The sequence below is a fragment of the Chlamydotis macqueenii genome, chromosome 1 (genome assembly GCF_036417535.1).
Source record: "Chlamydotis macqueenii isolate bChlMac1 chromosome 1, bChlMac1.mat, whole genome shotgun sequence".
Classification (NCBI taxonomy): domain Eukaryota; kingdom Metazoa; phylum Chordata; class Aves; order Otidiformes; family Otididae; genus Chlamydotis; species Chlamydotis macqueenii.
Genome location: NC_141556.1, coordinates 97109780 through 97181868, shown reverse-complemented (window position 1 = coordinate 97181868; position 72089 = coordinate 97109780). Strand labels below are relative to the sequence as shown.

General features: G+C 39.5%; 1 protein-coding gene across 1 annotated transcript; it reads left to right on the top strand.

Annotated features, from left to right (window-relative positions):
- Window positions 1-20594: 20594 nt before the first annotated feature.
- On the top strand, window positions 20595-58109 carry GUCA1C (guanylate cyclase activator 1C). The gene is made up of 4 exons (XM_086771888.1): window positions 20595-20804; window positions 50022-50171; window positions 52977-53064; window positions 56169-58109. The coding sequence occupies exons 1-4, from the start codon at window positions 20601-20603 to the stop codon at window positions 56297-56299; spliced, it is 573 nt and encodes a 190-aa protein (XP_086628014.1). The 5' UTR covers window positions 20595-20600; the 3' UTR covers window positions 56300-58109.
- Window positions 58110-72089: the final 13980 nt, after the last annotated feature.

The window sequence follows — 72089 nt, the reverse complement described above, 5'->3', positions numbered from 1 at the left end:
GAAATATTGGTTTAACCTGATAAAATAATTCCTGGTCATATCTGCAGCAAGCAGTGGTGAAGAATTTTGTTGCCACATGTGAACTGTTTAGCATTTTATTTGTTTTCTGATTTCCTGAAAGAGAGGTGTGTCAGATCACAGTCTTCCAAAGATTAACCTGTCCTTAAGCTAAGTGCTATCGGCAAGATGAAGGATTGTCAGCCAATAAGCTGTTAATTGAAAAGCTGTTTTTTTCTATGACAGTCAATCAGAGAAAGGCAAGAGCATCCAGTTTTACCTACATTCTTCTACAAAAACTGCAAAAACTGCATTTCCACAAGAAAATGGTGTTTTAAAGACAGAGGCCACTTTCTTGAAAATTTGGCCCTAAAAGCAGAACTATGAACTGGGAGGTATGTTCCCCAGAAATGTGATTTAACAATGTATCTTAGGGTCTTGTAACTTATTCTATGATAGCAGTGATTTGTCAGGCAATTTAATGATACCTTTCCAGACAGATGAATCTTTGTGTGGCTAACCAGGCAGGAGGCAGCTCTCTGTCTCAGTGATCCCGCTCAGCTACAGGCAGTGGTGCAGCACACAGTCCAGAAAGGTCTGTGCAACATCTCTTCCATGCACCCCAGGCATAGAGGTGTAAGTCACATCTGGAACATCCCATAATAAACTCAAGACCTTTTAAAAAAAAAACAAACATATTCTGGAGCATGACACAGAAGGAGACGCCCGAGGGAATGATTTCAGACTGTGAAAGTGTTCAACATAACAGGTATTGTTAAGCTAAAAATATCTCCAGCCTAGATGTTTCCCATATAATTTTGCAGGTACTCCTTCCCAATCTAAAAGAAAACACTTGTTTTGTGAACCATGGATGTTGTTACAATTGATGTGAAAGACAGTGATCCAGGAAATACCTGTGTGAAGAATTTCTTTAAAGCACCAAAGTTGTTGTACGAGAACAAATCGTATCAAAATTGAACACAGGGGTGATCCTAAATCTCCTGCTGCTGAAAAAAAAAAAAAATTAAAACTGATGCCTTAGAATATTTTACTATAATTGAGTACTGAAAGCAGTTGTGTATAAATATGAATTTACCAAGTTTATTGTAAACCATGATAAAAGATCTTGCTGTGGCAGGAAAAGTAACACGGATGAGCTCTAGCACGGATGGGCTTTCAATGTCTTAAAGCCAGTAATGCTCTTAACATGGTGTCTGGGGACTCTGAATCTCTGGCTTGGGATATCAATTGCCTTAATTACTTGTGGATCATCTGTCTTAAAGTGCTGACTTGTTCTTGAAAATGTAATGTTGGTGATGCAGTGAAAGTCAACCCACAAACCTGCTGGATAAGTTCAATTAATACTTCCTTACAATGAGTTACACAAACAAAATCAACCTGGATTAATATCAAACTCTCTAAATAGTAGGTTTATTTTTCCCTCTCCCTATATGAAAGAAAAAAAAAAAAAAAAGAAAAGAAAGAAAACCCACTGACAGAGTATATAGGAGGGGAAGATATCTATTATGTATTAACTTTCAGAAATGGAAATTTGATAGCCAGAGGCTAATTTGCAAAATTATAAAGAAATACAGAAAAAGTAATTTCCTGGAAATACTGTGAAGTGAAAACCCCAGAATCAAACTGGTAAAGCATAAGCAGAAGATAAATCAGGCAAAGGTTAGAAAGTATTAGTAGGTTATTTTCATGAACTTGTTGGAACGCTTCACTGCAGCACAGAATGGGCCTTTTAGAGTACAAAAAAAAAAAGTATTAAAAAAAATCCTAATATCATTTTTTTTAATTGAAATCTGCACCAACTTATGATATCTTTGCTGGAGAAAGAAAGGGACTTTCAAATTAAGGAGCAGGTTCCATAATAGTGGTATAGATGGATAGCAGGCTTGCATTAGGAATTAGCAGTCAATTTAAGAGCAGAATATTCCAGAGCTGATTGAAAGCAAAATAATTTCCTTCCATTAAATGACATGTCAGTAAAGTTTTGAGTGCTTATAACGCACAACTATGTCTCATAAGGGATACAGAATCTGGCACTGAGCAAGGCACTAAAGGCGCGTGTCATTAATTATCAGACCTTGGAACACATCCATTTTGGGGTGATATTACAGAAAGCTGTTTAGCTTGTTATGGTCAAGACGAACCACAGTTGTGTTGCTTTCACTTACATTGTGTTCCATGTTTTTCCTGCAAATAAATATCTATCTATATGCAAATAATCTCATTTTTAAGAGTCAGCATGTGTGACAGGACTGGAATATAAGTTAGTATCATCCGGCCTGAGTTTACAGCTCTTACCAAGTCATGTTACAAACAAAATTGTCTCCTAACTGTTTCCCCCCTGTAATAGAGGGCCTGTGCTGCAAAAGTTGAGTCCATATACAGTACTTAATGCTACTAAGCCAATTACATCTTGTGAGGATGCTTTTTTTGTGTTACATTGAAAATTTTATTGACCAGAAATTCACCATGATGCAAGTTCTACCCACTCCATATCATTTGATCCTAATCTGTCTTTAATTACTGCTTAGATACTATTCTGGTTGTCCTGTAAATCATGAATAGCTATAAACTCCCTACTAATGTTTATGCTTGAAACACTAATTTTTAAAAACTATTGCATAATTCTCTCCAGGTATGCCACCCACTACAATGCTTATCTGTTCTGATTCTTTCCGAGTTTCTGTTAGTCTTTATGCCACTGTCTCAATTTGTTTAAAACATATATTTATATGTCCTATACTATGACTTGCCTAAGCCACAACTACGTGATCACAGTTGACAATCTAGTCTCAGATTGCTGGTGAACAATTAGGTCAGCTGATCACTACCTCATGTACCTTTAATTGCTTTTCGATTACCCTGTTCTGTGCTAGAAAATTAACAGCAGATTTAATTGCCTTGTGTTCCCTTAGCAGCTTCTGTTACCCTAACGCTGGCAGTTTTCAACCTTCTTTTGTTCATCTTAACCCCCAACTTTCTTTACTTAGCTATCTGCACACAGTCTTCTTCTCATTTTTATGTTTCAAGCCATGCAAACTCTGGCATTTCGGCAAAATAAAAGAAGGTAGTAATTTTCATTAGTACTACTCTCAGGTTCTTTGTGAAAACTAGCCTGGGTCTTCTTAAGTTGCTGGATATCTGGCAATTTCACACGCACTGAGGATCAGCCCTTTAATCTGTCAGATGGAATAATGTCAGATAGGTTTGACAGATAGTTTGCAGAACACATATTATCCGTTTCAGGGCTAGCTGAAATGTCTGATAATCACACATTATACCATGCTTTACATCATTTTTATGTGTTCAGATAGGTAGTTCATTATTTTTAACACTTCTCAACATGCCTGAATGGTGACAATAATAGCTCCAGTATTGCTTTCTATTTGTAGCAATGTGATAACTAAGAACTGGAGCAAGTTACATCTGTCTTGATCCTTCCTTTCTTTGCAAAGCATGACATGACTTCCTTTCCTCATCTCTTTAATTATCTGTTGGGTCTTGTTGTCATTAGCTATGTCAACACCAGTGCCCTTCAGGTAAATGGCATACTAAGGCTTGTCTAAACTGACTTGAGAACTTACTGTGGCCATAACAGGTGAACAACAGCACTTAACACTGCTCCTCCTGCTATCCCCTTCTGATCCATTAACAGCACCCTGCACTTCAGGAGCTCTTTGTCTTCTTTTCTTACATCTTCTTTAATACTGCGAGGTTTGGGGTGGGTTTTTTTTCCCCCTCTAGTCTAGAAGCTTCCCTGTCTCCTTTTGTGAACTAATAATTCTTGACTTTCCATTACTTCTATACTGGACATCTAGACTATGATTAACTTTTATGGCTCGTCTGATTTGACTGTAGGTGATAATCAACTTGCTTTTACCGCAAAGGAAGTTACAGTATTGTACAAGGACACTTCATAAAACTATCTTTCCAGGGCATCTCTACTAATAAGTGCACATGGATGGAAGATAAGCAATGCCAATTACTCTGTGAAAAAGCCTCTACTATTCTCAGACAAGTAACTCCTATCACCTCTGTAATAAAGGCCTGCTACAAGCTCTGTTACAAATCTCTGTTCTTCCAAAATTTATAACAGTTCTCAAAGTATACTCTAAGATAAAGCCTGGTATAATAAACTTAATATCCAAGAGCAAGTGTGAAATTACCCATTCACTTTTCAGTAGGCAATAAAACAGGACAGTTGAAGTAGTTATGTGCTATATAGAAATGATAGGAAATTGTAGGCTAGTACGAATCTATACCTCTGGTCAAACAGGGGATTCAGTTTCTATCTCTGATAGACAGCCTGCATCCAGCTGAGTGTTTTCCCTGCAAAACCAGTCTTTGCTGCTGCTTCTTCCTTTTGGACTTTGCATGTAGAAGGGCAGAAAGAGCAAAGAGGCTGACCTGACACTGCTTTGGGCTGTCAGGTGGGAAGTTTGAGCTCTTTCACTCAGCTTTTCACAGCAGCTGTTAACAGGGTTCTTCCACTAGCATCAGCTCGACTGCTTCTCTTAAAGGTCTGCATATCTGCTTGTGATGTTATTCAGTAACTGTTGGGATATAGACATATTTAAGACAATTAAGTCAATCAAAGATATTGCAAAAAGCTTAATCTTTTTTCATGAGCCCTAGTAAAATGCTTTGTGTGTGCACACATATTTCTTTGTTCTATATTTTGGCTGGCAACTGAGTACCCACCAGCCACTTCCCCACACCCCCACCCACCTCCATCCCCCAGGAGATAGATGAGAGAATGGGAAGAGCGAAAGTGAGAAAAATTTGTGGTTCAAGCTAAAGGCAGTTTTATAATCTGTTTCATAATAATGATGAGGAGATGTATTGCAAAATGTATTGGATTGAAAAGGGAAAGAACTAGCAAGGAAATATTTATAGACTAGCTCTGCCATTTCGAACTTATTAACATCAGTGGACTTATTTCTGATGAAAATAAAAGCAAAGGTAAAGCAGGATGCAATTGCACCTGATGAACCCATAGCATCTGACGAACCAATAGCATCTGACTCGTTAGCTATATCTGTGTTTTTATCAAAAGGTAGGTAGATTGACACATAGAAATCTTGACTTTATTTTAAGTGGCATTTTATAAACTTTGCTTCAATTGAGACTGAAGACTAACTTCAGCATGAGGAAAGTTGAGAATAGGCTCTATTTATGACAGGGAAAAAATTGGTACTCATGAGATTTTATTGCTTTTGAGTGCTTTTTAACAAAACTATTTATGTAACAGGACTAAAACCTGATTTTTCTTGCATGTCATATGGAACAGTAACTAACCAATCTGAATGCCATCTACCTGGTGTAGATTATTTACCTGAAAGAAAAATCACTCTGAAGAACCTTTTATTCCGCTTGCACTCAATACAGAGCGATATAACTCTTCTATGTAAGCTTTTTTTAAAGAAATGATTGCTAATATTTTTTAAATAATAAGCATGTACAAGTACCTCACTAAAGGTTTAAAAGTTCTTTGAAGATACCGTTTCCAAACAATTCAGCCAAAGTTTTTGGCCAAGTCTGTAGACTTATTTGAGAGCTGTGAAAATGTTATGATGTACAAACATTTGATGGGGAAGAAAAGAGAAGTAGCTTGCTTCTTCTAAACCAGACAGGTAGGAAGAGTAACTATACTCTTTGGAATAGCTGCAGCTAATGATACAAAACATAATGCAACACATAATGTAGACCATTCTATATAAAAGAGTGAGTTAGAAACTGGGGCTAATGATCCCCTCAGGCTTCAGTGATGAGATCTTCCCTGGAGAATTATGCCTGATGTCCCATATTTATACTTTAATTTCCGTGACTGCATAAGCATTGCATCTATTTCATTTTGTGACCTGATTGGTAAAAATCCTGATTTCCAAAACCATTTTAGACTGGAGGCTTTTTTCAGTCACCAGATACACTGGTAAGTTGGGACCACCTTCAACATTATCTGAGGGTTACATGACCAGAAATACGCCTCTCCTGAGGCATATTTCCCACCTCCTCATGCCAGAGTCAATTATGTCATAACTCTGTCCATAAACTGACTAAGATCTTAATTGAGTCTAATCTAAGAAATTTTGCCTTCCATACCCATTTAAATGATTCTTTTATTATATTAAAGGTTTAAATCATAATTCCATTTAGTTTTGAAAAACTGCTAATAATTTTACATGCAACATTTTTCTGTAAATAAATGCCACTTGATGTAAATGATATCTATAGAAGTCTTATTTATTCTTGTTCTTTATTCTTGTTCTCCTTAATTTCCTGGTATTTTAATTCACAAATATATATAAATAATATAAATAAATAAAATAATAATAATAATTATTATTATTATTATTATTAAATAAATATGCCATTCTTGATCAAAACGCAGCCTCCACAATTTTCAGAAATAAGATTTTCAAACCAGTGATTAAACACCTATTCCCTAAACTGTCAAAAACCACAAAGGATTCTTCTAAGGCCCTGCTGTTCATCCAGTATGTTAAAGGCAAGGTCTTGTCCAAGGTTTCAGATCCCTTAATCATGCTAGTTGAGCTTGAGTTGTACATTTTTAGCATGCAGTTAGACCAATATGATTACTACTTTATGCAGCTGCGAGAAAATTTATATACCACTGTAGCTGCTTTACTCCAGCGTGCCAAACACAACACGTCGTTTTGCAAGGCTTGGAGCAGCATTTGCTCTCATAAATTTGCTATAATAAGACTCCCTAGGCTGAGGCTGTTGGATGCCTGACCCTAGTCTTGTCAGAATGGTTAAAAGCAATGTAGCATTCAGCCAACTCTCTTGGCTTTGTTGGATGAATGAGTTTAAAGACACGGAGAGTGTTGCCACACGGAGGTAAGATAAAAGGAAAAGGCGCTTCGTAACACTAATGCAGGTATTAAAATAATGCTATATTAGAAGAAGGTAGTATCTGGACAAATACTTTTTCTGCAGTAAAATCATTATCTGTGTGTGGTATCTTGAACTGCTGCTGTATGCAGTATCAATTTCTGTACTTTACAGTATGTATCAAAACTGGGAATTGTTGCTTTGAATTTTCTCATGTGCTTCTCTTAAATGGCAATGAAAGGAAGCCCACTGAATAAAGCTCTATTTTTAGCAGATTTCTCAAAGTAATTTAATCTTTGCATAGACGGCAACAGTCAGAGTATTGGCTTGTCAGTACTACAATAGTAGGTATTTCAGTGTAAAATATCCAATGCTTTAAAAAAATCCAAAATATGTAACACTAGCTGTTTCTTGAAAATTTACTCTGTTTCCCATCTTCCTTATTTCTTTGTAAAAGTACCTATTCACTTGCTACTTGTTTGATTCTGCACGTTTAAGCTAATTAAGTTATAAGGTTTCACTTCACCAACCACCTCTTATTTGCTCTTTAGTAAAATTTACAACTCTAATTCACTTATCGTCCTAGTACAAAAGTACCTGTCTCCTGTTGGATGAAAGAAAAGGTTGAAGGATGCCTTCTGTTCATCTCTATCTGACATTATTGAACTCCAGCTGGCAAAACACTTGATTTAATAAATATTTTCCTGTCTTACACTGTGAGTATCGCACTCTACCTTACACAGCAAGGCTGTCAAGGAGATCATGCTTTTCCGAGCAACATACACTCTTGTTCCCAAAGTAAAAGCAGATGTTTAATACCTGAGCTGCTTTCACTCCATTTCCAAACTCTCCCAGCCCTTTCTCTTCCTGAGAGGCATTAGCACTGCCATAATCTCAAAGAAGTCAGGCCTACTTGACTTTATTTGCAAGCCTTTCTGTCAGCCCTTTGGCTTCACTTGGCTCTTAGAACTCTAAATGCACTTTTTCTGCTCCCTGACTGAAGAGGCTGGGCCAGCCGTCCCTTACTCCCTGCTTTCAGGACCAAGTGGACTTTAGGATTGTGCTGCATGGTCGGAGAAAACAGGAGCTCCCCAGTCCAGAGCCCTGGGGCCAGTGCCTGTGACCTGCTGGAGGTTTCACCTACTTCCACAATCTTGACTCAAGAATAAGGATAGTGTGGTCTCCCTGACTTCAAGTTTTAGTTTGGCACTTTCTGTTGCAGCTTTTACATGTTAAGTGTTAAGAAGGTGATAGGAAGGGTACCTCTGACTTTCCTTAAGTTTATTCTGTTCTCTGCTTATTTGGTGTACTGAAGATGTCTGCACCATCAGACAGGAAGCTGATGTGGTGACAGTATTCATGGGATCTTCTCATGTAAGGCAATCTTTTCTATGGCGAATACCTGAGTAATCCCACTGTGCTCATCTGGCGCGCAGGCAGCATATAATCCACTTTCAGTCTGTGCTTCAGAGCCTTATGCAGAAGTATAAACAATGTTTAAGCACTGTACAAAATATCCAGAATATCATAAACATCTGATCAAGTTTTCACCAGTCTAGGACACGTGCCCTGCAGTTTTACGCTGAGTGGAAATTCTCAGGTGCACATAGATCACCTCAAGCGTGTTCTTGTCAGACTATGCTTGGGTGAGAGTTACAGTTTTGCTTGACGTTGCATGTTCACGTTGGACAATGCTATTCCCCTGCACGAGCTGTGACTTTAATAAGGGAGCCAAAAGATTTCTCCCTTTGCGAGCTGAATTCCCATTTTACAGTGTTAGGTAACTGTAATCCTGGTTTCAGCACTTCGTCAGGATGAAAGTGGCAGGTATTTGGCTCTTTTCCTGTCACATCACCATAGTGCAATGGTGGATTTAGCAGGGTGAAATGAGGATTTTCATCTCTCACTACCTCTTGTGTCTCTCTCTGAAGCCACTAATAGCCGGGCTCCCGGTGGGTGTTCAGGACTGTTTTTCAAGAAGTAAAAGACTGTTCCTTCTTCTGGACAGTGAATGGAATTAAGGGTGAAGCTGCGAGTAGTCTGTCCTTGGATGACAGAGGAAATCTTGGGTTTAGTGCTGAAGTCAGTGGTCAGGAAATTGCACAAACTGAATACGAAAGTCTTTGGCAGATGCTGTGTTTCTACCAGATTTGGAGGAGGAATGGGGGTTTGAGAAACTTCGAAACATCATGCTTAGAATTTAAACTAGATGCATTGTGGCAGCAGTGCTAGCCAAACTCTCTTTTACTTTTTAATGCATTTTTAATTTGGCTCGTCATGCACTATGTGTTTCATGTAGGGAGTAAAATACAAAACTGATTCACTTGCAGATTTGGCTTCTGAGGCTGTCTGCTCCGTAGTAAAAAATAAAGCATTATGTCAGGTTCTGAAGACAGAAGCAAAAAGACTTTTAGATATTTTCAGACCATTTATCTCCTGAAACAAAAAGGGATGATGTACTAAGCAAATTACAGAATTAGGGACATATTCCATACTCCTGTTATATAGATCATTAAAACTATGAAGCTCTAGGTCAGGTATAAAGAGCACCTGGTCCCATAGGAGGCTTCTGCTCTCCAGGAGTCTTTTACATGGAACAACCACTAGATGAAGCATAGCTTAGTAGATTATTCTTAAACTAAAGTAAAAAATACAGGCAGGAACTATGATTAAAGAAACAAAACTTAACTAGGTTTCTTATTTAAGGATTATCAACTTATCAATTTAAGGATCAACAACTTAAGAAGTAGAGCGATGAAGAAGATTTAAAGATATTTAAAGATAAGAAGATTTTAAAGAAGATTTAAAGATATTTCATAGAATCACAGAATGGTTTGGGTTGGAAGGGACCTTCAAAGGTCAGCTAGTCCAACCCCCCTGCAAGGAGCAGGGACATCTCCAACCACATCAGGTTGTTTAGAGCCCCCTCCAACCTGGTCTTGAATGTTTCCAGGGATGGGGCACTGTCCTGGTTCTGGCTAGGATAGAGTTAATATTCACCTGAGCTGGGCTGAGAACTGGAGCTGGTAGCCCCTATGGCTGGGGCACCCAGCTGGGATAATTAACTAATTAGCTAACAGCTGGGGTTAATTTATCCAAATTAGCCAAAGGGCTATTCCATCCCGTGTGACATCATGCTCAGTATATAAGTGAGGAGGGTCCTGAGGAGAGTCTCCTGCTACGTGGAAGAAAGTGGGTGTGGAGATTTGTTGTAAGCCATTGTACTGTATTTGTTTTCCATCACTGTTTTGTTTTCTTCTGTTATTGATGTTAAAGTTACTTTTTATTCAATCTCAACCCACGTGTTTTTGCTGGATTTTTTTTGTTTACCAATTCTCCCTTCTGTCCCACTGGAGGGTGGGGGAAGTGAGAGAGAGACTGCGTAGTCTGGTCCCAGTCGGGGCTGAACTATGACAGGTGCCTACCACCTCTCTGGGCAACCTGTTCCAGTGTTCTACCACCCTCATTGTAAAACACTTTTTTCCTAATAGCTAATTTAAATCTACCTCCCTCTATTTTGAAATCATTACCCCTAGTCCTGTCACAACAGGCCCTACTGAAGAGTTTCTCCCCATCTTTCCTGTAGGCCCCCTTGAGGTACTGGAAGGCTGCTATCAGGTCTCCCCAGAGCCTCCTCTTCTCCAGGCTGAACAGCCCCAACTCGTTCAGCTTGTCCTCATAGGAAAGGTGCTCCAGCCCTCTTATCATCTTTGTTGCCTTCCTCTGGACTGCCTCCAATAAGTCCATGTCCTTCTTATGTTGGGGGCTCCAGAGCTGGTTGCAGTACTCCAGGTGGGGTCTCACCAGAGCAGAGTAGAGGGGCAGAATCACCTCCTTTGACCTGCTGGCCATGCTCCTGTTGATGCAGCCCAAGATGAGGTTGGCCTTCTGGGCTGCAAATACAGATTACTGGCTCATGTTGAGCTTCTCATCCACCATCATTTCCAAGCCCTTCTCCTCAGGGCTGTAAATTTTGTTAGCAAAATGATGATGTTTCTGTTTCAGCGACTATAGTTGCTTGTCCGTGATCTGGCTAGGATAGAGTTAACACTCACCTGAGCTGGGAGGGAAACTGGAGCTGGTGGCCCCTATGGCTGGGGGACACAGCTAGGATAATTTACTAATTAGCCAACAGCTGGGGTAAGTTTACCCAAATTAGCCCAAGGGCCATTCCATCCCATGACATCATGCTCAGTATATCCCTGAGGAGAGTGCTAAGGGAAGCCTCCTGTTACTTGGGAGGAAACTGGGCACCAGGTTTTGTTGTGAGCTATTGTACTATATTTGTTTTCCATCTCTATTTTGTTTTCTTCTGTTATTTCTCTTAAATTTATCTTTTGTTCCATCTCAACCCACGAGTTTTGCTGTCTTTTTTTTTACGAATTCTCCTCTCTGTCCCGCTGGAGGGTGGGGCGGAGTGAGTGAGAGACTGCGTAGCTTGGTCCTGAGCAGGGCTAAACTATGACATCACTGTGCCCAGCTACATCACTAAGACTGCTAATGTAATTGCTCCAAGTCATTTTCTGAGAGGAGAAAAACAATTCCCAAATTAGGAGGAATGTTTTTCTGCTACTTAAAAGTGTACTAAATTGGAAACTGCCCACTAAATAAACTTCTTGCTAGCTTTTCTAATGGGATGGTGTGCACTGAAGTCTTGTAAGTGCTCTTTGCCTGTATGAGGCATTTTCCTGATGTTTCCTTACTCTAAACAGGGGGAATATCCTGCTATCTTAAGTACTTCTGACACATAGATGCAGGCAGAGTTCCTATTTCACTGGAAACTGCAATGACACTGACTGACACATAGACATGTGACGACATTTCAGGATTAGTATCAAGACATGCATTGATATGATTTTTCCAATGAGTTTTTTAAGGGAAGTGATTGCCCTCTCCTGTTTTTCAGTGCAGGCAGTGTCTGCTTTTGTCCCCATCCTTAGATGCACTGAAATTTGAGTTGAAGCAATGAACAGGGTGCAGGTGTTGAGGTGATGGCACCCGGGGGCTGTGAGGCAGCTGCTGTGGGGAGCAGCCAGGGCTACCCCATGCTGGACATAGCTGGTTCCAGTCGGCCCCAACCAACCCACCGCAGGGCAGGGCTGGGCCCTGCAGCCATGGTGGTGGCACCTCGGGGAAAGCCTGTGTCAGAAAGGGCAAAACACTTCACAGTCGGCAAGGAGCAAGGGGAAGAGTGTGCAAAACAGACCTGCAGACCCCAAAATCAGAGAAGGAGGAGGAATCTCCAGAGATGCCCCCAGAGCAGACCACACTGCAGCCTTTGGAGGGGACCATGCTGGAGGAGCTGGAGGTGCCCTGAAGGAGCTGTGGCCCATGGAGAGTCCATGCTCGAGCAGGTTTATCCTGAAGGTCTGCAGCCCATGAGAAGGGGAAAAGAGTGTGGAGGAAGGAGAGGCAGAGAGGAGCTGTTATGGACTGACCACAGCCCCCCATCCCCTGTGTTGCTCAGCTGGAGGAGATAGAGGAGTGGGGAATGAGAGAGTGAAGTTAAACATGGAAAAAAGGGGGGATGTGGGGAAGATGTTGTTTTTATTTGTCTTTCTTTCTCAGCATGGGAATTGGGAATAAATTAAATTTACTTTCTCCAAGTCAAGTCTGTTTTGCTCATGATAGTAACTAGTAAGCGATCTCCCTGTCTTTATCTCAACCTGTGAGCTTTTTTTATCTTATTTTTTCCCATCCTGCTGAGGAGCAGGAATGAGAGAGCAGCTGGGTGGGCAACTAGCCATGGTCAACCCACCACAAGCATTCACAACAGAATCTGGTACACTTTAGGAGTTATCCTTGTAAGTATAGCTACTCAGCTGGATTATTTTTCCCAATCCACTTCACACATGCTTAGTTGCTATGTTGTGTCTCTCTGGACAAATTGTTAACCACTTGTTTCTAAAACTCCGCAGATGCATGATGAACTCAGAAGACAGGACTACAGTACCATCCAGAGAAGCTGCAGCTTGCTCTGTCCCTGTTAATAAGCTGCTTTCCTCCGGTTTCTGCATATTGGTAGTTCAATTTAGAAAGGGAACAGCTTCCAGACGCCCTTAAGGTGAAAGGCAAAGATCAGATATTTTCATGTGAAGTTTGAATTGTTTCCCCATCAAGGACCAGAGAAACATATAGATTTATTTTCAGGGATCTTTTTATATTTTGTCCTATGCTGTTTTGCAACATCAGGGAAGTTTACTACCTATGTATCTTTACTGGGGGCTTGTGTTACTGGAAGATGCTGGCAGTTGAGTGTCCAAAGTGCAGGGTCACATTCTCTGAGGTTTGTCACAGCAACAAACTTGAGTTTTTCAAGCTTGCATCTGCTATGGAAAATAATTTGTTAAAATGTTCATGCTCGTTGTTGCATGCTGGACATGTGATTTTTTTAAGGAACGAGAATTTTCTCCTGTCAGTTCATATCTTCCTGGGACTTTCTATCAGTTCAGTGCATATTGCTGGTCTCTAAGAAAATGGATGCTTGGAGCAGATTAGGGACCTTCTTAAAATTCCACCTCATAAAATTGGAAGATCAGCTGAGGTCTCTATTTCCACCTAAGTATAATGGATGAGAGGAACCTATTTGGTTTCATAAATGGAATATGTAATCTTCACTACTTAAGCTAGACAACAGTTTTGTTTTCATGAAATTAAACCTTCAAACAGCTTTGGAACCCAAATAACTTTTTCCCCCTTTGTTTCTTTTCAAATTTTGATTGCAAGTCTGAATTCAATTATTCAGAGATTAGAGTTCAAGTGGTTTACTCTTAACAGTGAATGCTAATGTGCTCACCTGTTACATGATGATGAAAATACTTTAAAAATAAAAAAAAAAAAAGAAATCTAATACATCAGCAAAATTGCCTGGAAACAGATCTTTACTTTCTAAACTCTACCAGATTTCCTGGGCCTTTATTTTAATTGCATGTGCTGATTAAGCATGTACATTTCTCTTCTAAAACATTGAAGTTGTCCTTTCCTATTCAGAGTGCAACTTCTTAGTGAAGATTAAATTCTCTAACATCAATTTTCATGTTTTTCAGTCTGAAACACAGAGGAGTACTCTTTGTCAATACTCAGTGAATACTCGAATAAATGCTGTGCCTACTGATATTTTTTCATATCTTAAAATTTTTCAAGAATTACAACAGTCAGGAACTATCTTTAAGATTGCTGTGCAGTGTGAGACAGTTTTGCAGCACAGTCAGTGCTGCATAGCACAATGGTGATGAAATTCCTCTTGAGCAATATAAAGTATAAAATATTGGAAGATTTTCCTACATCTTTCTTTTAAATTAAATTCCATGCTGGTTTTATTTTCGTGTATTGCCTCTCAAGATGTAATACCAAATGCTGATAGGAAGAGGAAAAGATACCAGTTTCCTTTTTGTTTTCTTTGTCCTATCCTATTAACAGATCTTGCTCTCAACTATTTGGCGTTCTTCTGACAGAAAAACAGGAGGGAGAAAAAACTTAAATTTTTTTTCAGCCTGACCTCAATAATGTAAAAAACCTGTCATTGTGGCTGTCAGCAGGATGGCAAAGGTTCAGATAAAACTTTTTTGATATCCTATAAAGTTACTGTAATCACCTGAGTCCATTCTGCATTGGTTGCTGTTGACCAGGCATGAACCATGGGTGTACCTTACAGGCCATTGTTTGCATGTTATGGGTTATTTAACCACGATGGCCTATTGCCTAGAAATTTTCTAAATGCAGATGAGTATTTATAGCAATTCTCAGTAGAAATATTTTTAAAGGGAGTGCAGAATTGCCTTTATCCAGGATATCAAACGAAACAATGTCTTTAGATTTGAAAGACGATTTAATTCCATTTTAAAATAAAAAAAAAAAAAGAGATCAATTCTGTCCTTCACTTGCCGCATCTACAAAGCAGAGTGTGCTAGCAAACTGCAGCAAAGCTATGAGTTGCAAACACAGCTGTTCAAGGAAAACTTAGTAGCCTGAGGGGAAAGATGGCAGAATTACTGAAGTGCCATCACAGGGTAAATTACATATAATTTCAAGTATTTCTGTTATTGAACAAAAGAAGAAAAATGTGGCTTGTCCTGGGCTTCCAGAGTTAGTTGCATGTCCATCTATAAGCAGAGAAGCATACAGATAGCATATATGTCCATCTATGGATTATCTGTAGCCTGGGAGACATACCCTGGTGCACTGGAGCTGAATCAGCTCCCATTTCCCACCGAGACACTCTATGCCCAGGTGTTCCGAGGGAACGCGATGCTTTGTGTGCTGTGAATTCCTGTGCCCTTTCACATAACACTAATCTTGCCACTTAGATAACCCCAGACTCTACCCCAGCAAGGATGAGAGATTAGATGCACTTTTTGATCCACAAACAGAAAGACAATGATGTCACCTTAATGCTTTATAAAGGGCTTTAGTAGCATTAGCATATTACTTAACTAACCTTACCAGCAATTTTGAAACAACTTATGAAACTAATTTTAAGAGGCATCTAATAAAGTTTATGAGAATCACTGCAAATTAATAATAAGAATAATAAACAATAGAAGAGGAAGAATTACAGGTTAATTGCTATCCAGTCATCTCTTCAGTGTAGGCTGTCATGACTCTTTCTGATTTTTGTTCTCTTATTAGCTGATATCAGTAGAACCTTGTTTTGTCCCTGTATGCATTAGGACTTTGGTAGCAGACAGATTTATGCATATGTAATGTTCTGTCACTTAAGAAAACAGATATAGGACATAACACAATAATAAACCACTAATTTACAGATTTATTACTGTATATTTGGAGTTGCATATTTTCACATACAAGGACACTGAGAAACTCACAGGCAAATTAAAACAGAAAGGGTCGCGATAAGGAAGCAGTAAGCCTGTGTGAAAACAATGACAGGAAGATGCAAACAGAAACTGTACGGAAAATATCATTTACATCAATGTTTTTATGATAAATGTGCAAATTACAAATAAACTGGGGTTGCCTGCATTGTACCCAGACATTCATCTAAGACAGGACCTTCAACATAGCATCATTTTTTTCCATAATGATTGCTTTTCATTCATTCAGTCTGATCACCAGATGGATAAAGACAAGCTAATTAATCACTCTTTGGATCATGCCTAGTATATAAAAATAGCCATAATTCACTAGTCAAGTCAAAAGTACTTCTGGTCCTCTCTCCTGTTTCTGGCAATAGCCAGGAGCATGTGCCTAGAGAACAGGTACCCCTCAGTCACCATTTCTGCTTCCAGCAGCTTGTAGCCACTCAAATCAAATAACAAGTTCAGTAAATTGGTTTAATGGTCTTTTCCTCCATGAAATTGTCTAATTGCTTTTTGAACTCATATTTACCTCTAGCCTCCATACCACCTTGTGGCAATCAGTTCCACAGTATAATTACACAAACGTTCCTTTTATTTTTTAAAGATATCTGAGTGATCCTTTGTCAAAATTTTTTGCAGGAACATTTCAAAGAATTCCAGAAAGGCTGTCTTAAGGTTAAAGGAAAATAAGACTTTTCAGTTTGGTGACCTGGGATTTTTATGGACACAGTTAAGGTCATTGCCTGTCACCATAGCAAAGGGATCAGATAAAAATTCTAAAATGTCAGTGTCTTCCTACATCCTTAAAGTCCAAGTATCTTATTTGTCCGGATTGCAGAGACTGATGGTGCTAATATACAACACTGAGAGAGACCTAGTGAGAATTTTTCTATGGGGAAAAAGCTGGGGTCAGAGAGAAGTCCCTTGAATCTTCTCCATCAGACAGCTGTTGGTTTAATTTCTCTGTCCTGATATTGCCCTCATTGTCTACAGTTTTTATGTTTCAACGCTTCACTGCATTTTCGCCTACATTTCATAGCATCGTGCATACAAAACATGCAGGTTACAAGAGCCTCAAGGTCCTTTATTTCATAACCTGTGTTAGTAACCTTGAGTCACTTCTATTACGTATGAAGATCTAAGTGCAGATGCCATCTGGTACAGTGCTGAGAGGCTCCAGGTGACCGGGCTTTTTTTTTTTCCAATCATGTTCAGAGGAAGCTAAGCACATGGTATATATTTGATACAGACACTACTTGGGCAATAGGTTTCTGTGTATGACTGTTGATGCTGGATTTAAGTCTTTGGAATTAAATTCTGGTTTTCACTCTGATGTTTAAGTTCAGCTTCTTCTTTCCAGGCGTCAGACTACTTTTATGGCAGAGTTTTATAATTTTTTTTTTTCATCCTTTCTTGAAGTGCCTTACATTCTCAAAGTCCTGTCAATCTCTCTGCTATGTGTTTCTTTTCCTCTTCTAGCTGCTTTCTCTCCCCTTTATATTACATCACCTGCAGACCTACAAAGCAAGTTCTTCACTACTTCTGCATTCTCCCTCATTCTACTTGTGGACCTTGCTTGTAGGGTCATACACGTGAAGAAATATAATCCCCAACTAACCTGGATGTGCAGATAAGTCTAAGAAAATGTTGCTTTAACTAGAGAAGTGTCTTTTCCTCAGAGTGAAAGTGAGGATAGTATTAAATTGCTAAAGAGAACAGTGTTGCCACCATCATCCTTCTAATCTGTGTGTACTTCATCACTATACCCTCTCAGTAAAGCTGTCCTAACAGGAACATGGCCTACAAGAAGTCCTTTAAAAGTACTTTCTTTTCCTGCTTGCACTTAATTCTAGCTTCCATGTTTCCATTTTTTTTTTCTGGGCTATTTCACTGCTTCTTCAAGTCTTCCGGGTGTTCTCTCTTATTTCTTTTTAAATTATGACCTTTGCTGATAAGCATGTCATGCTTGTTCATATGCTTATTTTGTCAAATGCTGCAGTGTAAAATTTAAGTTTTTTTCAGATTCCTCAAATAGATAATTTAGAACAGCTTGCTGATTATCTTGAAGAGTTACTTAAATAAAACATGGATTTCTTCGGTGTTTTAACCTTGTCTTCTGTAAGGACAAACACAACAGAGTTTGGAGATTGTTCCATGTCATATGAAAGAAATGTGCATATTTTCAAGAACTGAGATGGTTTAGTCTTTGAAATTCACATTTATGCTTTCACATTTTTCCAGAAGCACATTTGAAAATGAACATATACAAAAAATGATTCTAGACTCCCATGCAAAAAAAAAAAAAAAATCGGTTTTGGCTTCTGAAATCTATGGTTGAAACCTTTGACTTTTTTTCTTTGAATACTACTGTTATTTCTGAGAAAAATGGAAGTATGAGAAACATGTGAGTTTTAACACTTCCTCTTTTTGTTGAACAAGAGATTTGGTAGGTATACACTTGGAAAATTCTATGTTGGCATTTCTAAACAGTAGCTATTGAAAATTTAGATTTTATGAACAAAGATAAAAGACTGAAGATGGCTACTTCAAGCTACCTTTCTTTTGCTTGCTGTTCTTGGTTATTATAAATACCGCATTCTTGCCTGCTAGTGATATTCTGGAGTCTTTCCAAATACCACTTCACATGTTTCAGATTTATTCTGGTTTTATTCAGTATTTTACACAGGTAATCCCTGCTGCTTCTCAGTATTGAAGGCCTTGATCCTATAACTGACAGGATGTTAGCAGACAGCTATTGTTGCTCTGGGGAGACTGTTGAAAGCAGTGAAAGGAAAGACTAGAGATTAGAAAAATCACCTTTTAATGATAGCTAGAGTATTGTTGCTGTTAAAGTCCTCCAGGCATCCAGGTGCACTTTTTTCCCTTTCTCTCCCTTCTCAGCAGCATTGCCCTGACTGGCTGCAGCCTTAAGTTTATGCGATGTAGTTTTAAATACGTGCTGAAAGCCTGTTCCAGTTACAGCCCAGCTTGTTCCAGTCCTGTCAAAGTGAAGGCTTGTACCTATTTCTGAGAAATATTTTGCAATTCTGATCTTACATGATTAGTGTGTCCCAGCTCTTTATTTGCCTAAAGAATCAAACAGAGTTCAAAATACTGGATGACTACGTAAACCTGTGTGCTGTGACACAGAGGCTGCCCTAAACCTTCTGTTGCAGGGCCAGTTTGCCTGGGTTCGGTTACGCCACTGTCACTGTACACACCCAACGGATGCACCACCGCTCATCCCTTGTGTCACCTGAAAACCAGATTTTGTGATGTGTCCAACAATAGCATTTAGTTTCCTTGCAGTTTTGAGACCAAATTTGTCTCTTGTGGCTCTTGATACCGCTTTTGCAACTGAACCAGCCAGAACCTCCACCCAGAGGAAAATTCAGCTCATGCAGCCGTACAGTGCACCAGGGGCAGCCGGACTGCACTCTGCTCTGTGGAGTGAAGGAGAAATGCTGCTCAGGTAGAGCTCACCTTTCCTCTTGTGAGAAACCACCAGAGTGCCACTGGTGAGACAACACCTTCACAGTAGGCCTAAGTGTAACAATTGTATTTTTACATTCTACCAGTTTAGTCTTTAACTATCATGTGCCATAGAATATGCTCTAAGGCTTAAATACTATAAAACTGCAAACTGCTATGTACCACTATACACCACAGACATTATGACATTCCTCTAGAAGTTTCCACAAACAATTTGAGTCAGTAGAAGAAGCAGTCCTGCACCTCCTCTACTGCTGGCCACCTTCTTCCATCCTCACTTATTCTGTTCCCTTGCACAAGTCAATGCTTTGTGAGACCAGGCAATGATACAAAATTTAAATAATGTTGTCTAAAGCTAACTATATTTAGAATCATATAATCATTGAATAGTTTGGGTTGGAATGGACCTTTAAAGGTCATCTAGTCCAGCTCCCCTGCAAGGAGCAGGGACATCTCCAACCAGATCAGGTTGCTCAGAGCCCACTCCAACCTGGTCTGAATGTTTCCAGGGATGGGGCTTCCACCACCTCTCTGGGCAATCTGTTCCAGTGTTCCACCACCCTCATTGTGAAAATTCTTTTTCTTATGTCCAGTCTGAATCTACCTCCCTTTATTTTAAAACAATTACCCATTTGTTAGTACTCAATTTTGCTGCAAGCTTTTGCCTGGATCTGTTTTTACAGTTGTTCTCAAGTGCAACCACAAATATTCATGCTGGCCTAAGGGAAAGAAAAACATGAGATTGAACAAGCAGCGGCAGTGGCAGAGCAGTTTTTAGGACAACATTTGCTTATGCAAGACTCAGATGCTTGTAGAACTGCTGTCTAAAGACAATGGCAATTTTTTTGTGCTTAGTGTACAGCTGCTTTCAGTTTTTTTCAAGTTATCCAAGTCAAATCATGCTGCAGTTTTGGCCTGTAAGGTAAGATTTGAACCACGATATATACAGAAGTAATAAAAATGAAAAGTCTCTTGCTATAAAGCAGCTGTACAAAAGACATCCAAATATTAAAATGAGGTTGAGGGTTTAGTTAAAGCCTTGTGAATTATTAAAATAAAGGTTTAAAAGCTACTCCTAAAGCCCCTGTGTGTTACTTATGCAATATTCATCCAGTTTACATAGCTTTAGCATCACAGATGCCAGCACAAGATGAGAATGAGCATAATCAATCCTCATGCCCTGCTGAGGCTCTGCAAAGTGACAGTGCACAAAGACTGTAATCAGCTGATAAAACCGTGGTGCACTAAAACTGGGCGCCAGTAATCTTGCTAGGGTGCTATATTTACTTAGTCTATATTGGTAGTGATCTGTAAGAGGTTTAAAGTAGCTCTCAAAGGCAGAGTTGCTGTTTGAACAATCATTGTTGGGAAGCAAGAAGGAACACTTAGATGAATAAATACTGAAAAAGGTTACCTGGTATGTTTGATGCTATGGGGGCTGCTGGATCAGCAGATGACACCAACGCTATGGAAATTCACCAGTGGTACACAAAATTTATGAAGGAGTGCCCATCTGGACAACTTTGTCTGCATGAATTTAAACATGTCCTGGATCTACACGGACTTACTCCAGAAGCTAACAGCTATGTTGAACAAGTATTTCACACATTTGACATGAATAAGGTAAGAATTCATTCTTAACTTGCTGGCTTTCTTATGACTGTATCATTCGATGCATTTAGCGACACATCTCAGAGTGCTGGCAATGCTGACTATTCAGATGTAATGGAAGTGATTCAGAGGTGATTCAATAGAAAACTATAGGCAAATAGACACGAATGGCAGACAAACAATTTTTAATGCTCTTTTCCCAGTATATTTTGCCATTTTGAAAATTACATACAGTCATTCTAATACATATTGAATAGCTTGTCATCCTTGAAACCAGGATCTTTATTATTGTTTTCAGAGTGTGTTAATAGTTGGAAGTTTTATTTATATAACTCCGCTTAAAAAATCTTTTTTTTTTTAAAGCAGTGTTTGGCTGGATCCATAGGTATTAAAACTCTAAGAATATACAACACAGACATAATATGATTCCTTCCGTCACCAATGCTGGATTCATTCCGAGCACCTTCTACGGCTTAATCTGGTATCAGTCAATCCACCTTTTCCAAAGACAGATCTGTCTGCTTTTTATCCATTGTCATCCCAAAGGCATCCAGCGGCTGTTAGTTGCATTGTCGTCTTATGCTCTTCCGACTTGGTGTTCTTACAGGTTCCTTCTAGTCATGAGACTCATCCAGAAGACTATGCCTTGTTATTCTCCTCTTACAACACTTTCTATCAAATGCTACAAAAGAAGTGAAGAGTCATCCGTAATTCCAACAAAAGTGTTTGTCCTTGACTGAAATAAGGTTTAGGCTGAATTGTCAATACTACAAAATCAAAGTCTGCTTCCAGCTAATAGAACAGATGGGCTAATCATGGTATTAAAAACTTATTAAAAAAAAATGTTTGCGGTCTCTACGTACACCATTGATCTCAATTAATTCAGAGATGTAATGAAAAATGTGTTCTTACATTATATGAATGACTTGAATTGCAGGTTAAAACTGGTCCAAATTGTAGTCAGAAGTACTCCAGACAGTTTCAATTTCTAGAAATGGCCTTTCAGTTCTTTATTATGAAATGAATTATATTTGTTTCAGAAAATTCTGAGAGTATGAGGTACCTTGCATGTTCTTACATCCAACCTCTAGACTAAAAATTCCCAGAGTCAGTATCGAATCATAGAATGGTTTGGGTTAGAAGGGACCTTTAAAGGTCATCTAGTCCAAGCCCCCTGCAAGGACCAGGGACATCCTCAACTAGATCGGGATGCTCAAGGCCTCCAACCTGACCTTGAATGTTTCCAGGCATGGGGCATCTACCACCTCTCTGGGCAACCTGTTCCAGTGTTCCACCACCCTCGTTGTAAAAAAATTATTCTTTATGTCTAGTCTGAATCTACCTCCTTCTATTTTAAAACCACTACCCCTCATCCTGTCACTACACATCCTTGTCAAAAGTCTCTCTCCAGCTTTCCTGTAGGCCCCCTTTAGGTATTGCAAGGCCTAAGGTCTCCCAGGAACCTTCTGTTCTCCAGGCTGAACAGCCCCAGCTGTTAGCTTTTCTTCATAGGAGAGGTGCTCCAGCCCTCTGATCATCTTCTTACACCAAGTTTTCTTGTTATGTTTATTTCCACACATACCCCCAGCCCCAATTTGTTTTGCTTTTTTGGTATTATATAATTCTTTCTTACATAATTTTCAAGTACTGTTGCTATAAGATCAGGCTCATCACATGCTCTTTTCTTCTCCCCTGCCAATTACCAGATGGCAGATATAATGGAATTTGATTAAGCAGAATCACCTAACTCAATAAATGTGCTAATTACAGCTGGTGAGCAAACTTCAAGTCTATAAATATGAAATCTGACTGGCAGAAATTGTCAGCTTACTGTGTTCTTTTCAATTAATAAATCAATGCATTATGTTCCCCAGTAAAGTTTTATCAATGCTAACTTTCTTGGGTAATGCACATGGACAACGTTTCAGCTCAGCTAAGAGCTTTTTCAGTTTAGCTTTACTGTGTACAGCAAAAGCCCTTGACATCTCAGTGCTATTGAGAAATACCTGGAAAAAAAAAATCCAAAATTTATTTTAGACAAATACTTTTAAAGCAACTAGTGACTTGAGGATGTTTCAGAAAACTGACCCTGCAGCTTCTTATATGTACTTCTCAGAAAACAGGAACATGAAAGGAACACTTCTTGAAAAATTAGTCTTCTGTCAAGATGATAGCCTACCAGTGCAGGACCAACCACATAGGGAAACTGAGTATTTGCCATGGGATAACTGAGGGTGTGGAGAGGGAAGAAGAAAGGACCCTTCAAATAGTTTTGTGCCAACAGAAATGCCTAGGACGACTTGCCACTACCCTTGGTATTGATCTGTATATCTGGGAATATCTATTGTTCCAGCAAACAGTGCATCCAGTACAGGCAGAGAGAGCAGCATAAATTAGATACAGACCTTCAGAGTATGGTTGCTCTTTACCACCTTACTCTATTCAGCTGTTTCTACTATTTGTAGTCCTTGTAATACTGAGTGTAATTAAAAATAATAGTTTTCTTCACTTGTTAGTATTACTTGCAGTCTTGAGAATGTGCATATAGATGCTGGTGTTTGCTTTTTATATACTCGTGAAGAATCCTTCTCCATATCTTGTTTATTCAGAGTACCTTTCTGTAAGGAAAAAGTATTTCGGAAAAGTAGCTAGTCATTCTATATTAAGGCAAGCCTTATGTGAACCTGAGATCTGTCTAAATAGGGAAAGAGTTCCAAACCAAAAAGGTTGAGAGCTTTTTAGGGTTGGGCTTTTTTTTTTTTGTGGGGGAGAGGTGGGTGGTATTGTCTTTTGGATGGTTGGTTTTTTTCCAGGTTACTTATCACAGGTCCTCCCTCCCAGTACAAATAGCTTAGCAACTAGGGAGCAGCTTGCTCAAGTTATCTGATGAATATTAAGACATATGCCTTAAACTTGTCAGGTTATACACACATGAGAGTTTCAGTATTATACAGTCCTACCCATCAATCCCTGATCTCCTTCTCCTGTTTCCCCATAACTTTTTAATCAATTGGCATATTTCAATGAAATTCCAAAAGGCATTTCAGCTAATTTGTTTCTAAAGATTTCATAAAAATTGGTAGCTGGGTAGCAGGGACACATCCAGAATGAATGTTCCACTCATGCAGAATTCAGCTTTTATTCATTGTTTAAAGCAACAGCTGGCTGGCAAAATAATGAGGCACTTGTTTCCTTTCGCCTAGAGAGGATACAGAGTAGATCTAGGGTACCAGGGTGCAGAGATTTAGGGAACAAAAGCGAGAGTCTGTACAAATTTAAGCTTTTGTTTTGCTGTTCCCAGAAGAGCTTGTTTAATTAATGCTCCATGTTAGACAGAAAAAAGATGTTCCAATGTTTTATCCATTTGGAAGTCTTCCCCCCATTTTAATGAAATTAAACAACAACTTGGCCTTTAGGGCTTCATAAAATCCACTATAAAAACTGCTTATGCTAGGCTTATAACTTCATTATTTAATAATGAGCTCCTGCTAAAGATCTGATATTCACTTCCAGTTCTGCAAGATGTTGTAACAATCCTCCACTAGCTACTGTAATCCGAGGTATAGATCTTATTGTATATTTTCTTAATTGAGCTGCTGCAGCAACAGGCCCAGGAAAACTTATTTAGAAAGCAGGATTGGAATGGCACATTTAGCATAGTCATATACCTCGGATTGTATACTCTGCATCCTTTTGCAGCTGGAAATAATATGAAGAATGTGGCATCTATGCTGAGATAAAAGGCCGGCAAGCTTTTCTCCTTTTCCAATCTATTTGTATAAGCTGGAAAAGCTTAAACACTTAGAAAAATGAATCAAATGAAACAGAATGTTTTCCTTTTTCCTTTTTAATAATAGAAAAAAAAAAGTTGTTTTGATGAAATAGCAACAGTATAATTTTTAATAAAATGTCAACATTACAACTACAAGACTCAGATACAACACACAGCACCTAGATAAGCTGTAGCTCAGTTCTATTTTTCCCTTGCCTTGAATAAAGTTTTGTGAAAGCCTCACTGAAAAGTCTGTGGCAAACAAGGACCAGGACCTCTCAAGCCACATGCCAGGATTTCATAAGCTTTCCCTCTGGGATTCACATCACATCTGTTTAGTTTGATATGATGTGTATATTTAATCTGGTGTAATGCATGTTTCCTGTGAAGTCATTCTATGGAGCTTCAGGCTGGCTTAGGGAACCAATTTATGGAAGAAGAAGAATGAGCTGCTGGCATACCAGCTTGCCAAGAGTGACGCATATGGGATTTTTATGGCTTGGCACCGGCTTTCTCAGTAACAGCATCCTCATACTGTTCTTGATCATTCTGACTATATTGACACTTCTCTAACAAGAGTGTGACTTATGTGTAGTGCAATCAAAATGCATTGGTCTTCTGGTTTCTGGTCTTAATACAGAAATCCAGTTCAAGACTCCTTTCCAAGCTTAGCAGAGCTGAAGGGTCTTATTCCAAGATGACTCAGCTCTTTGTAGGTTAGATGAACCAAGACTCTCCAACCTCCCCTATACTTCAGTGGAATAACAATCTACTTGATTTGGTCAGCGGAAACTATTTAACTCTTCCTTAACAGAATAAGCAGTATTTTTTTTTTTTTTTTGCAAAATGAACTAAACATAGATCAAGGTTCTGAAGTGTCATAATATCTTCCCCACCGCAATGCAATTATATTTTGAAGTTCAAAATTGCAGAATTAGGGGTGGTTTTTTTGTTTGGTTTTTGGTTTTTTTTTCTGGAAGCTTACATGTTATTTTTCTTCTGTTAGAGGATCAGGGTTTGTCTACTGCAGTGATGGTAAAAATCACTGACAGATCTTTAACATTACCGGATCAGGAAAAGAATTTGGGATCTAATCTCTTGTAGCGTGTACTTGGCATTTAGGAAGTGAGACTTCAAGCACAGAGCAGACTTTGGTGTGCTACAAGCTTTTCCCTGAACCTGAAATTCCTGAAGGTGCTTCTATCAGCTTCCACTTTCTACGACAGTGAAAGTGCCATGCTTTAAATATTCAAATTTCTATCACTGTATTATCTGAAAACCCATCACTGAGACTGTGTGAACAGAACGTGTGTGTTTGTTGTTTACCAGAACATGAGAGAGAGACTGCGTAGGCTGGTCCTGATCGGGGCTGAACTACAACAGTTTTAAGTGGATTATGCAAATGAAGCAATATGATTACTTTTTAGTTCCTTCCCCCGCTTTTACTGTTTCAGAATTACATAAATAAGGACATGTTCCTGGTTCTTTTTACCTTAAGATGGTACAAAAAGTATTTATTATATGCTTGGTTAAGATGGAATGTTAAGTCAAATTCAAAGTATGTACTTTTAATTGTAGAGTCATGAAGAGTCTGCCTTCAGCTAAAAAGTCCCTTCCTGAATTTCACTAGCTCTGATTTATATCCTTTCCTCAAGCTCTGCTGTGTGAATTTCACCAGTTTTTGTATTTAAATAACCTGATGTTACCTGTGAGAGATTATCAGAACATTTGTTTTCAATGCTAATGTTACGATACTGTATGGTCTGTTTATACATCATCTTCCTTCAGCTGGATGAACACTTACTGGCACACACCAGTGTCACCATACACATCATTAGTATTTTGCAGGATTTATGATTTTCCCTGTTTTCCAAGGGGCTGAATGCAAAGTCCTCCAAACAAAGCAAAACACCACCATCATTTCACAGTTTGGGAAGCATTCAAAGTTATCTTAGCCCGAGCACTTCTAGTGCAAAGCATTGTAAGTTTAGTAAGTGCACCAAAGCTGCAAACCTGACAGAGGATCTTGCACAATACGGGCACAAATTTTACGTTTTGTCTTCAGCAGAGCCCCTGCAGAAGCAGCTTGAGCCCTGGGAACACATTGAGGTGTTGAGGTAGCTCTGGGCAGAGAGAAGCACCTGCCTACTGACAGCTTTGCTTGTGTTCAAACAGATCACAGAGGATGATCCGCTGGAGTTTCTATTTTTGCCTAATTCAGATCTGCAGGGATCTTGAAGGGGTTTATGGTAGTTTTACAGCACTTGGTTTGTCGGTGAGTTCTAGCTGGTAGTGAGCCAGGGAATACAGGAGCACTGCGCAAAGGCAAACAGTGCGGGGTGGATGGAAAGGGAGGGTGGAGAGTGCTATGGGTGCCGGGGAATCAGCTGATGATTTTGCTGCAACAGAAAACAGTAAATGGTACCAGAAATTTATGAATCATTGCCCCTCTGGACAACTTACTCTTCATGAGTTTAAGATAATACTGGGTTTACACGATATGAACCCTCAGGCAAACAAGTATGTTGAGCAGGTGTTTCACATCGTTGACAAGAATCAGGTAAGAAATTTTCTTGGACTATTTTTGTCATGAAATGTATGTGCTAGTATCAACAGTAGAGCACCTTGGCATAGTGATATCAAATAAGAAGCGTTACATAAACAGGAATTGGGGTTTTTCTCATTAATTTCCAGCAGCTGTGCAGCATTACTTAAACCAAGAAAACTGGATTTATTGGACTCTTTCCAGTGTCATTTAAGTTGTTTAGTAGATTCAAAAAAATCTACTAAAGGAGATTGATACCTTTTAAGTAGGACTGGGCAAGAATCCTAAAGCCCTCATGTTCCACTTTTTCACTACTGGATGACTATGTGGCTATTTCTGTCTTCACTGACAATTCACTGTGTCTTCACAATTTTAAAAATTATTTTCCCCATCATTTCCAAAGCAAAGTCTCTTCAGACCTATTGAGCTACATTTTTTGACAGTTACAACGAATCTATGTTTTAGTTTTTATTTATCACCATTTATATTCTTATGTGGAAAGTTTGTGAATGAGTAATACAGCTGGTTTACTTCCCTACCCACCCCTTGAAAAAAGCAACTTTTAAAGCTGAGCAGTGGAAGAAAGGTAGACTTGAACTATTGCAGTTGTATATACATGAACATATATATACATATATATATACACATTGCAAATCAGAAAACCATGTTACTTCTAAAAGATAAATGGAAAGAATCAAGAAATGCAGTGGGAAAAGTATAGTCAAACCCAGGAATACGCAGAAATAAGATAAGTAGATACCAGCCTTCCAGGAGAGTGAAGAAATAAGTGAAATGTAAAAAAAAAAAAAAAAAGGCAAAAAAATCAAATTAACAAAATTAAGGCACAAGTATAAAGAGTTGGAAATAGATCTTCAAAGAGAAGAAGGAGGAAGTAGTGTCTTATATCTTCTTTGTTTGTTAATTGAAACCTTTGAGAAATGGAAATGCAAGCTGCAGATAAAAAGTGTTGAAAAGATAGTTAACATCTTAGCAAGAGATTCATTTTCCATCAGAAGCAGAGCTGACACTTGGACAAAAACAGCACACTGGAAGAAATGCGGTGGCTTGCCCAGTTTGTAGTGGTGGGAGGGAGCAGAAGGGGCTGGGGTCCCCAGCCCCTCAGGGTGCCTCCCCGCAGGGTCTGCCACCTCGTCAGCCCAGGAAAGCGCTTGAGCAGGAACCACCAGCCCCATCCAAACCTCGCCTTGCAAACCAAAGCCACCAGGAGATGCCAGCTGCTCAGGGAAAGCAGTTCAGCCTGGGAAAGACTTCAGACACCGAGAAAGAGAACATCTTAAATCAAAACCATGGTACTGAATTAGGAAAGAGAGCCTCTCCTTTAAATTAAATGTTTACTGATGTCTCTCTCTCTCGGCTCGGTTTTCCCTCTTCCAAAATGCTTAACTCAGCAGATTTTTATTGCTAGTGGGGAAAAACAGAAAAAACAAAAAATCACCAAGAAAAAAAAAGCAAAACGGAAAAAGGATTCTTTAATATCCAAAGTTCTTCCAAACAGCTGCACTGCGTAGGTAGATAAAAACAGGAAGCTAGGATTTAGGGTTGTTTAAGGATCTATATGTAACATTATTAACTGGAAAAATCCAATTTGTCTAAGCTGAAATCCTTCATGAAAACAGCCTGCGGCATCAAAAAGTCATCAAGGTGCTGGTTAATTCAGAGATAGCACAGATAGCACCCTTCACAGATAGCACCCTTAACACAAAAATTCTGGGGACTTTTGAAACAAGAATTTATTAATTTAATAAATTATAAATATAAATATTATAAATATTATAAATATAAATATAATTTTTTAATAAATCTAAACTAATGGTAACTACAGATAGTTGAAAACTAAGTATTTTAAAAATTCTCAAAATTAAGTATTTTTCTTTTTTCCCTCCCTCCCTCCCGAGATTATCATCATACAAGAGTTTAGGGGTTTCTTTTCTTTTTATTTCTCCCAGATTGAGTCAGGACATTTCATTGGCCTCTCAGATCTTCCCTGGATAAGAGGACTCTTTCCCTTCATTACTAATAAAATCACGTAAAAGCAACAGTTTAACAGTCATTACATCGCCCCTCTGTCCTTAATCAGAGGTTGTTGGTCCCTCTTGCAGTTCCCTGATGCCCATGAATCAAGGCACATCCCAAGCTCTTGCCAGTCCTGAGTTCAGGAAAATCAGTGAGTTTGAAATAGCTGCAAGAAGAAAGTATTTCTAACTCATTCTCCCAGCAAAGGAGGATGCATCTCTTTGGCAACTAGAAACCTTGATGAAAATAACAGCTTCAGGAGCAGGCGCCCATTGCGTTAAGTCTTTAACTCCAAATGGAAAACATAAAGTTGGTATCTCGGAGCACTTCCCATAATCCTTAAAATGAAAACAACTTCACTACAAATGGTTCTGTGGGAAGTATAAGACTTATTTTATTATGCACAGTCAGCTGGTTATTTATAGATACCGGTGCACTGTAGTGTGTGGCTAACAACATCCACAAGATCACATCTGTAAGTAGTTAGTTTAACGGCAAAAAAAAAAAATCTAGGCTAGACTCTGCACAACTGAGATAAGCACAATTGCTTATCTCATCACCAGGGCATGTATCATTGTGCTACACTCATAATGTCCACATCAGGAATAATGAAGCAGTAGTATAAAAAGGTATCAGGCATAATAGGCTTCTATAGATGTATTTTTTTAAATTGTCACTGCCTTCTGTTTCTGCTTTAAATCCACACACAGGAGTTAATTGCTTGTAGAAACACAATAGCAGACATACAAGGAATGTGATTCTGAACCAACAAAGTTGTGCCAGTGCTTGATCGGTGTTTTCAATGAGAGAATAATTAAGCCCTCATACATGTATTCCCACGCACTTTGCTGTGTATGCCATGGTTAAAATGCCATAGAAAGCAGCGATGAGGTTTCTTTTTCCTCATCCTCATGTTCAGTTAGCAGGAGTTTGGTGAGTCCTCTCCTCTCAGGCAGAGAGATTGGAGGTTGTGTCCTACTAGAAACTTGCCTCATCGAGGCAAAAGCTTTCCAGTTTATGAAGGAGAGGAAAAGAATCCTTAAAAGTAAGCTACCATTCTGATGAAGATACAGGAGTAGGAAAGCAGTATTTAGAAGTTAAACACTCATTCAAATACTTAGAAAATTGTAGGATGAGCTACAGGGAGAAGATGGGACTTTCAAACCTCCATGGGGTAAATTTTCTGACCAGGATAGGCCATTCCAGCTCTTCCTGGAGGATAACCTCCTTTTTCTACAACTTTGTATTTTGTGCAGATGACTCTCTTTCATTTGGGCAGCCTAGGTGGTCCCTCTGAAAACACCTTACCCAGGTCTGCTTGAGCTGGAAGGTAGGTTACGTTTGCCTTAAGAGGCATAAATGGACTCTGAAGCTGACTGGAGATGAGAAGTAGCCATGTGCATGTGGGGAGCTGGCAGTCATGTTAATAGATGGAGACGGTAGGACAACAGGAGATACACTTCAAATAGGTAGCATTCAAGTGAATCTATCAGAGTGGAAAGATGTGTGACCTCCTTGTTTCACAAGACAAGGATTTAGTATCTGCTGCCTACAGCCAAGTTACCAATGCCTTCATAAATACCCAAGAGAAAGAGAATGTCATAGAATCATAGAACAGTTTAGGTTTCAAGAGACCTTTAAAGGTCATCTAGTCCATTCCCCCACGCAAGGACAGGGGCATCTTCAACCAGATCAGGTTGCTCAGAGCCTCATCCAACTTGGCCTTGAATGTTTCCAGGGATGGGGCATCTACCACCTCTCTGGAAAGCCTGTTCCACTACCCTCATCATAAAAAATTTTCTTCCTTATATCTAGTCTAAATCTATATCCCTTTATCTTGAAACCATTACCCCCTTGTCCTATTGTCACAGGCCCTGCTAAAGAGTTTCTCTCCATCTTTCCTGTAAGCCCCCTTGAGGTACTGGAAGGCTGCTGTAAGGTCTCCCTGGAGCCTTCTCTTCTCCAGGCTGAACAGCCACAGCTCTCTCAGCCTGTCCTCATAGGAGAGGTGCTCCAACCCTCTTATCATCTTTGTTGCCCTCCTCTGGACTTGTTCCAACAGGACCATGTCCTTCTTATGTTGGGGGCTCCAGAGCTGGATGCAGGTGGGGTCTCACCAGGGCAGAGTAGAGGGGGAGAATCACTTTCCTCGACCTGCTGGCCACGCTCCTCTTGATGCAGCCCAGGATGCAGTTGGCTTTCTGGGCTGCAAGCACGCATTGCCGGCTTTTTGCTGTCATATTTATTATTTTACTTCTCTGACATTTTTATATCAAGGTAGTTCCTGATCATCCTGCTGTGAAATGTAGGTTGTTTGGTTGTTGGTTTTTTGGTTGGGTTTTTTTTTTAAAAAAAAAAAGCAACTGCTATTTTCAAACTCTGTCAAAGACTAGCTCTTTTTCACCTTTAAAGAACGTAATTCCTTCCAAAACTGGTGAGATTTTATACCATTTTCAGAACAGGATTAATGAATCTAATTTTTTTCTGCCTACAGAGACAGTTTTGCTTTACCTGCAGTGTGCATTTTCTGTGTGCCCCACGTTCCTGCAGTTTAGCAACCATCTGTTCTTGAACCAGCAATCTTCTTTATTACAGGACTAACATTTTCAGTGCAAGTACACAGTCCCACTGTTGCCTGTTTGTATCTTTTTCCTAATTCCCAGAATATTGTACAGACTCCAGAAAACTTCTTGGCATCTCTAATGTAGATCTCAATAGATACTGTAATTTTATTGTCATCTTTTAGCATCAGTTCAGTTTGCAACAGAAAGCTCATTTGGAATTGCTTCACTGGACTTCCTATATACAAACTAGTCTCTATACCCCTTGTTTCAGAGTTCGTCAAAACGGCTTTACTGTATTAATTTCATCAGTCCAGCTTCACACTGTTATGAATTTTTCTATTTTTATTTATAAAAGTAGAAATGTTCTGTTGCCATTGGCTTCAGGAACAGGTGACTTCTGTAGAATTTCTACTATCTCAGCACATGCTTTGTCTGTGAGTTTATTAAGTGCTGTCAAACTACGGAACGGGTTATAAATTTTAGCCTTTTGTGCTCCATAAAACTTGCCTTCCTTTTTTTTGTCAGGTGTAATACCAGCTATTATATACTATTCCATTCCTCCACTAGGAGTGAGGGATGCTGTGAGACTGAAGTATAAATCAAATCACTTTTTCCCCTGGCATTTTTGCTGTCTTTTACAGGTATTTTAGTTATTGTTATTAAACTAAAGGGATCCTGAAAACACATATTAAATTAAAGTTGAAAGGATTTTAAAGTAACATTCTCTTTTAAGTTTTTTACCAGAATGTACAAAATCTGACAAAAATCTGACTTCTAAGGCCCCATCTTTAAGTCAGTGCTGCAGTCTCTCTCATGTGCCTCAGTCACCACGGGTACATTCCCCCAAGACTTGCTATTTGGAACCAAATGGCCATAGTGTGTTTTTCAGGGGCATAGAATAGGAGGGAGAGGAGAGGGATCGGTAGGTGAGCAACTCCCAAGTTCCCTATACTTAAGTAGGATCCTATGAACAGTATTTGTACAAGGTTGTGTGGAGATGCGAGAGAGCTGTCATTTTACAACTGGAAGAGATAAAAGAGGAAGAACGACTAGCACTGAGTGAGCTACCAATGGACAGTTCTTACCTGGTTATATCATGTAGAGTTTGCAGCCTGCCTAAGTCATGTTCCTGGTGCCCTGTCTTTCTCTGGTGTTCGACATCATGACTGGTCATTGCTTTAAGAGCAGGGCATGATGGCTGAAGAAGAAAATTCAGGATTTTTGTCAGACTGTGCATACCTAAGAGGTTTATCTGCTTATTTGCTTTCACCTCCCTTGTCCTTGCTTTATTTTTCACTCACCCTCACTGCTCCAGTCAGCACTCGCCTGCAGACGAGATGCCCACACGAGATGTGTCCCAACTCTCCCTCAGTCACTGGGATCACACAGCAGCTCTAGGGCTCAGAGATGGTTCCTGGGGGAAAGGCAACACACTAGCCACCCAGATTGCTGTCTGTGCTTTGCCTAGTGAACCAGTTTTGGCTAAACTGATGGCAATGTCTGTATCGTCCTGTTTCATTTTCAAAAATTCATGGGCACTTGAGGAATGTTCACACCTTCTTACTTGTATGCTACATTTGGAAGTATATGATACTAAATTTAATTATGTCCTCGTGGAGAGAACTGTGGTATAACCTGTTAAGAGTACAGGAGTCTTTCTCAAAAATTGATCTGATCCTATAAGATATTGATTGCTCTCTGCTTTAAGTTGGGCTGGAGAGAGGTTGCCGTTTTTCTGCACCTCACAAGACTGTGCTCTTTAACTCCACCATGTGATTATAAACGAAAAGGATAAGTGAGTGGGAGTGTCTTCTTCCTGCGCCTCTAACATCCTACAGTTTTACACTGGTATTTATAGCTCCAAACTTGTCCGTGCCATAGTAATGCTCCTGAGCCACTCATCTCTTTGTATAGAAGCTAATCAGTAAAGAAGTATTATTGATACCTAACCCCTTCCCTGACCTTAAGAGGAGGAAAGCATTCAGCTCCTGAAAGCTGTGAAATAAAAAGCAGGACTACAGCACTGACCAGCAGCAAGGAATCTTAGGTTTGATTCACTGATCAGACCAAGTCGATTCTTGTTAAAGGAGTTACTGTAAAAGATCCCTCTTCTGCTCAGGTTCTATCACGAGGCTTGTGACCAAAACTGCATGTTCTCTCTGGGGACCTGTGCTGAGAGGGGGGAAAATAGGGTGCAAGTGCAGACAAATACAAGATACCACATAGCATATTCATGATAAGAAGTGCCTGAAGCAGGAGTTCTAAAGGCTCTGTCTTTAGAAAGGCTTAATCCACTTAACGGAGGGAATGTAATAATGGGCATGTCTGTTTGTACTCCTAACCTTTTCCATCCTTATTCACAGTATAAATTGTAGCTATTCCTTACAGTCAATCCAGGATTAGATTTTTACATGTTTATAATGGTTTGCATATAATTCAAAGTAACCACTTTGGGGATGTCCTCATTTTTCTTTTTCTAATATGCATGTTTGTAGTCAGTGGGAGAGTCTGGATTTTCATGAACTATAATTTGAGTGTGGCTCTCTTTACGGAGAGCCACATTCTGAAATCCCATCTGGTTTAGAACTGGGAATTAAAGGTAATCTCACATGAGTACAGATAGTCACTAAATAAAAATAGAAACTTATGCTGTAAGAGGTTTACCATGGCCATTTAAATGCAGTATTTGTCTGAGTTCCGGTCATGAGCAAGGCTCTGAGCCTAGGAGACATAAATGTGAAGAGAAAAAAAGGGACACTTTCTGGGTAAGAACATGGGCGCCAAAGAATCATTACCAGGTGATGACCCTCCCCCAGAGATGCACCATTATTACAGCAAATTTATGAGAGAATGCCCATCTGGGCAACTTAGTCTGCACGAATTCAAGAAACTCCTGGGTCTGCAAGGGCTGGATCCACAGGGAGATATATACATTAAACGAGTGTTTGACATCTTTGATCTGAACCAGGTAAACCTTCTTTTTATTTCTTTAATCTCATAATGTTGTTTTGTTTGTGAGTTTTAGCCTGCAGGCTCCTCTTTGTGCTCTGCTCACAAAGCTGCTGTTGTGGACAGGGTTGACATTATGGTGCACTAGCGGTGAGGGAGCAGGACTGTGCTTTGAGGGCTTTGAGTAGGACTCTTGTTAGTGCTTTCCAGGGGAACTTAAAAAATGTCAAGAAACAATTCTGAAAATGAGATGTAATTTGCAGCTCACTGGTTATTCTTCTATCCTTTGCTTGTCCTCCGCTTGTATGTAAGCATATGAAAATATTGGTATGCTCAAAATCAAAGTTAATAAGTTTCTACAGCAATGTTAGACAGAGAGGAAAATATGGCCTGCACTTAACTGGTGATGAAGTGCAATGTAGATTAACAGATTTGTCCAAAGTACTGCATTGAACCTGTAACAGAGGAAAATAACTTAGATGAGGAGATTGCAGACAGTGTCCAAATTGTAAGACCAAACAGACTACCGAATGAAGAGGTGAAGCAGCTCCTCCTGGCTAATTTACACTTTGTGCTTATGCAATAACTGCTTGTGACTGCAATCATCTCTCCATAACATACCTGCCTCCCAGACAGACAATATGTATTTTCCTTAGGTGTACAGACAAGGCCAAAGCCATGTTCATCTGGTACTTGTGTGCAGCACCTTTCACTAGGTGTAGAAGACCTTAGACCATGTGGTTGTGGAGGGAGAGGGCAAAAGACATCAGAGAATCTAACAACTTACAGATGGCAGACAAGTGTGGGTTGTTTGCAAGGTCTGTCTTGGGTGCTGCCTCATGCTCATAAGGTCCTGGAGCTGGCCACCTTGAGCCCTCCACTCACTGCAATGCTGGAGTGTCCCAGGGCACTGCCTGTCACCACATGCTCTGCAGATTTGTGAAACCTTCAGATTTGTGAGACTTTCAGATTTGTGAGACTTTCAGATTTGTGAGACCTTCAGTTTCTGGATTAATGTACAAGTGAGGAGGGTGAAATAAAAGCAGGTTTCAGAAAGAGTATCTGATCACCTTTGGTTGCTGTGGCAGTGGCCAAACACACTTAAAACAAAATGGGAACCCTCTGCAAATTGTTGCTTCTCTATCTGGTGTTTCAGGGTTGTGTCACCCCACTCTGCAGGCTGTCATCACTCTCATATATGAAGTGGTCAAGTTGCCAGATAGCAAAGCAACTTCTCCCGTAAAAAGCAGAGGGCAGATGCACGGGGGGACTTAACAGATGTGTTTTGAACACAGAGGGACAATATGTATAGTCTGGAGGACAGAGAGGCAGGAGGAGCTGCACCAGCATTGTCAGCTGGAGAACATGCTGTCTTTTCAGTATGGCTTTCAGGATCACCATCCTGAAAGATCTCAGCTGCTTCATCTGTTTGACTGCAATTCCTCTTTTACCAGGAACTTTCTTGCTCCATCTTTCTGAACTTCACCTTACTATTGTCTTCATCCTCATCTTCCTCAGATGAACCAAGACCAATCAAGGCTAAAGGATGTAAAAATAGGGTAATGGCCAGGAATTCAGTCCCACAGAAAAATTGCTTCATCACCCCTCATATTCCTAATGACCACACCTTTCAGGAACACATCTTTGGGGGACAGCAGGGTATGGCTGTATAGTCAATACAAGATTCCCTACTGTCTTCTCCCATGTCTCTATTTTGTAAACGCTTAGGATCACAGATACCAGACCAACAAGGGGTGGCCTGCTTGATTACAGCAAACTGGGTGGGTTGGAACAGCAGTCCCTCCACCAGAGAAGGCCATCTGCATCCAGGGACTGGGGCATTCAAGTATAGCAAATCTACACATTTGCCAGCCTTCACAGCTAAGGTCTTTTCCAAACTACCATATGCATGGCCGTTGACAGAAAGTGTGATCCTTGAACACCTCTCGGAGGGTTTTAGCACAGCACCTCTTCCAGTCCCTATAAATAGCCTTTTTTTTTTTTTCTTATTTCCTCAGGTCTTTCATACCTAGGTTTGCTGAAAATGTCAGCTTTCTGTGTATGTGGAGTTGAGCTGTGGTTACAGCAAGGAGATACCAACCTGTAGACTAGCTTCCACACTAAAAGAAAAATGAGGGGAAAAAAAAAAAAACAGAAAAACAAAGTAGAGGAATGGGTATTAAACAATACAGCAGCTGGGAATCAAGCTAGAGTGTACCAAAGCTCAGAAATCACCAGTGTGTGAGCATTTGTAAAGGTATGTTAAGTACTGGGATGATCAGTCTTGCTAGGGAAGGATGTCAGGCAAATAAAATTAAATCTGGCATATTTGAGATCAGCAGAGATATTTATTCAGAACAAAAATGGGAAGGAACAATTTAAGATGTAAGATATACTGAGCCCACAACAACTTTTTGCAGAGCTTTACAGATCTGTTGTATTTTAATCTCTATTCAGTGTAATTATTGCATTTCTGTTACCATACAGCCTTTGTTTCTTTTTTTCTAACATTGTTAACAGCACTCTGTTTTCCTAAGTTTAGTTATATTTTTTTCCTTTACTACCAAGACTAATGACCACTATTTTTAAGGTATACTTTTAGAAACAACAAGCATCGATCAAACACTTTTTAAGTACATGGCTATGATGTTTTTTATGTGATTAAGCTGGGAATCAAGTGGCAATAGATCAACTTCTCAGGGCAGGAGAAAGGAACGTTGTGTGTTATTGATGAGGTAAAGTACGAGGATTTCCTCATTCCATACGCTCACTTTTTGTCCTATATCCTTTCTACAGCTTTTTCTCCTCCCTGGAGTTTTTGGCAGAAATGTAGGCTTAAATCCTGAAAAGTGCTTTTAGTTAAGTACAGATGTGTGAAGAGTGGTCAATGGATGGCTGACTGGGAGTATCACACTGTGGGGTCTGAAATGGCAGCTATGATTGTACAAATAAGGGGTCATTATCCTTCCATGACATTATGTGGAACATTTAGGCACTGTGTAATATTAAACAGATTATAATCTTTCATCTCCAAGCCACAGAACTTAATGGATGTAAGTGGTTGCATGCATAATGCACAAATTCAGAAATAATTTAGTCATTTGAGTTTTTCTTACATGCAGTTTCCTTCAATACTATAGCAACTTCTCAAGTTTGTAGATCAAAATTTTTTTTCCTTTGCTATTGTATTCTTGTCTGGTTGTTGCTTTCTAATAAGGGAGCCATTATCCCAGTGCATGGTGAATTATACAAAATTTCTTGATAGAAATTACTTCCTTTCTCTTAATAGTACTCTTTATATAAAAGTGCTGTTTAGCTAGACAGCTAGCAAACTTGAACCTTCTCCCATACTTCTCCTAGCTGACTTTTATAGATATATGAACTGATTTTTTCCTTATCTAACTTTTTGTGGCCAGAAAATACCATGGTTTAATAGTGGGGCTTTTATAGTTTAAAATTGTTATGACTTATTGCTGAAGCGTATATACAAAAGCATATAGTTTAGGGACTAGTTTACAGTTGATCTAAATCTAAATAAACTCATTCTGGAAAAGTTAAGTCATTTACTAAGGTCTTCTAGTCTCAGCATAAAATATATTTTTCTCATGTAGGCTTCTGTTTCCTCAGAAATAGAAATATGCCCAGAAAGCCATGCTAAAGTTAGGCCTGAGATTAATCCACAATTCCAATTATAGCAGCCTAATTCTTCTTAAGTTGGGGTCATCCATGCTTGGAGGTATTATAGCATAGAGTAAGATGATAAAACACTCTTAACTTAAAAGCTGCATGGACTTTCTCCTCTGTGTTTCATGTACACCCAGTTTAAAGCCCTACCAGGTAAAGAGTGGAAATCTAACCTCATAGGATGCCAACAGGCCTTATGGGGTGGTGGGGGGAATTAAACTGTAATGGATTGCATTTCACTTCCTTGTTAACTTTGTTGTTTCCAGTTGAAGTCTGTTACAGACATCCTTCTCCTACCTAGGATTTCCACTGCAAACAGCTAAAAAAGGGTTATGGAAGCATGGTTGGTTTTTTGATATCTTGATATCTTTGATATCTTTCAATCTATCACATTTGTAAAGCTCTTTTCACTCAAATCACCCATACAAATACTAATACGAATTCAGTTGCAAGCAAAACCTTACCATCCTCTGGATTTGTTTATGCTGGAGATAACAGAGTTCAGCTCCCTACTCATGGAAATTACTACGGACAGCGGATATAGGACAGGGAGGGGTACATCTTCACAGTACAATTCAGTGTCATGTAGAGATTGAGGTTACCTCTGTTCTTGGCAGCAGATAGACCATGTAAGCTCAGAGCACTGCGCTAATTTAGCACGCTGAAGAGGCAGCGCTACTGTGGCTGTACGGCTTCTTGGACTCAGTTATCTGGCATATTTATATGTGGCACAGCAGAGTGTTGTACAGGTATTTACGCCTCTGGCTCAACAGAGTGCATCTGTTCAATGTATAGAGGCTGTTTCCAGTCAGTGCCTGTTTCTGTGGAAAGTCCTAAAAGATTTTTTTTTCTCAGGAACATACTAAATAAATACTAACCATTTCTAGTGTGTCTCTTCTGGGTGCCAGCCCACCAGCTTTTTCATAATTAAATGACCTTATATACCAAGTATGGCAGACATCTTCAATTTTTTCATGTTTCTTAAAAACAAGGGTTCTATGTCAAGACTTTTCATCCTTTCCTTGACCTCTGTAGGATGCTTTGCTAATAATTAAATAAACAAAAAAACCACACACACAAATAAATATGCTAGTGAAGTTTTAAAGTTGTTCTTCATCATTCTTAGCTCCAGTGAAAAATAAAGATGCTGAATGTTCTGAACTGTAATTGCAAAGTTAACTTTCCTTGAGATTATCACGAGGAGTGCAGAAGGCAGCATTTAAGCAAACACTTTGTTCACAACTCGCACATTAATACTTGTAAGCATTATTTATACAATGGTATTGGCAGTATAATAAATGCTGGGTTTATCTTTTGCCACAGTTTTCCAATGAAAGCCTTCAAAAATAATGTTTTCATTAAAATACAAGTGCAACAGAGTTCATTTTTTAAAAGATTCCCTTTATTAGGTCATTTTAGGGAAAAATTATCTCAGTCTTCTTTACCATTATGCTGCTTGTAATAGAAAAGTGAAAAAGCTGCAACCACATACAAGTAAGCTGAATTCCTCCTGCTTTTTTTATTCCCTCTGCACCTCAGTTCACACAACTGTCATGCAGTCCTAGTTCATGCAGTGCACTGATGAATTTTAGAGATGAAATAGTTGTTTATCTAAAATATTTCAGTCATTGCCAAGTACACCGATGTATATTTGGTTTTCTGTGAGAATATGTATCATATTTCAGAGAGATTATATCCTTCAAAATGAGGTTACAGCAATGTTAAAGGAGAGAGCATATCTAGAAAAATAATGTCTGGTGTATCCATTATATATTGTAAGCATCAATTTCTCTTGAACAGAACTAAGGAAATATTCTATAGTTAGCACTGCTACTATTTAACACTTACTCTAAAAAATCTTCTTTTTTTAAATCAGAAACCCAGATCATCATCATTCACTTTCCCCGGCCTGCAGACAGGTTTTGCCACCACTGAAAACAAAAACTGAACATTGTAAGGATTGACTGATTGACTGGGTTCTTGCGACCTAAGAAGGACAAAATTTGCATAGCTATTTAACATGTGAAGCAATGTCTTGAAAATGGGATGCTGCTATTGTAGTTTTCTTATTCCTTATTTTGGCATTAATTGAAACGAGCTACAGGAATAAGTATCTGTGGCTTTGTAGAAAATTGAATTTTAAAAGGTAGGATATACTCTGAAGAGCAAAGAAGATTAATAGGTATGTGGCATTGAAGGAAAATTATGCAAGTTCAAGGATTTTCTGTTAACATTTTATAAAGCATTGGATAGGCCCCAACAGAGAACAGTATTTTCTGCTACAACTTCTTAAGCAGAGATAAAGTTGGCAGACGCAGAAAAATGGACACTCCACAGCAAAGAGTTTAAGAAATCTTTAGATAAGAAGCAACCAATTGATGTCCATCTTCAGTCATCTTTCTAGTTTGTGCTTTTTCGTTTAAAATTTAAAGTAGTTCCGTGATAAACTAGAGCTCATTTGACATCATTATGCAGATCAGAACTATAAAAAAAGATTTTAAAAGGAATCCATTTTAAAATCTAAAGAAGAAAGTTAAAACAGGCTGTTTGATGTAGAACAGATAATAAGAAATGCAAAAATGTGTTACTTCAATGGAACTTTGTTTTGAGTCAAAATTACTACATAGCAATGTAAACTAAGTCTCAAGCGACATATTTTCCTTTTTCCCCTCCTGTAGAATAAGAGCTTTCCTTTACTCCTTGTACTTTGCATGATGCTGACAAGTGTTGGGAAGTAGACCACCATTCCTTTATTCCTCATCCTAAGTTCTTCCCCACCATTCTGCTGTGTCTGTAGAATTACGATTTTCTGACTTTTCATTATGCGATTCTCTGTTCTGGCTATAAATAGATGTTATCCTCTCTGGTTATAGGGACACGAATGGGATTAGCCCAAGTATCTCTTTTCAGGTATTGTAGTAGAAGGAAATATGAATCATTTGGCCATTAAATTCTCTATGAAAGCAGTGGTAGCACCTCATATTCCAAGAAAAGTGTGCAAATATTCACAGAAAGATGTAATATTTTTCAGAGATGTTTTCATGATTAATGTAACTCATTCTTCATTTGACTTTCAGTTGTCTTATCTCTCCACTTCTTCCCCCTTCTTAAGAATTGTACTGGACGAGTTCATCTTTCTAAGCTTACTCTAACCAGCCAGATTAACCAAGGCAGCAAGGTTGCAGCAGCAAGATCTGCATTACCCACTACACTATGGGGCCAAGAGATAAATAAGCTGGTATTGTGGTTGGCAAGACATGCTACATTTTATGCTATTTCTTTTCTGTGGTTCTTGTGTTGGCCCAGCACAAGCAGCTACCACTATCTCTTTGCCCAGAGAAGTCTAACTCTTGCTTTTTCTAGTTTTGGACCCTTTTTCACTCTCACAATCATCTCTAATTAGTCTCCACAACAAGCAATACTTAGAAAACTTATTTTTGAATTTCATAGCTATCACATTGTAGAGTCAGCAGTAAAAGCCTGTGTGTCAAAAAAATAATCAGCTTCTAAACAAATGGCTAGAAGAAAATAAGGATCAAGATATCTCTTAGCTAGAAAGAATTCTTTTGTCAGAAGTAACAAAAATGTACAGCTCTTACTTCCTGAATATATGGGCTTTTTAGAGTTTACATGTACATGTACAAGCCTTTTTCCCATTAGTTTCAGACACAATCCAACAAAAGCAACAAAAACAACAAAGCCAAACCATTTGTTTCTCCTTAATCTGGAGTAATGTTGCATAAAATTATCTCAAATGAAAAGTGATCCTGATTACTGTAAATAAGGAGGAGATTAAATTATGTTTTGCTTTGTTCAAGGCATTTTTGTCAGCGTGCTTACATGCCTTTGAAAGGTACACTTATAAAAAATGCCATGGAATAGAAACTATATTCTATGAATATTTCACCTAGTTCCATGTAACACTATTTATTTATAGACTGTCTTAAATAATGCCTTTTTTCTACTTCTTAACTATGCCTAGAATTTTTTTTACATCAAATTTTATATATTGATTCCAAAAAGAAATCTATTACTTTGTAAGGACATCCCACAATTATTGGTGTAATTTGACAATCTCAAGTTTGTTTTCTAGTGGTTTTGCACAGGACTTACTGCTCTGATAGTACTAACTTATGCAATAATAACGTGTCATTACCAGCTAAAAGCCTGCGTTAACATTATCATTAAAATCATCACTTGCTTGATGTCCATACAGTTGAATTCTTGACTAGAGGATTTCATGGTACAATTTATGAACTAAAAGTTTTAGACCAGAGGTAATTCCCCAGTAGTGGCACAGCAGTATCAAGCATGGAAGGCTGATTCTCTACATGGGATATTAAAGTGATGTCTGTCTCAGATTTCTATTTGAGCACTGCAGAATTCAGTGGCTTTTTTTTTTCATTTCAAAAAGGATAATCTGAATGTCCAGGAAATTTTCTCTTTAAAAACAAAATTTGAAAATATGAATGTAGGCAAGTGCTATCAAGTAATATTCCAGTTGAGTTTTCCTTCCATCACAGTCTTGGTTCTCAGCTGGACTGGATTAAGGTACGTGATGGAGCAGTGGTACTCACAGTGAACGCCATGGGGCGTCCCCACCTCATTGAATGGCCCCTCCCTTGCCCTCTGTGCACAGTGTGTCCAGGCTCACAGCGTTCGCAATAGAGATTTGCTGCACAGGAGCAGTAGGTCCATCGCGCTGTAGAGCATGGCCGGATGAAAGACAGTTTGTGCATGGTGTGAGGCCAGACGTACCACATCCAGCAACACTTTGGCAGCTGGCTGTCAGGAGTCCCCTTTCACACTAGGACTCAACATCTGAGATCCACAAGTTAAGACAGACTGGCCCATAGGTCCTATATGAAGCTGTAATGTCAGCTATGTTGCACAAGAAACCTAGAGAAAATTAATCACTGCATTGGCAAAAAGTACTGACAACAAAAATCAAGCACTTAAAGTTTGACTAGGTGATTCTTTGGCTTAACATTTTTTTGTTGTTTTTTTTCTTTAACATGGATTAAATTTGTATCAATCACATACATTTTTTACTGAATGTCCTGCAGAAACAAATGTAGCAAAACTCAATTTAAGTCAGTATAGAAAGGGAAGAATATGAAAAAATTATAAAGTTCAATTTTATTTAAAAATAATATTCACCATTTATGCAGTCTCACATTGAGTTGTGCTACCTGAGTTCCTCCACTCCCTAGCTGTTTTTAAAACAAAATAAAGGGTTTAGAGTTGTTTCCTCTGCAGTTACTCAGTGACCAATATTGCACATCAAACTGAAGCAATTATGCTTTTCTAACAACATACCTAGGGTTTATTTGAAAACTTAATTTAAATGTAAACAAATTAGCATGTACTCTGCAGCTTTCATTGAGCTTAGAAAGCACTTGGAGTATATTACTACCATTACTACCTAACATTGTAATTTTGTCACATTATGTGAACAGGCAATGAAGATTAACTTTGTACAATTAATCATAATTACTTTTTAAATTATGATGTAGATAAAGGGGAATGTAATTATAATGAGAAACAGTTCAGGAATCTGCTTCTTTTATTGAAAGAAATTTTCAGTATTTTTTAAAACTACAACTGTCTTTTTTTTCTGTTTCCTTATTATTAAGAATAGAGCAGTTAGAGGCTACTCCAGGTTTTACATTTTCTTCTTTCTCCCCTTTACCATGTAAGTGTTGCTTTGAAATATCTGAAACTATGCAATCACATATTTCTTGGTGACAAGGATGTTGGTGAACCACACTTTGGAAATAGTAATTGCAGGAAAAATGCAGCAAAAATTGGATTATCTGTTTTAACTAACTCATGTAATGACAATCAATTGGTAGCTGCTTTCTTATGTGACAAAACATGATCTATAATCTCCCATTTTTTACAGAAATAAAAAACACCTACTAGGTAAAGAAGGTAGAGAGTATTAAATTTTTCCTCCCCTGAGGTCCTTTATCTGATACTACTGAGTAATTTAGGGAATGATAGTATATGTGTCAAACTTTTGGGAGCCTTCTTGCATACATCCCCTGAGACATCAATTTCTAAAAACATTATCTAGAAGCACCCAAGATAATCTACCAAATAGAGCATCTTTGCCGTGAGAAGACGTATATCTTCAAAGTGCTTTTCCTGGAAGTTTGTTCTGCTATATTCTTGGGTTTGCCAAACAAGAAAAATTTGCCTGAACTGGCAGCAAGGAATTTGCCAACAAATGCGTTACCTGGTCCTGGCTGTGTTTTTAAGTTTTCTCTCTCTTACCTACATGCTTTCATTTAAGTTAGGAAAGATGCTCCTAAAAGCACAGGCAGAGGCTCAAAATGAGGGGTGCAGAAAGCTGAACCCCACCATCCAGGAGATGATGGCAGAAAGCTGGGTCCTTGAGCACATGCTTTCCTCCCGTACAGCCCTCCTGGGCAAGCTGTGCCGTTCTGTAGGCTGAGCCCAGGACCCAGCCCAATGCCTTGGTGATTTCCCTACCTCTCTGCTTCTCCAGCAGTCTTGAAAGAAAATTGTGAGTGACGGCAGGGAGTTAAGGAGTAGTAGTTAATTTTAAAGAAATAAAATTGTTTGTCATTTTAACATTTTGGGTTTTACCAGGGTAGCCTACAAGCCCGAGAGGCAGGACATATAGCTGGCTCCGCATTTCCAACTCCTCTAACACAAAGGTCCTGGTATTTCCTAAGTCTCCAAATCTTGCAGGTCCACTTCATCTGGGAAAAGCAGAACCTTGTGTAAGAGTCTGGTCAATATGGCCTCCTCTTTTTATGTAACAGTGGGTATGCAACTAGCACAAAACCACTTAATGATCTGCAGCTCCTAATTCCCTGCTCCGTTCTTCATCCTTATCTAATAGCCTTTGCTTGTCAACTTGCCAAGTTCCACCCCCCTTCCATGACAAAGGCTAACTTTGTTTACTTAGGAAACTGGTAATTCTGGCCACAGCCCACATGAGGTCTGGAGGTCTCTCCAAGCCCCAGACTCTAATATCAGACCTTAGAGACATGTCACAGTAATAGAGTCACAAGTAGCTCTGTATTTCTTCAATAATGTGTATGCAGCCTTTGAGGAACAGCTGAAAGTCTTCAGAAGTAAAAAGCAGGCAAGGAAACAGAGGAAGATGAAATGGAGTAAAATGAATCCTCCTTTAGGTTTCTGATGGCTGACAAAGCAGTGGTATACTTGAAATGGGGGCTAGAGAGAAAGAGAAGCACATAGGATTAGCTATAAATTCCACAGTTATTCTGAGCTGTCGCAATCTGCTGTTTGATCTGTGCCTCCTCCCTCTGCCTTATGAGGTTTAAGTAGTACTCTGAAAGACAGGGGGTGGGAAGGGAAGGTGGCTTAACGTCCTAAGCCCTAGGTTTGAAATATCTAGACCATCTATATTTGCACACTTGCTAATCCTGATAAAGCCTGTTGAGCTATTCTCCCAGTGTCAGGTTGTGTTTAGAGATTTTTCAGGAGCAAATCTGAAAACAAGACACTGCTAATTGTGTATAGGCTCTTAGTATAGTCCTCGGTACTCCAAGTAAGACGACGAGTTCACTCATCATAGGGCTTTGCAGGGACAGAAATTGCCCCTTTCCACGTGCATAGCGTTGGCATGCTGTGGGAGATGGCTGGCTCTCTATCTCATAGCACTGCATCAACATGGTTAGGACATCACGTTCAGGTATGAGCTAGGCCACCAAAACACTGGAACAGGTTGCCCAGAGACATGGTGGATGCCCCATCCCCGGAAACATTCAAGGCCAGGTTGGACGAGGCTCAGAGCAACCTGATCAAAGACGTCGCTGCTTCTTGCAGGGGGGTTGGACTAGATGACCTTTTAAGGTCCCTTCCAACCTGAACCACTCTATGATTCTATGATTCAGATCATTCTGGCGCAACCTTGAGTTACCGTGCCATTTAAGATCAGCTGTGTACTCACAGCTGACAAATCAATTATTTTTAATCTGTATTCAAATAGTTTGAAGCTGTGAGAGTTTTTTAAGGACCTGTGAAGATTAGCAACGCTATTCTGGGAACCAAATGATAATGCTCTCCTATGGCTACAGGGTTGGGGTACTAATGGCTGTTGTGTAACGCTGTGGTCCCTCACCGCCCAGCTTTGCCCTCACAGGACACATATCCCCCTCCTCGCCGAAAAAAAAAGTGAGCAGCCTCCAGCAACTGCACATAAGCTGACATTCTGAAGCAAAAACATCTCATACAAAGATAAAATTAAATTGCTTTCTCCTCAGGACATCCAGTGACTAATGAACAACTGAAATAGGGCCTAGGTCCTGGACCGGGGCAGTCAGGGCTTGTGGTGCCCTCAGGGGTGTGAGGATTGGTTTTTATATCATCAGCAAATTCTCCTTCCAGTTTTGGAGCCTCCTTTTGTCTTTGTTTTGTGAATCAAACTGTTCTAAGCGGCTTAAAAATCACTTATCAGTGAAAGCAAAACAGGTCACAAAAACACAGCATAAAGGACACAAACTCATGCACAATCATGATGCATCCTTAAGCTTCTAGTACATCTGGTCAAGCCGTTAAAAGACTGAAAAATAAGTATATATTTTTATTAAGTCTACTTTCTGCCCAGAAGACTTCAGGACAGGTAAAAGAAGTTTCGAGCACATTTTTTTTGTGTGTCTCTGGCCTACCTCCTCAGAACTGCATTAGGAGAGTTCTGCCCCGCTATTGCATCTACGGATAGGGAAGGGAGTAGGATCTCACCATCCCGTCAGACACCTGTGGTATCCCAGTGTAATTGTGCTGCAGCCAAGGAAGGCAGGGCGAGGAAGGCAGGGCCAGTGCCACAGAGTCACAGAAAATAAGCCTTCACAGAGAAGAAGTGCATCCATCACACAAATCTGTCATGTAGCCTGAGCTGTCAAATAAGTAGGTTTCACCAGCATTAACTCAATTTAATAAAATTATAAATTTTCCCTTTAGAATAACAGAGTAAAGCACCAGAAGTAAATTATTTCTATCTTCCACCACTGGTAATCAACTCTGCTTATTATGTTGTTGGTTTTGGTTTTTTTTATTTTATTATTTTTATGGTAGCCCTTTGCTTATGAATTACTGACTTCCTAACAAGCAACAGATACTTTACTGTGTGCACTGCACAAACTGAAGTTTTATAGAGCCTGGAGACATGTAAGGACCTACCTAGATACTTGTATTGTGAATGGTTATAGAGCAGCAGATGGGTAAATCAGCATGGCAGTATTCTTTTAATAACACCATAACACATTTATTGTACTATTTGTTGTACTTGCAGAACCACAGGATGATCTTCATAGGTTACTGTTACGATTTTTTTCATTATTTAATGTACTATTTATTCCTAGGCTCTTGGATGCTACTGTAAAAAGCGCAATATTTCTCTTTATCTGAGAAAGCTCTGTATATGTGTTACAAGATTGCCATAGTGTTCTGCATCACATAAATGCTTTCTGCCTACAACGTATGGTTTTTGGTGTAGAAAGGAAAAACAATACATTTTTCTTCAATGCTTTTGTGCGATGCTTCTGGTTCCACATCATGTAGATCAACATGTCTGCCTCCTCAGTATTTCAATTCCTGGTGCACTGGCTCATGAGGTTAACATGTCACCAGTGGCCTTTGCATGTCTACAGAATGTGGCTGAGGCCCTCCTGGCAACTACAATTTCTCTCAGCTGCTTTTCAGAGCTAGGAGTTTTTTGACTTTGGCTTTCAGTCCCTTCCTGCTTGGGACAGGGCCAAAAAAATCCACCAGATAACAATTACATACTCAAACACATGAAGCTGATTATTACCTTTTCCAAACTTCTGATATTTTGTCATAGCAACAACAGTGACACCAAAATGTAGAAAGAAAGAAAAAAAAAAACCACACTATTTTCCAAAATCCAAAGTGAAATGTAAGGGAAAAGGAAGAAAATTTATCTGGTCATGGACATCCAGCAAGCCTAAAATTAATCTGTCGTTTCAATGAGTAGTATGAAATACAATTAAAAAGCAGCAATGTGAAATGTATCTAACCACATTCTTAACAGATCTATCAAATCAGATGATGGAATGACAGAAATGTAATCAGCAAAATAAACCTTGCCTTCCAGTACAATACTTGATGAGATGCTTCTTGAAATAATACTTGCAAAATTGAAATTGAAGCTGATGTGCCAAAAAGAAGCATAAAGTTTGTGGTACGCAATGTGTCATTTTTTTTGGTAAAGCATCTGCTTCTAATATTGGGCCTAATCTTGTTTGAAACCTACATGCAGTTACTGCCAAATTTCATTTAATCCCAAACAGTGGTTGAATGGTGTCTTACTTTTGCTGTGTTTGCTGTGATTGCAATTAAGAGTAAATCCAGCAACCAGAGAAGAACCTGCACTGAGAGCAATGTGAAGCACAATGTGAAGCACATGTGAAGCAATGGTCAGTCTGCACAAGTTATGTACGCACCATTTCTGCATGTGCGTACATCCAGTGTGTCTGAAACATTGGATTTACCTCTTAGGTGCTACTCTGCCGAAGAGCCTTGCACAGAAATCAAAACAAGCACTACAAGTATGGCAGTGAGTCGCACTGCACCTTTATAGGACTTCTTTTCCTTCGGTTTTGTACAGGCTTGAGGACAGATTAATGCCTGCTGAATGCAAAACCTCAGTGTGTGTTGACATATGACAATAAAAATAAGTAACATGCTGAACCAACTAGGTACTCATCCAACCTTCTCAATCACAGGCCATCTGAAACTGGTGACAGTCTTTCCAAGGTTTTCCAAGCAATTGGATTCTGACCAATGTAAAGATCACAAGATTAAATTTACCAGCTGTTAATTCTTTCTATATGCACATGAGAAACAGTTGGAGCAAATACTCTCCAAATTCAGCAACTGTTTCTTCCATCCTCACTACAGTTTTACAGAAACAGAGGATCTGTCACAGTAGCTTAGACCACCTGACCATGGAGGCCTGTCCTTAAGAGGTTTCCATCAGTAGCTTCAGAGAAGGAAGCAGAAAACATGGAATTAAATCGATCTGAAATGCTCTTTCCCTATGAATATCCCTCATACCTCACAAATTAGAAAACAGCTTATGACTTGAAGGCTTTATATCCCATACAAAATGTATTAGTCAGACAGACCTGATGATTATATGGATAAACCACAGTACCTGGGGTTCATGCCAGGTTACTGGTTATCATGTACAACACTCATTACATGATGTCTCAGATGAATAACACCTGGAACACCTCTGCTGCACTAGACATCATCTGTAGTTCTGCAGTACCCACATGAATATAAGCAACTCTGCTACAGACATCTCATTAGTACTAAACCAGATATCCCAGACTCTTCCTTTTTCGCGTGTAGAAGTCTACAACAAAACTATTTCTCTTTTCCTCAAAAAATGTCAATAACAATTGCTCAGAACAGATTTGCTCCCCACCTCCACTGCCCTCAGCTTCCAGGGGAGAAAAAAACTGTTAGTGCTAACACTCCTTCCTATAGTACTTCCAGTTGAATGCGTCCTTTTTAAACACCACAGGAGATTCCTGTGTTAAGGTGCTTTATAAATAAATGTGTATTATGGTGCATTCGATGACCTGTTTCTGTGTAATTGCCAGAATGACAACCAGTGTTGTTAAATAGTTGGGTTATTTTTCTCTCTCTCATAGGATGGATTTATAGACTTCCTGGAGTTCATAGCTGCAATAAATTTGGTTATACGAGGGAAAATTGACCAAAAATTGAAATGGTATTTTAAGCTATATGATGCTGACGGAAATGGATGCATTGACAAAAAGGAACTACTAAGCATATTCACGGTAAGCAATGACCAACAGCAAGAGCATTTGACATCATGCATTGCCTCTGAAACAGTGGTTTATCATGTGTTGTAAATGGATTGTTTGTACTTTACCTAATGTTTTAGAGTTGTAAAACCAGAATTGTTCTCGATAGCGACACTACTGCTATTCATTTCTTGCTTATTGAAGAAAAAATATCTAAGTAGTATTTTACTTTAAATGATACTTTTACAGATATAATGTTCTACTGAAAGTGAAAAACTGCAAGCACAGTAGAGACATTATTGTGATAAACTACACCATAAGGCAGGTAGAACTGAAGCAGCATAAAGAATAAAACAGCTGGTTAAAGTGTTTGTGCCAGTCTATTGTGGAAAACTGGCTTATCAAACTGAACTTTCTGTAAGAAACAATATAGATATCATCAAAATACTCCAATACTTTAATTTTTTGGAAGGTTTTTAGATTTGTTTACTACAAATGCCATTACCCCTATGTTAAAATTAAATCGGGGAAATTTAATTTTACCATTAAATCATGCAGTGACATTTGGATACAAATATTGTAGAAAATCCTGCAAAAAATGGGTCTATCTCAAACCCATAAAACCAAAGCAGTGCAATTTTTTCTTTAAAATGATTCCTGTATTTTTCAACTTGCTCTAGTGAAATAATATTTTGCACTTCAGTAGCTACTTTCATCCAAAAGATATTATAGGGGGAGTTCCTTGCAAATACGAATTACTTAATACTACTCCCTAAATGTATAGGACTCATTGCAGATCAAGGTTTTGCTTCAGGGAGCATAAAATCTAAATAGGGATTTAATGTCATAATAAACAAGGAACGTACTTCTGATTCTGCATTGTTGCTAGTGCCTACCTAGACACTGTTAAAGACTTTCCAGAGCTGCTGCTGAGATTAAAAGGAACTGGAGCCAGATGGAGCTACAGGGTCAAACAAATAAAGTTGTTGCTTCACCTTCTAAGGAGCAGCTTCCTAAAAGTAGAAGGGATGGAGAGGCTGCATCTCCCAGATTTCTACTCATTTAAGACTAATTACATCTTTCTTTTGCAGACATTCTCCATCATTTTTCACCCAGAGGCAATAAGGTGACTGTGCTTTGTCTTGGGCTTTATCCAAAAAGAGAATTAAAATCCTTTTAATGTAAAGAATATTTCAATTTACCTGGTTTTCTGTGTGTTTCCTTCTCTTTCGGAGTACTAGAACTTTAACTTAAACCTGCCTAAGTCATTTGACCTAGGCTTGATTAAAATTGCTGGGTTCTAAACAAAAATAAAAATACCATCTCACAGCCATTAGAAGCCCTGCTTATACCAAGCATCAGAAAAAAAAAGTCTTGTCCAAAAAGATGTCACATCTGAGACATTCATTTAAATCACAGAATTCCTCTTAAAACTTCATCTGTCTCTACAGCTACGCAAACTTTGGACCAGCATATCATTATCAACCATCAAAATTCCTTCCAGACAACCATGCGCCCTCTCAATGCCTTTTAACAGCCCAATTGTTTTATTTTATTTAAAATGATTCATTTTACTTAAGGTGATTCTATGGTAGTTAGTCAGGAACCACTGCTTTACTCTTAACACTACAACAAATTTAACTGTGATAGAGGTACAAATTTCTTCTGAACATTGCATCAGGGTCAGACATATAAAACACCAAAAGTATGAAATAGTAATACAAACAAGTTTATGTACCTACTTTTGTAAAATTCTTGCTGCCTTTTGGAACTCGTTTGTGCAAAGTAAGATAAAGACAGTGATGGTCAAGAATTCTGCATCAGTGCTGAATACGTTTAACTAACTTTTTATTTAAATATAATAAGTTCTAATATAATATCATGAATACTGAGAGAAACAACTGGCACATACAGCAAATTATCGTACACAACACATTTCGTCTCAAGATAATTCAGGTGTAGAAAAACAAATTCTATAGTATGTCCATTATAGAACATATATGCATGTGTATATATAAATATGTATGCATTGTTGCTAGTGCCTACCTAGATACTGTTAAAGACTTTCCAGAGCTGCTGCCCAAATTAAATGACTTCCCAGTCATTTACTCATTGGGGTATTGTATTTGAATCCAGCTCTGTAAAGACATGCTAGTTGCATCTGAACCACTGGTTATTAACATACAGATTCCTATTTTATTAACCTGAATGACCATCACAATGCAAAAATCACTGTCCCAGTGAATGGGACACAATTTTGCAAAAATATTCATTTATACTTTTACTCTAAATATTGGGTCCTTTTGCCACAGAAAAGTAGAGGGGAAACTTCTGCTTTTCTTCATTTCTTTGGAGGACAAGTAAATTCTGCCAACTTCCAGGACTGCTGGTCTGACTTTATTTGTGATTACTAAGTTAAACATGTCTTAATAGAAAAATGACTTAGGCTTTCTCCTCATGCACTTTCAGCTGTGAAAAACAATACTATACTTAAATCACACAGACCAGAGGGCACTCTCCGAAGACACAGAACTCTCTAGGGTCAGATAAAAACGCTGGTGTGGAATCTAAAGTGTATTGCAGAGCAGAGGTGCCGCATGGTTTCAGAAGACCTTCAGAGATATGTAAATTAGTCTGTAATCTTCAGGCTGTGTTATGTTAATTAAATTTCCAGTCCTCATTACTGAAGATTTACTTGAAACAGCTATTTATTTAGCGATTTTTGAAAGGGCTGGTGAACTAAAGAGCTGCATCGCAATTATCGCAGTTCCCAGTGTACTGTTTTCACAACTTGATGGAAAAAAAGTCTGAAAGAACTTTCTGCATTTCTGCCCTCAGGCTATCCAGGCTATTAATGGCCACACCAACATGTCTGCTGAAGAGTTCACAAACATTATATTTCAGAAGATAGACGTGAACAATGACGGTAAGAATCTAGGTTTTCTTGGCATCGGCAGGGCTTTTCCTCCATAAGAAAGTGTGGGATCAAGAGGGAAGTTGAACACGCTACTGAAGAACTGACTGTTTTACACTAACTGAAAGTCTGAATCTCTTCTTATTTACTCATATTTCTTCAGCTTTACAGTGAAGTGCAAATCAATAGATTCTATTAAGCTGACATAGGAATTACATTCAGTAGGGGCTAAAACATGGAGGCCTTGCACTTTTCCTCAAAATGCCAGTGCTCTGGTTATACAGCAAAACGAAAGTGTGATCAAGTGGGTTTAGAATATTTGTGTTGGCTTAATCTATCTAAAATGGATAAGAAAGCCAACTAAGATTCACGGTTGCACATGCTCTAGTATGTTCTAAAGACTGGACTGGATATCGGATGTCCCTTGAAGGTTGATTGTTAACACATGCTAAGATACATGCTGCTGTTTTTTCTCAAGACAGCTAGATTAAGCCAATTGGACCTGCATTTGGAAGCTAAAACTTTAATTCACTCCTTCAGAGTTGTTTCTAATAGAAAACTTGTCACATGTGAATGTCTTCCCTCATACGCCTAATCACAAAGATCCTCCTTCCACTGGCAATTATGTTTTACATCAATTACTGCAATCATTGACAAATTAGAAATATTAGGAAAGCACTGCACAGCAAAATCAGATCCCAGCTAGGAATTCTGGGATTTTTTTTGTTCATTTTTCTGGTCTTAGTTGGTGTATTAAGGTTACTGTTTAAAAACGCTGTTTGTGATATATAATCAGAGTATAAACAGTAAACTTGTGATGCATGTGAATAACTCATAGATGATTTTTTCCCCACCTGCCTGGCCCAGCTTTTGGATGAGGGCAAATTACCAGAGGATTCCAAATAATATATAAACATATTCCAGAACCCAGCCAAAATTCTGTGATTATCTATACTTTAGCCCCTGCTTTGACCTTATGTTTACTGCAAATAATAATTGCATCTGAGCTAGACCATCAGCTGAAAAAATAACATTTGTGTCTTAGGTTTTAGCAATAAAATGCCAGAACATGAATTATTCAGAATTATCTTCATAATACTCCCATTTCAAACTGCTTTCCTTAGTTGGTTATTGTTTTTTTAATAGTTGCAAAGCAACAGGACTAGCTCCACCTGAGGAATGGGACAGATTTTACCAAGTTTAGCTTAAACTATGCTACCGCCTTGTATCTTGTTATTAAAGAAAAGGGCAATTAGACAAATAAGTTGCAATGTCCTTCCTCACATTAAAATACAAGAAATAATCCCACGGTTGTAGGAGCAATTCTTAAAACAAGTCTCCTGATGGCTTTGCAATTTATTTTCATTAGCTCCAGGAAATCTGAGACCTGTCATAGTTGCAGTGAGTCTGGGCATGCCAGTGTAACCACATCTCACTGGTAACAGCAGTGGTTTTTGTATGCTTGCACACTGGTATTGGTACTTTGAAATAGTACCAACGCTTTGAATACAGCCTGGGATCAAGAGGAGAGAATTCACTACCAGTCGACCTGCATAAGCAGGAAAATGATGCAGTGTGTCCATCCGATGAGTCCAGGAACCCCATCCGCTCAAAGACCTCCGTCAAAGGCAATACAGAGGGAAGGAGATGGGAAATAAGAGGAATGCCTGGGATAGCGGGAGATCCGAGGAAGTGAGTGGATGACTGGCAAAGGAGGAGGATGCAGACAAGCATACAGAGATGGCTTGTTCTGTCTCTGCTCCTGGGATGACTATGTAAGGGCACTGGGGTGGAAAGAGGAGGCACAAACATCCTCGAGGCACCACATGCCAGCTCCTGGAGAGGGTCTTACTCCTCTCACTGAAGTCTAAGAGCCAGGACTTCTGCCAAATGAGATCTTTTCACTTTAACAGTATGTATACAAGTCCTCACCAGTGCAGTGAGGACCCATATGACTAAAGAGAAAGCAGCCTTTACTGCCCATGGGTAGGAAATGGTTTTCAAATTTTTCAAATGCTAATCATTTTTCTTTTTTATATCAGATGAAGTTTCCAAGGTTGTCATGAACAAAACCCAAAACACAAGAAAAATCCAGGGAGTACTTAAATCTGAAAACAGCCAAAAGTCATCTAGCTAAGCATTCACCAGAAGCGCATGTGACTTGAACTTCTGCTCCCTGCACCCTGGGGCCCTACGCCATCCAGATATTTTCCTCTTTGCCTGGCCCTGTAATTTCTTATTTCAGTGAGAAATGATTCACTGTTGTGATTTTAACAAGAAACTTTAAACCGTTCTCAGAGGAAAGAATCAAACTCTTCCTATTAAACCAAGCTCTGTTTCCCCTTTCAGAGAAAAACAATATCACTGGAATAACTTCTAACCAGAGAATTGTGCACACTCCTGTGTACCATGCTAGCAGACACATGCCTAGGACTGGCCCTTGCCTTTGCTGACAGGGAAGAGAGCAAGAAAAGAGGAAAAATGCTAAACAATATTCCTGCTTCTCAATAAAAGAGATTTTATAGCTGTCATGCAGCTTGCAAGGTATTATCTGATTTTGACATGAGCCCAAAATATCACACTCTAAATGACCATTTCATTTGTTTTGAAGAATTAATCTAATCAAACCACTTAACCAGTTTTTTTTTTACTATATCTTATTGTGGCTCTAAATAATCCTAGCAGTCAACACAAGGGAGTATGCCTGGTAATCCTCAGCAAATCACGCCTTAATCTCTGTTAAAACCAGCTGTAAAATAAATTCCAGTAAGCTCAGTGAGAACTGGTCCATGTAGCTAAATTCAGCCTTGATACAGGCTTCATTAGCGCCCTTTTTCACACATTTCTGTCACCACAGACACTGAGCCTCATCGCTGTCTTAGACTTTAGTGAAAGCTGTGTTTGACCTGTTTTAACAGGAAAAAAAAAAAAAAGTCTGAGTTCTAGGATCTGATGCAAAGTGGGAAAACATTATCAAATACTCTTCCTGCATTTGCCTATCAGCAGAGAAGAGGGAACCTTCCTGAGGGATTCAATCTGGCATGAAAGGCCCTGTGTTGGGTTGAGAGTCATTGCTGGGTTTCTTGGTTCCTAAGGAGTATCTGACTTTCTTTTAGGGGAACTGACTTTAGAAGAATTTATCAGTGGTGTGGAAAGAGACGAGGATCTAATGGAATTGATTACGAAAAGTTTTGACCTTTCCAACGTACTCAAAGTCATACAGAGCGGCAGGAGACACAGCGTCTGAAGGATCCAGTGACAGATGGGGCATCTGTGTCATCATTTCAAGGAAGACAATATTTGATATGTTCAGAGAGCTTGATGTCTTCAAAGCCTGCCCAGGCAATACTGAGCAGTCTGCTCCAGGAGTAACAATTTTCACTCTTGACTCTTTATCTCTCCTTTTCTTTTCTTTAATCTTTCCCTCAGTAATGACTGTGGTAGCCACAGAACACAAATCTCTACTCACATATAATAGAAATGCTATTTCATGCAGTACAAATAACTTCTTCTGTCTCTACGAACACTGTAATCAATAAAATAATGAAAATATGGAAAAATGCAAAGAAGACATGAAGACAGCAAGTTTCTTTTAAGTACAGGCTCTTTAACCTGCTATCTAAAGTGTGGACACAAACTTCCTTGTAGGACTGGGTTCTATTTGGACTGATTAAGAACAAAGCCTGGTTTGCATTAACCTAACATTTGCTCTAATCAGTACTCAACATTGGAGTTTCTCTGGGAAACACCTCAGTCAGCTTAATATTCCCGAGATGTGCATCCTCCTCAACAAGCTGTCTACCACTCTTGATTTTATTACATCTGTAAATTAAAACAATGTAATGTTTTGATGGTTTTGGCAGGGTTCAGTTACTGTTCTTTCAAATTAACTTTTTATAGAAGCACTGGAATGAGATTTTGTTATCTTTGTAGAGTAAAATTAGAAGTTCAAAGAATAGCTAAAACCAAATCTTTTTGTAAGCACTCTGGTTTCCCAGAGATTTGTGTCCTTGACTTGTATGTCCTCCTTTTCAAAACAAATTTGTTTTCACTGAGCTTTTTGCCACGGCTGCATGAGACAAAAGGTAAGAGGTATCGTGACTTGTCCCTGCTGATGGGACTGCTGGCTTCTGCCAAACAGACTGTTTAACAGCTGAGCTCCTCCTGCCTCTCCCTGACAAGGAGTACTAACTTTGGTATCTTTGACCTGCTCACACACCTGGGCGAAAGCTTTTACCAATTTAGTCTCTCTGAGACTTTCAGACTGGGTTGCAATTGTCTCTGAAGGTGGCAGCTCTTAGGAGTGCAGGGAGGGCATTCGCAGATGGCACAATCACGTCTGCCTCATTTTCTTAGGAAACTCGCCTAAATACAATTCAACCTTCTACGAGCTCAAAATGAACTGTCTGCAAAGGGAAAATTATAGCTCTCTCCGGTTCTGTTGGGATTGATTCTCTCTCAAATCTGCAACAAGGTTTATCAAATTACTACATTCTATCATAAGAATAAGAATAAGTTCTCCTTGGCTGACAGTGCTCTCTAGGCATGACATTAATACTAGTTATTGATAGAAGCATCAGCTTTATGCAAAATAATTTGTGCATGGATTGGTGCAGGTTGAATGAAACAATTAAGACTTCAATATGCAAATGTTTTTCTTCCAAATTAACTTCAAATCCATGTCCATTTCCACATGAAATGTGCTCCATCATCTGCAATTATTATTCCAGGTTTTGGAATATACTAAGAGTATGCAACATGCATCACTTGACATTATAAACAGTTCTGACATTATAGTTCTGACATTTGAATATTTTATATCCTTTCCAAAATTTGGGTGTATGGGAACAGCTGTGGTTTGTATTTTTGCTTTTAAACTAATGAAGCTACTGACTTTGAAAAATTACTACTATCCATGTACACAGACTCCTTTTTTATAAAGGGACCTTAAAGAGAGTATTTCCATGTAAAATTGTCTAATTTTTCTGTGCAACTGTAATCATATGAAGTGAATTACCAATTCAGGAGAAATGTTGTGTTGTATTAAACAATTATGTATGTAAGGAAATTCTTAGCCATTTTTTTGTTAGACTAAATTTTATATGTGTAGCTGACACGCTCATTTTCCACACTTTAATCCAAAATCATTTAGCAGAAACCTGTGTAATTAAGACGCAAATATCTTTGCTGCTTAATGTAAACACTGGCATATCCTTTCCAAAAAATATTTACCTGGAGTAACTCCACATGTGTTTGGGACTATTCATAAGGTTCCATCTAATTTTTTTTATATGTTGATTAACGCAAATTTCCTTTAACTACTTAAGCACAACTTGATATGCAGCTGCTTCAGATAAATGCATTATGACCACAATTTTCTACTGATCTCATCTAAATTTCTCAGCTGCTCATCAAGTGTACCAGTGAAATCTGGTGGCACATGCAAAACCTCTCAAGTGTGATCCCCCAAAGTCTTGTTCTGAAACAATGTGAAGCTGCAGCTCGTCGTGGTGGAGGTGCTTTGTAGACTTGAAGTGATAATGTAAGTTGATTTGACTATCAGAATGCTTATTGCTAGTTTAATAGAAAGCTGGAAATGAAAAAGGAAGCCCAGTTGTTAGCTCACATTATGTACGCACCTTAGCAAACACTTAAGTGAATACAGGGCAGTGCTGAGCCACTGATCCTGAGGGCTGCCAGAGCCCACAGGAATGCTTTTGCGCCACAGCCCGGCATGGGAGATCAAAAACCAGTAGAGCTCATGCTCTCAAGAAGTGTTTTTGTCAACAAGATTGATGTAGATACCAGCTGTGAGTGTCTGGAGAAGTTGGGCTGCCTATATCATCATGATAGGGGGGCAGGTTTTAACTAAGATAGATGCCTATCCATTTTGTCACCATGTTCACCTTGGAAAGAATCACATGTTTCAAATTCACTCTGTGCAACTGGGTGAGCTCTGCCAATCAACAGGGTAATTGGTAGTTCTCTTGTAATATAAGCTCTTTTACTGTTAAGAAATCCTTGTGACTTTTTGTATTCTTTTTATTGCATCCAAACAGGTAAAGGTAATTAGTGTGACAGTTCCTTCTCCAAACAATTGTTAATTGTCCTAAAAGTATCTCCTTTTCTTTTTCCAGTAGCTTAATATGCTAGGAAAATAAACAGGTACTTTTTCTTCTGAGAACCTGGGAATTCAAAGCCACAAGCAAACTGCCTTTTTCTGTAGATAGGAAATTGCTTAAGCATTAACAGGCATGACTAAACCTTATGCCATAGCTATGCATCCCTGATAAAGTGGGAGGATAGCTTGCGATGGTGTAGAAAAGATCCCATACCCACATTTAATTTTTGACCTTATGTAAGATTAGCTGTACCGCACAGACCATAACAGCTATATATTCAACTAAACAGTCAAAAGCTCAAGTTCCCTGTGTGCAAGGGCATATGTCAATTTACTTGATACCGGATCAAGATTTTCCACATGGTAAGACTTCTAGAAGTCTCGCAAGACTACAGAAATTGCTGAAGATATCAGAGAGCGATTTTAAAACACCATTTTTAAAACTTCTGCTAAATGCAGTAGAATATTCCAAAAACAGGAAATGCATGTTGCTTCAGACTGTACTTTTTGACATGCCTCTATCAGAAAGCTGAGGCAGAAAATAGCTTAAGTATATGACTTTAACATGGCAAAATCTAACTGACTTTAAGTTGTATGAGCTTTGTCTCACATAACAAACATAATGACCCACCTCTGGCTGGAACAGGCTCTTTTCTCCAGTTTGTGCCCAAACTGTTTGTAGCATTGACGTTTCAACATGAGTAACCAGGCTATGGTGAACCCTTGCTTTATTCTCCAGTGACCTGACAACTTCCTCTGACCTAGAGATCAGGAAAGGAGCCACTGCTCAGGTCGTACACGTAGCAGGTACGGAACCTTTTACTTCTACAGCCTGTCTGGGACACAGAACAGAATTCAAAGCTCTGGCTTTGAATGAAAGTAGATGGATCAACTTGAAAAGTGACATCTTACACTTAGGCCTGCACTGATTTTTGCCTAACAGAAGCCATGTGAGAGAAGGTTCAGCCATTAAAGGTAACTTAACTGCCAAAGACAGTTTTTCTATAAGTTTTCCAGTATCACTACTTAATTTTTATTTCCCACTCCTCTGCAGTAAAACTGTAAGAGAATTTCAGACAGCTTGTCACGCAGTTGTTACTGAGCTTACCAACAACACTGTAATGAAATACCAGCTTTTGAGTTGCTAAACCATCAATTACAACTGGCTCCAGTTTGAATGTCTAGCGGCTTTTAGTAAGACATTAACTTATTGTTTCCTTTAAAGCTGCACTGTTTACAAAACGTCCCAGGCCAAATACTGGAGAGACTGGGAGAAGGGAGAGACTGGAAGGGAGCCACAGAACACCCAAAAAGACCATGGGGAAAAAGAAGCAAGAGAAGAAACCTGTAGAGGGAGAGGAGGTAGAGATGAGGCCCCACGAAAGCAACATGATGGTGTGACAACCTCTGGCCCTAAGAGACATGCTCTAGAGGAAAGTCCAAATGTCAAAGCATGGAAAAGAGGAAAAGGAAGAGAAACTAAGGCTATGAAGAACCATGTTCATGTTGTGACTGTTCTGTGCCTCAGACGATACTTGATAACTCAATTGCTTCTCAAGTGCTCAATGCAAACTGAAACAGAAAGTGTATAGTATTTCATCTGAGACTGAGATTTGGCTTCTCTTTCTGCCCTAATGGAACTGCAAAACTTTTCCAACAATGCACTATTGAAGGAGGAGCCCAAAAGAGGTCACACACACAGCTCCATACATGCCTATCTCCTGCACAAAGGTACAAACCAAAATTGCCTTCTGAGAATGTCTAGCAATCAGATTAGCAGTGTTACAAATAAGGAATCTGAAAGAGTTGTAATCTGCACCAGCAGTTTCTTCTACCTGAGGATAGTGCTGAGGCACTACTGTTATTGCACCTGATTTCTCAAATACCAAGGGAATTAACCGCTCAAGATTTCTTCTGTTTCTTTGCAGAGTATGTTCAACAGCCCAGCAAAACAAATGTACCTTCTGCCGTTCCTCTCTACATTATTTTCCTTACCTGTCCAAGTTATCCAGATACCAACAGGTGTGTTGGCATGCAGAATTTTGCATGAGGTGGAAAACTGTTTATTTAGGAAACACAATTTCTTCCCTTGCAGGTCACCCTCTGAAGGGCAATGATATCCTCAAGCACTGTTTTTCACAACTGAGTCTGAGCAACACAGTTTTGAGTGTCTCAAAAGAAACTAAACCCTCATCAGGCTTCAGGCACAGCTTCTCCTTAGTATCTGTTCACATGTTCCTTCCATCCCTGTCCCCAAAGCACTAAAAATGATATGTCTTTTTTTTTTTTCCACACTGGCAGCATACCACTGGCACATAGCTATAATGGTTCTGGACAACATGGGAAGAGTTTGCAATTTTCCTCCTCTTTTTATTTAAATTACAAATATTTGACAAACTGCTTCTATCCTGGAGGATGTCAAAGCCCTTCAGATTTCAAAACACAGCTCACTTTTAAAGAGTTGCTGACACTCAGAGGAAAAAGCCGAACATTTGCAATTAAACAGGGGTTTTTTTCATTCTTTCATTGTTCCTTTATTACACTAAAGGTGCTTATATCAAAATAGGATCTTTATTCCCTTGCCCTCATCTATTTTTTAATCTTAATTAGGTCAGTCTTTCCTTTGATATCCTGTTCACAAGCTCAGCCTCTAATAGCAGGGTCTGCTAGCCATCAACTTCTGGTGAAGATCATAATCATTTACTCATCTTCTAAGTCACACAATGACTTCCAATATCATTCCATAAATACCAAGCATCCAACAGCTTGCAAAACATAAACTACAATTTATGATCCGAACTACCTCCAAGCAGAATACTTTTTCAGTTTTCCAAGAAATCTGGGCTCTTCCCTAGAACTTTAAAGTGCACAAGGAAAAAAAAATAAACAAAAAATCCAAGCTTTTTCTATTATCAGTCAATTTTTTTCTAAGTATCTAAAAGCTGGTGAGATTCCCGAGCACCCAGGGTAGGAGCTGACTTTCCTTAGACAGTCAATGCAAAGAAGAAGCTCTTGTAGTGCTAGGTCAGCACACCAAACCTACCATCTAAAGAAGGGGTATGAATTGAATAATCAAGCAAAATAAACACATAGTGCTTCTCTCCAAAAAGGGAAACTCCAAAAATCATACATTCGGCCTGCCAGGGTTAGTAAATGGCTCTGGAGAACACAATTACAAATCTTAACTTGGTACTTCCTGGTGACTTTGATGTTGCAGAAAGCACATTTGTGCCCACTCCGATACAGGATGTGTTCTGCTGTCAACTTCTCTGCCCCTTGTCCAGAAAAATGCCAAATGCTGCCGGATCTCTGAATAGAAGCCAGATGTGCACAATAGGCAAGAAGCTATTCCCAGAACTTCCCTGGTGGTGCCAACCAATTATCTTAAGACAGCCCGAAGTGAGGGTGGACATATAAGACATTACTGTCCTGCAGGTACAAAAGTTAGGGGGAAATGGTTCAACAAATAAACAATATCATTGTTTCATAGAGAAGATAAACCCTCAAACCAAAATCCTTTTAGCCACTCCCACAGTTTCTCCTGAAAATGATGATGTCAAGTACGTTTGTGGCAAGACAGTCTGCTGCTGGCAGGAAGGAATATTTTATGTGATGAGCAAGCAAACCAGATACGCATGGAGTATGATGAGTTGTTGGTCCATGTCTCTTTTCCTGTTCCCACCGCTTTGGTCTGCTTGTGGCTAAGGGCTTTTTTTTTCTTTTACTCCAAATTCTTTCTGCTTTCTTTTGCTTGTCCAAAGCACTACTGGAAGCTCAAGGGAGAGGGAGTCAGTCCCTGAGAACAAGCAGGAGAGGACAGATAAAAATGGCTTTCTGGCATCTGGGGAGTAGCTTTGTGCTGGAGAACACTGTTTACTCACAGATGTGCTACTCCTGCTGCTTATTTTTCCTTCTTTCTTTTCTGCTTCACATTAACATTCAAGGCACACTGAGAAGATGAACCTTCCTGTTTTTTGGAGGGATATAATAATGCATCTTTTCCTACATATGTAAATCAGAGACATTTGGAAATGGGAGCCATGGTGCAAGGAGGCCTTGTGACACTATTCCTACAACAAGGCTCTGCTTATCAGATTGAGAGAAGCATTTCACATGTTGGGGTAATTTGCAGTAAAAATTGCCACAGATGGTGTTAGTTAGTGTTTGTGGAATTTATAAGATTAGTATTTGGCTACAGATCTATCTCCACATGTTTCTGTGATACCAAAAAGAGCACAGAGATAGAAGAGCCTGAATAAACACACTTTTTTTCTTAAAGGAGATTTTGTTGATAATCAATTTCACTGTAACCTCTGTAGTAGTATGGTGACCATATACAGTAAGCTATAAAAATTCACCTCTAAATTCCACTCTAAAAGTAATCCCAATCTATATCTGTAAATGATTCCTGATCAGCTCTTGTTTTCCTACATGTTACTAGCCTATGTATGGTATCGCCTTTAAAATATATAAACAAGAGATATAACCCCTTGACTAGCAGCTCCTTTGCTCCTCCCAGCAGCCATCTCCTTGTTGAGATGATCTTACCCCCCAACTCACAGTATAGGTCTATGTCCATCTTACTAGACTTTCTCTAAACACAAAGAAACGTCTAAGCAAATATTAACCTCGTGCATCATAGAATCATAGAATCACAGAACAGTTTGGGTTGGAAGTGACCTTTAAAAGTCATCTAGTCCAACCCCCCAGCAAGAAGCAGGGACATCTCCAACTCCATCAGGTTGCTCAGAGCCCTGGTCCAACCTGGCCTTGAATGTTTCCAGGGATGGGGCATCCACCACCTCTCTGGGCAACCTGTCCCAATGTTCCACCACCTTCACTGTAAAAATTTTTTTCCAAATATCTAATCTGAATCTACCTCCCAAAGAGTAAGAGTAAGGCAGAAATCATGAAAGTAAAGCAGAAAAAAAAAAAGTGCAAAGCAATACTTTCTTTTTCTTTCTAAATTATTTGGGTGTATTGTGCCAAAAAAAAAAGAGACCAAATCTTTAACTGAGAATAGTGATGTGTAACACTTTAAATATTGGGTTAAGTGATGGGGAACACAGTGTTCAGCTTGTCAAAGGAGCATGATGAACACATACAGCTCAGAGTCATGCAATAAGCACAGGTAGCTAGGGGTGCTGGATGATGTGTGAAGGACCGGGGTGTAACAGGGTAGATTGGGAATGTGTCTTCAAATCGGGAATTTTTAGGCACAGGTGCCATTAGGAAGCACCATCCTGGTTTGTGTAGCAGGTGTACAGCTGGAGCCAGGGTACTCTACTAGGAATCCATGAATGTTAGATATCAGATTGGACAAGTGTATGTAGGCAAGGTGCCTCAGGACACAACAGCTCTCCAGAGCCCTGTGCTCTGGACATGTCACTTTGCTTCCTTCCCAGATAAATCGTATTTTTTTTTTTCAAATAGGAGGATGTTGTTCCTCCTCATTGCCTTGAGAAAAGGGCCTCCAAGCATCCATATTGTGTGCACCCGTTGATGGTTCAAGAAAGTTTTCAAGGCTTTCCCTGTTCTTCTTGGCCCTGCTCTTATTTGTATCCACCTCCACTCAAGCTACCCCCAACCAATGCATCGCAATTTTTTATTTTCTACCCTAGCACTTGCTGCTCCTTCATTTTTTTTTTTTCTGCAACTCAATCCTTCAGCCAACTTCATACAGATTCTATCTTAATTTTAAAGCATTCTTCATGTATGAAATTTCTTCCCACTTCCTTGAAGAGATGCCACAAAAAAAAAAAAAGGTAATTGAAGATGGGGGGCAAGAATGAGGAAAGTCAGAAATTCAGAACTCCATGCACCAATGCAACTGTCCTTTGCACCTCAAAAGTGATAAGCCAGCCAATAAAACTGAAGCCTACATGAATTCTTACAGCTTTGCAATGGGGGAAGGACACCCATCACAACTCATTTTGGGTAGGATGTAAGTCAGTTTTACAACACACGGGAGAATATGCCACACCTTGAGAATACAGCAGCACGTTGGAGGGCTCCCAGGTGTGTGCAGAGGGTGTTCATGCCCTGTGCAACCCTACCACCCTTGCTAGCGCTACAGTCTCAGCTATTTGGAAGCCAGCTGAGATACTGCTGCCCCTGCTGCGTTCACATCTCCCTTTGTAGGACAGCCTCAGCAATACTTAACTGCCGTAAAGCTCGCCACAGATATAAGAAAAGCAGAGGGTTGAAAGAGGAGAGGAAATAGTACCTCAGGTATGGTTCTATTTTCTTTTTGTTCTCCATAGCAGCAAATCTAGCTTAGAAAGGCGTGAATCTTCACAATTGCAGCCCAGAAAAACCATTTCCTGTTTTCTCCTGGCAAGCACTAACTTCTTCTGTGCTCCTAAACCACATACAGCTTCTATAACCAGACACTGCCACAGCACTTGTGCCAAGATAGGCCATTCTGAAAATGGCCTTTCACTCTCTGCACACAGCAGTTCTCTCAGGCAACTGCAAATGTTTATGAGCCTTTTTCTAATAAGGACATGGACACATCATTTTAATTAAACTAATCTTTTCTAGCTGAGGAATCATTACAATTTGATCTGGTTTGAGCAACCAGGCATATGTTGTTGAATCATGCAGACCAAATATTTATTTTGACCACTTCAAAAATACCTTGCGGGCTAAGTCTGGTTTGCCCACCTCTTTGTTAAACAATTGCAAATGAGAAACATTCACAAAATCCCAGCTTGTTTATGTATAATTTGTACACTCACAGTAGAAAAGCCTATGTATCTCAGCGAAATCATTTGCAATGAATAATTCCACCATTCCATACAGATGCAGAGCGTTGGAAGTTACAGAACATTACGGAAATGTATCTTCCGTCCTCAGGAGATGAGAGAATTTTAATTCCTGGCACTGAAGGCAAGCTTGAATGAGAATATGATTAAATTTTTATAACTGCTTGATGTTTTCTTGGCTCAATCAATATTCTTTTCAATAAGCCCGTGGCCTGTTTCAGAAGCACTGCCAATATTTGTTGTTGAGTAAATGTGGTTTTATTTTTCACTCCCGCTGATCTGATCAACAGAATGACATCGATCACAATGAGAGCTGTGTTCAAACATTTTAAAACAATTTAATCTGCTCATGCAGGACAGAGGTTAGGTAGCGCTGCTGATTACAGCACATCTTTTAGTGGCCTCTGTTACAGACGAATATGCTTTGATATCACCTCCAATGTATCCGATTGCAATCATCCATTTGTGCAAGCTAGCAGGAACGGGTGGGGTCATGCAGAATGGTTGCTTCCTTTCCTTCAAAGGAAGACGAAAGGGACACAACAGGCAGCCATGCACTCCTCAGGAGGACTGGCGTATGGGGGATAGACCCTCAGCCTTCCGTACTGATGTGTGTGAAAGCATCGAGAGGAATTGGCTACAATTATTTATATCTTAACACTGTCACACAGAGGGATGGTAGACTAAAATTTAGGATGTGCCTATAACCTGTTCGCCAATTTGCCAATGTTCTGTGCATAACCTTGGGCAAATGACTTAGCTCTGTGCCTTGGGTTTCCTATCTAGCAAGCAAGGTTAATAATTCTTACTATCTTTTGACATCTATGCAGGAGAGGTGTGATGTGACTGTTGAGTCTTGGTGTTTGTTCAGCATATCGGTGTCACTCAGCTCTTTGCCAATCCAGGCAGGAGCTACTTCTACAAAATGCCAGAGAGAGTGGAGGGTTTGGAGCAAAAGTCAATCCAGACAGTTTCAGCTGACATTGAGAAATTAGGGAAAGTGGTTAGTAGTGAAAAGGGCAAGAACTGCTCATTCCTTTTCAAGGAAATTTTCATTCTTTGCTTCAAGGGTAGTACAATCCTACTAGGTCTTATTCCTGAGCTTTGTGCCCTGATTCCTCAATGATTAAAAATTACATGTGATGGAAAAGAGGGTTGACCATTTCAAGGTAATGGCTGTCCTAGTAATTGCTTGGTCCTCTATTTGCAGACATGGTGGTTGAACTTGGCATCTGCCTTTATGAGCTACAGTCAGACACACCTCACCGATCAGAAGGCTTTAGAAGTAGCCCGGCCAGTAGCCAAGCACCCAGACACACCCCAGTGGGACAGGGGAGAGAAAAGGAAGAGCAAATGCAAGAAAACTCACAAGTTCAGATAAAGACGGTTCAGTAGGTGAAGGAAAGAGGGGAAAAAATCCCCTATGAAAACCAAGTGATGCAAAGGCAATGACTCACTGCCTCCCATAGGCAGAGGTCTCTGAGCAATGGCCAACATGGAAAAAAAAAAACTTCACCTTCTTCTTCCTCTACTCCAGTTTTTATTACTGAGCATGACATTATATGGCATGGAATATTCCTTTGGTCAATTTGAGTCAGCTGTTGTGCGTCCCCTCCCAGCTTCTTGCACATCCCCAGCCTACTCATACTCCCTGAGGGGGAGGGGAGGGTGGGAGGTGGCAGAGTGCGAAAAAAGACCAAGCCTCGTGCTTGCAAGCACTGTTCAGCAATAGCCACATAATTAATGTCTTATCAACACTGTTTTAGCCACAAACCCAAAACTCAGCACCACGGGGCTGCTATGAAGAAAGCTAGCTCCATCTCACTCAGACCCAGTACACCAGGAAAGAAATGAAACCAGCAAACTCCCATTCTGGCAGAGGACTGATTAGACTGCAACTGATTACATTACTCCCTCACAAAATTAAATATGCTCTGGAACAACTAAGGGCAGTAAAGAGCCTCCAGAGAAGGAGTGACCCAGCAAGCGCAGCCTTAGAGCTGCTTCAATTCCCTTCCAGTAGACTTGCACACAATGTTCAGAAGTAGGGAGCTAAATGATGTCTCACTTAGACCAGTACTGTGTTTGGGAGCTCAGCAAAGTAGTTGGCTTGATGAGTAAGATTTTCGATGGCTTCCTGATGGCCAACTGTGGCTGTTTTTTTGTTTTATTATCTTTTATGTTCTACATAGTAGAGTTGTGGAGTGCTTGGGTGTGTTTAATTATGATAAGGTTTGGAAACAGTTGTTTGTTTAATAGATAGTAATGCAGGGACTGCCTTATGTGAGGAAACTAATTTGTGACTTTGGAATAGAGTTGTGAGTAAGGAGGAGTAAAATACGGTTTTCTGTCCTACCTCTGGGAGAGCAGGGAAGGCCGGGCTCCTCACAGAGGCCCTGCTACACCGTGCCTGCTGCAGCACCTGACCTGTGCTGAGTAGTTTACTGTGGTGTCTTCCCAAGATGCTCACGCTCCCTTTTCCACAGGCAGCCAGCTTTTCTGCATGCCTACACCTACTCCCCACTCCACACTTCGCAGTGTTTTTTCACAGCCTCTGAGTCTCTAATTATATTCACTGACTCGACACAAGCTGAGCTGTGCAAGGGTTTCTGGAAAAGAACAGTTATTTTATGCTTTCCTGCTCCTTTGTACAAAGACGGAGAGCAGCATGCAATCCGGAAGAAATATACTGAAGAGAGACGAGTTTGTCATTTCAATAGTCAATGTGATGTTTTGGCTGTATCTGAAGATCAACATTTACAGAGAATAGATGTGTAAATCGCTTTTTATATGGTTGCTTTCAGAAAATGATTTACTATTCCAGATGCCTGCATACTCAAAGCTATTGACTGACTGGAGAGAGTTCAGAGCAGAATAGTAAAAATGATCATTTAATGCAGATGTTTTGATTTATAAAAAAGTGATAAAAAGATTAAAGGCATAAAATACAGCTTGAGGCTGGGCTAACCGATGAGCTAGAGAGGACACAGCCCTCTCCAAATATGAATAAACACCACAAATAAAACAATTACATATGGCAGTGTACCATAGGGTATGCAATGGCACACACAACTCAGTCCCACAAATTACTCTTCTATAAGCCAAATTAATCAAAGAGAAGTTGAGGTTAAATCTTCTGTCAAATATTTCCACACAGACCTACTTAACAGAATTGCAGAAGATGTAGAGTGTGGACAGAATAGAAGATAAGTGTCAAGTACTACATAGGTACCAAAGAAGTTTTCTTCTTGAAATGTCTGTGGTTCCGCATCATATTAGTTAACAATATTCTATTTTATAGCAAAAAAAAATGGCACAGTGTTCATTGTTTATTTAATAATAATAATTCTAAAAATATGCTGGCTGTCTTTATACAATAGGAAATTTCCTGCTGACATCAGCGTGCCCTTTCCCCATGGCAAAGCAAGAATGAGAACCTATCTAAGAACAAAGCCTCAGAAGTCTGACTGTGTACTGACTGCAGGACCAGGACATTTTCACCTCTCTGCTGGTACTGTCCTGGACCCATGCTTCCTCATGGCACATAGTACAATTACACATTTACTACCCAGTCACCCCCATCCAAATGAGGACTGCAAACCACTTCTACCATACCCAGCTTATTCGTGACTTCAGAAATAGTTTTAATGACTTATTAAGTAACTTTATTGGAGTAGAACCTGAGACAAGCACTTCGTTACGCTAGGTGCTGCATAAATGCAAAACAAATGGGTAGTCCCTGTTAATTTACAACCTCAATAATTAAGCAGACACAAAAAGAAGTACAGAGGAGTGCTAAGAAAAGATAGGACATTCTGGTCACACAAGACAAATAACAGCGGCTGTTTCCTATAGGGACCTTAGCATCGAGGTTTTAACATTTTAGCTCTTCCTTGTTTCCTTTCTTTCGCTTGTTTATAGTTTGAAGCACTACCTTGCTTTGCAATCTACATAAATGCATTTTCTGGGCAAAAGCATTAGTTAATCTTTGTTGACTCTGTGATTCCTAAGGTCATGGAGTTTAAAATTTTTGGTTACATCTTAACCAGTTACTACTGCTGTAGGATAGTTTTCATGCACACCTGCTGAATGCCACACTCATTTTCTCACAGGGGTGGCAGAAGAAATTCTTTGCAATTGAGTGCTCCTGTCCCTCTAGTGAAGTGTGAATTCAAAACAGCCAAAACCAACTCCGGGATAGATTGGCTGAAAGTCTGATCTTCTATCAATAAAACTGAAATAACAGGAACATACCCTTACTTTCCTAGGTTAGTGATTACCTCAAGTATAAAATAAGTCTGGGGCTACTTCTATTATTTCTAGTACAGAAATGCATACTAAGAAGTTAGAAGACCTTAAGGTTGTAAAGTGAGTGACTCCTAAGTTAAGGAATGCCAGAACGAAGTAATTAATCTCATCCTATGTGTGCATTGTATTTCAGTCTTTAATTATTAGAGCACCGCAATGGGATCACAAAACCCCACAATGCTGACCCCAAACTGTAGAGTGAAAAACTAGAGTGCTTTTTTTTTTTTAACATGCAACTTTATGATGCATTTTTTCCCAAGGGAATAGCACTTTGTTGAAAGAACTGAATAGTTAGTTATCCAATACTTCCTTTTATCCTTCTTTAAGTGTGGGGCTTCAGATCTTATTTGCTATGTACATATCATGTAAAGCTTGCCCTCAACATATATAGAATTACTTGTCTACTAATAAACCTCCTACTGCTATTCTGACCTATCCCAGGATGTGACCATGTTGAAAGTATCACAGAATTTATTTTTCCACAGAAGTAAAAGTAGTAGTATTATTTCTCCTTTAGCCATGGGAAAGATATAGGGACTTGATTCAAACTCCTAGGTGTCCGCCAATTTTGTCAACTGAATCTGAGATACATAGAATCTGATTTATCCAGGGTATTTACACTTTTTTTTTTAATCTTACGAAGTTTATGGAAGCTTTTATATATTCAAAGCATAGCTTCCCTCAATGTGAATAGCAATAGAAAGTGCCAAGAGCTTCTGCAAATCCACTCCCAGGTGGGTATCAAGAAAGTAAAGAATATACAGTTAGGTGATCATCAGTGGGGTTCTGGTTTTTAGATGATCTGTCCTGCATTCATCCCAGTGGCAGGAAAGTGACAAATGCAGGAGTGGGATCTAATTTGTCAGCTTTGAATTACCGCACTCATCTTTTCCTGCTGAAATCAACACTTCACTACTCTTCTACTTGGCTTGCTCACATATACATGAGATTTAGTCACTGAGCACAGATGTTCATGCAGTGGTGGACTGTCGTAGTTCAGCCCCAATCGGGACCGAACTACGCAGTCTCTCTCTCGCTCCCCCCACCCTCCAAGAGAACAGGGGGAGATAATATACGGAAAAACAGCTCGAGGTTTGAGATAAGGACGGGGAGAAATCCTTAAAGTTACTGTTATGGGCAGAACAGACTTGACTTGGGGAAAACTATTCATTTCTTTCTAAAACTAGCAGAAGAACGAGACAGGGAACAAGATAACCTCCCCCGACCCCTCCCTCTTCCCGGGCTTAACATTATCTCTACTACCTTCCCCTCCTGAGCAGCACAGGGGAGAAAATGGAATGGGGGTCGTGGTCAGTTCATCACGCGTTGTTTCACGCCGCTGCTTCTTCGTCGGGGGAAGAACTCCTCGCATTCCTCTCCTGCTCCTTCGTGGGGTCCCTCCCATGGGCCACAGTCCTTCATGAAACTGCTCTAGCGTGGGTCATCTCTTCCACAGGGTGCAGTCCCTCTAGAACAGCTGCCCCAGCGGGCCCTCCACGGGCCACAGCCTCCTTCAGGCATCCACCTGCCCCAGCGTGGGGTCCTCCACGGGCTGCAGGTGGATCTCTGCCCCTCCGTGGACCTCCATGGGCTGCAGGGGGACAACCTGCTCCACCATGGTCATCACCACAGGCTGCAGGGGAATCTTGGCCAGGAGCTGCATTACTCCTCCCCCTCCTTCTTCACTGACCTTGGCGTCTACAGCCGTTCTTCACAACAGGCTGGCAGATGCCTCTCAGGATCCTTTTTACATCTTGTTCACTTCTCATCTCCTCTCCACTTCTTGCAGCCGGGCCGGGCCGAGTTGGGCCCAGTCGGCTGCCCGGCAGGAGGCCAGAGGG

Bases quoted from the DNA above. Each gene is read 5' to 3' on its own strand.
- GUCA1C (XM_086771888.1), top strand. From the start codon at position 20,601: ATGTTTGATGCTATGGGGGCTGCTGGATCAGCAGATGACACCAACGCT. The intron at 20,805-50,021 runs GTAAGAATTCAT...TCTCTCTCATAG, and splicing joins ACACATTTGACATGAATAAG to GATGGATTTATAGACTTCCT. The intron at 50,172-52,976 runs GTAAGCAATGAC...TTCTGCCCTCAG, and splicing joins AACTACTAAGCATATTCACG to GCTATCCAGGCTATTAATGG.